Here is a 70959-nt window from a genome sequence, read left to right as displayed (position 1 = left end):
TATCACCTCTCCCCATCTGTCTCTCACACCACCTTCTTCATCCTCTCCATCATGTTGTCTCTCCATTCATCATATCCCTTTCTATCCTTATTACTCAGCTCAACTTGACCTCTTTCTCCCTCTCGCTCCATGTCGCTCCGTCTTTGTTTCTATCACCTGCTCAGTCACTTCAACTCTCCTCACTCCCACCATCCATTTATCTCCATTTATCCCCATATCCCGCGACTCATTTCCATTGCTGCTCTGCGGTTGAATGCTGATCTCCCTCTCTCTCTCATACTTTTTCTACGTGTTCCAGCCTGAGATCCCGTCTATATTATGAGCAGCATTTGTAGGATGATTCTATTACATGTCTCCTAACTGCTGGATAATTCAATAAGCACCACTGAGATGACACACAGTTATAATCTACTTAATGAAGCCACTGTGCTGATGAATCGTGTGCTTTCTCCTCCGTCATTTCTTCTCTACTCGCTCCCTACCCTCCTACTCTTTTCCACTCTCATTCCCTCCTTTTGCTCTCTGCAGGGTGTTGATGGAGAGCCATTCGAATGACAGCCGGGACAGTGGTCATCACTGGCGGAATTCTAGCTACAGTAATATTACTCCTTATCATCGCAGTACTGTGCTACTGTAGGCTGCAGGTGAGGCCACAGCCACTGTTGCATTCACTGTATTTCCTGTGAAAGTCCGCAGGGCTGCATGTATGGGATGTCCTTGAGTATGATATTTTGTTGATAGTCATAAGCATAGCTGCTTTAATCTGCAAAATAGTGTTTTGTGACCTATAAGACCTTTCTTTCAATTTTTCAAATTAACATTTTTGTGTGTAGCTGCATTCTTTGTCTGCATACGCCAAGGCTGCAGAAAAGTTTTTTAGACATTTTCACAATAGAGCTGTATTCAGTATTACATCAAAACACAGTTAGACAGTCGTGCCGATTGGGGAATGGTGGAAATGATTTTTGGAGGACTTGTAAAGCCCGTCAGAGAATCTCCTGACTCCTGATCACTAATTAATGACCTTTTAAGCTGTTCATGTCGCTGTAACCTATTTGACATAAAATGTCAGATTTAGCAGGATCATTCAGGATGTGCACAATCATCTAAATTTGGATACAAACCAAAACGTTTAGCACTTTATGGCCACATGGTGATGCATTCAGAACCTAAAACAAATATTGTATTCTTAGGCCCATGGTAAAAAAACACTCACCAAATTTCACTGGAGTCTGTTAAGTTGTTTTTATTTCAAACAAACACACTAAAGTAGAATTAACAAAGCTATGCTATAGCGGCTCTTTGAGGCACTTAGTTAAGCACAGGTGGCAACCTCCGGGTCTGAAAAGTGAAGCCAATGCAAAAGTGCCTTAAATTTGCATTCTTTCTAATATCCAGCAGGGGGCGACTCCTCTGGTTGCAAAAAGAAGTCTGATTGTATAGACGTCTATGAGAAAATGAAAAGGGTATGCTATAGGGCGTGGCTACCTTGTGAGTCACAGGTTGCTACCACGGCGTTGTCCGGTCTGATTGCTCTCCGTGTTTTCGTCTCACAACTTTAACCCTTTCACAGCGTGTTTTCAGTTCATGAAAGTTAATTGTTACATTTTGGTTGCCTAAAAAATGTCTTATTCGGCATTCAGTTATACTTAGCTCCACCCTCTTGTGTCACTTCTGGTTGCAAACCAAGATGGTGACGACCAAAATACCAAACTCGAACTTCAAAACCGTAGTCCACAAACCAATGGGTGACGTCACGGCGACTATGTCCACTTCTCAGGCCTAGAGTCTATGGTTTAGCAGTTTAGCATGCTAACATTTGCTCATTAGCACTAAATAACTAAGCACAGCACAGGCTAATGGGAATGTTATTAACTTTGTAGGTTTTTGGTCATAAACCAAAGTATTGGGCAAATACAAATTTTGACTTGATGACAGGGTTAGAAGAAAAGTCAGGAGGTCATCAAAGTTAATACATTTCATCCTGAGGGGAACACGACTATCTGGACCAAATGTCATGGTGATCCATCCAATAGTTGCTGAGATATTTCAGTCTGGACCAAAGTGGTGGGCCGACCATCCGAATGGCCAACATTGCCAGCCCTACAGTCTCTGCGTGGCTAAAATGTATATTTATGGTAATGAAGTAAAAACTCACTGTATGTCTGTCAGCAGTTCTTGACCCTGCTCTTGGGACTCAGAGCTGGCTATCAAATTAGGGACATATCATAACTGGAACTTCAGGTGGATCATCTATTCTACAGCTGGTAGAATAGAAAATGTCCACGTTTGCTACAACACCGTAAAAGCCATAGTCTGCACTCATAAAAATATGCTCCAATACCTTTGAACTTTATCTGACATTAGTTGCCTTACAGACTTCGGTTTCATTATTATTTCATGATTAAAAAGTCGTCATGCTGTCCATCTTTCTCTGGGCTTGTGCTCTAATGTTCAGATCACTGGTCTTGGCCAGGTGCTCTGTACTCTCTATGAATAAAATAAAAATGGAATTAGGTGGAAAAGAACTGCTTTTGTGTTTTCACGCTTGACAAACTCCAGTTAGGTTGAAATATCACCCTAATAACACCGGCGGGAAGCATTACCGCAGTCTGTGGATTGATATTAAAGTATGTGGGTTTGTTTCTGTTTTACATTATGCCGTATACTTTCGGTTCCGCTGAACTAATCCCCTGTGTGCAGTTCACCATTTAGACTTTCAATGGAGCATTAAAAATCTGTTTGGCAAACACAGTATGCAACAAACTCAGTTACAATTGAACCTATACTCTACACTACATTTTAGTCCATTTCTTTAAGGAATAGTTCAACATTTTGGGGAACACGCATTTGCCTCCTTAGATGAGTAGATTGATACCACTCTCATATCTGTCCATTAAATATAAGGCTACAGACAGCTGCCAGTTTGCTTAGCTCACTAATTAACACGTTACTATGTCATTTCAAGTATAAAAACGTCAATTTGCCGTTTTATGGATGGCTATTACCATTTTATAATAAGCTAACCAGCTGCTGTAGGCTTATAGGCTATTTACCTTACATACAGTGGTATCAATCATCTAATTCTTCATTACAGTAAAAACCCCAAACCTGCTCCTTTTTGTGCAGCTGTACAAGCTGTAACAGTCTAGATGCCCTGAAAGTGAACCCTAGAAATCACACTGCATTACATCCACTCAGACCAAAGTGGTTTGAATTAACACAAACATAATCTTGTTGTCATGTAGCTCCATTCGAACATCTGGGAATCATAAAGTAACTGTTATTTCTTTAGCTTTAATATACACACGATTTGGGTCTCAACAGTTTAGTCTAGAGACATGAAAAATATGTAATTTTCCTTGAGGGAGCGTAATAATAATTTCATTAAAAGAATTCCAAATTGCAAAAGCTCCTTACAGTATTTTTTTATAAACTTTTCTCCGAATACCCAAAGCGGTGTCCAAGTTTATTTAGCCCATCTTAATCGATGGGACATAATGACGTTATTGCCGTTATCTCAAAAACTGTCTCTTAAAGGTATAGTGAACATGATTTTATTTTTTCATTAAATGCTTTGCATATGGATATGATGTTTCTGCACTTCATTCTTCAGAATTCAGTAGTCAATCAAACAGTCTGCCCACAGTTTATATGTGAAAGGGAGGAGGGGAGGTTGGAAACAAAAAACAATGAGCTGACTGGCTGAATGCTGCAGAATGATGGTGAGCAGTACTGGGAATCTTTTCACATTGCATGGAGTCATATGCGTTTAATGTCAAGAATATTACTTAATGGAGTTTAATAGGAACAGAACAAATGAAAATGATGTTATGACAGTCAAGATCTGGCTGATAATTGTATGTAAATTAATATGTATATAATGGCCAAAAATCTGGCTATGGCAAAGCCATTGTCCTACACATAGGACAGGCTGTTCTCATACACCGTTCGTTGCTACACCTATGAAAAGTAATGCATTGTAATTTGTATATATCCCACAAAATCAATTTATATGTAATCCACTCAATCAAATTGAATAATCGAAAAACACCGGCCTTTCGCCCAGGAGACCGGAGTCCATGTCACATGTGAAAGCAGAAGTCGACGTTGATTTGTCACGTAACTTCCATACTTAATTTACGTAACTTCCGATGTTATTTTAACCCAAACCACGATCTTTTCCTAAACCTAACTAAGTAGTTTTGTTGCCTAAATTTAACAAAGTTATCTCCTGTGAAGGCTGAAGTTTATTTTGAAAAGACTGTATGCATGTATCAAGTGGACTTTCGTAGGAAAATGCATGAAAAATTAAGAATAACTTTTCATAAAATATACAAATCATTGTATGAGGATATGTTGCATAGGGATTCAAAAGCTCTGAACAGCAGCCAGAGACATTTACCACCTTAAACAGACAGGTGCCTGAGGCTCAGCAGAGCATTAATCACAGAGTTGGTGGTTTGTATCCGGCTCCTCCTAGCCATGTGTCGTAGTGTCCTTGAGCAAGACATTGAACTCCAAATTACTCCCAGTGTTTATGCTTGGGCCTTGTATAGCTTGCTGCCATCCATGTGTGAGTGAATGGGTGAAGGAGAGGCAGATTGTAAAGCACCTTGGATAAAAGCACTATATAAATACAGTCTTACATATAAGATCAGCTGTAAAGGTGACATTGGGGTGGAAATGATGTGATCCTTTCCACTTAGAGCTGATTACAGTTATTGAGATTCTTACATTATACAGCAAAAACCAAAAGTGATGACAAATTATGGATTCATATTAGCTGGCGGGATGCCAGGAATGAATTTGAAAGCTACATTTTGCGGGCCATAAATAGCGACCACAAATTCTCTGTTTACAAGTCTGTTTGAACTGTAATTGTTGAGGATTTAGCACCATGGAAAAAAAAAGAACCGGAGACTAAACCTTTTTGATGTCACACTGTAGCACACGCGCAGCTTTGAGGCGACACGTGAACATCTGGGGTCATGTGGGTTGGAGAGCACCTCATGGGGAAACAGGCTATAAGTGGGGTTAGATTACTATTATTATGATGAGAGACATCCTCTCTCTAAAGAGTGTTGAGTGAATGCATGCTTTCTGTCCATCGTATGCAAACCACAGTCAATTGTAGTAGTCTTCTGTTGTTGATAAATGTGTAGATACATAAATTTTGTCTATTTATTTTATATAAAGTGTTATTTGCCATTTTCTTCTACTCAATATGCACAAACCCTCTGGCTTTCTGGTTGCAAGCATTGTCAAATAATACCATAATTATTATAATATAGAGGCTGACCTCAACTTTATTGGCTGGATAGTGCATGTAAACTAATTTGCCGAAGCATTTATTTTGCTGTGTTTGGCCATGCAGACATTTCAGTATAATAAATGTCCCTCCCTTTCTCTTATCTTTCTCTTTATTGTTCATTAACTCTCTGTTATGCCTCTTTTTATCTCCCATCTTCTCTCATCATTACATCATTCGGAACCTTTTTACCCTAATATTCTCCCTCCCTTCCTCTATTCCTCTTCTCTCATTTGTTTCCTCCATATCCCGTCCTCCTTCCACCAGTATTATTGCTGCAAGAAGGAAGAGTCCGAGTCGGAGGAGGAGGAGCCAGACTTCGCTGTTACGTCCCGCCTCCCGCCGGTCCACTCTAATCACAACATTGTGGCGGCGACGGCCGCCGCCTCCTCCATCCCCAATGGCCCCGCCCTTTTCTCCACCCCTCCGCTGGCCAGGAAACTGACGCGTTCGCAGACCTTCTGTCCATCCTGTACGCACTATGAGATGCCTTTCTACCTCCAGCCGCCCCCTCAACCGCAGGTCCACCTTCAACCAGATGGGTTGAGGAACGGAGGCGACCGGATCAGCTACCGCAGCGTCCAGCAGCAGGACCTGGACCTGCCGGTGCCTGTGAACATTTCAAACTACCGTAAACCAAACCTCGCCCGGTCGGTCACCATGAGGGACATGTTCCAACGCAGCTGTAGCATCAGCACTGATGTTTAGCCGGGCGAGGTTGCAGTTGGGATGGCCTATGACTTGGGCTTGAGCCAGACTGTGTTTTTGTCATCTTGACCCTTTTAGTCCAGTCTAGTGTGGTCTGATCTAGTCTGGTCTCGTTCTATACTGGTCACCTCTTGCAGAATGGAGGACTCAGATGGCTCTCAGGACAGGATTTTCAAAGGTACTATGCTCAGGTCCAGGACCTTACACATGGGCCAATATAGAGTTTAAAGTATTTAAAAAAAAAATGTTAAATTATCAATAACATTGGTTTGTTTTGAATAGCTCTTTTTTAACACTAAGAATGGAATTTGTTTTACGATTTGATAAAGTTTGCGTAGCCCTACTTCCCCTGGACTCTTCTACCCATGGCCTGAAAGACACACAGATTCCCGCCATGTCAAAATGACATAATCGGCAGGGATTTTCTCTCTGCCATAGCTGCTACAGTCGAAATATGATTAGGAGAAGTCCAGTGTTTCCCTCTCCTATGACGGGATGATCGGTCTGCTCCTCCATCCACAGATTATAGAGATTATAAAATATCACTCACCACCAGTGGACGAAGGGGGGATGTCATGTTTTAGCTGCCGCCCACCGACATTTCAGATAGACTTAACTTAGGCCATAATATTTTACGACATAAAGGGCTCACAGAAGACGGAAATCCCTGCTTGTTTTTTTTCTCCACATCCTTTCATAGAGGTCTCTCTGGTTTCTCTGAGTGTCTGCTGACCACACAAAGTGTATATATATATACAGTATACTACATACACTTGAGCAGAGACAGACCTCTGTGTTCTTGCAGGCGGGGTGGACTACATGTAGGTGCCAAAGGGGGACGGGTTCTTGCATTCGTGTGCATTCGTGTGACTGTGCTTGCATGCATGTGTGTGTGTGCGTGTGTGTATAACTCAGTTGTTATACCAGGATTCTTATTCCATAAAGTCTGTCACCCCCCCTATGTATACCGAACCCAAGTGGTGGGTTGCAATAACATTTTAAACATTTATTGTAAAGGGTGAAGGGATTGTATTAGTTTGCCACTTTACCTTTTAAATTAATGCAAAGAGTGACCAGATTTTGTAAATGTTTATTTTACTGATTAACGCTGTAACACAGACTCGTTGTAGGTGGCAGTCAGAGGAGTTTTTACGGCAACTTTACAGCGTGATATTCATTTAAGGTCTTCACTGGAGTTTCTTTTCATGGACTCTTCACTGCATTCCTTGTGTCGTCATTTGTTGATACGTGGATTCATGGGCTAGTTCACCTTTAAAGGCACATCTATAAATATTTAACAGGCCATAGCATACACTCTCTCTCGACTCGTTGGACTGAGGAATATTTGCTCTTCCTCTGAGGTACTCAGAGAGGTCCTTCTTGGGATTGTTTTTATTTCCACCGCTTGGCTGAGCGGCCTGGCAGGAGGAGCAGTGGCTGAGTTTTATGGACACGGGACACACGTTTAATGAATGAAATTATTTACTGCTTGATTTCAAGAAGAAATGCTTGTGGTTGTGAGAGGCTTGAAGCTGATTGGATTGTCCCTCTTGGAACGCCCCCCTTCTAAAAAATGGATGGTAAATGCTGTTGTACCTCTCTTTCTGTCTCTCTGCTGATTTTTATCAGCAATCATGCTCATTTATATTCCCAAAGGGTGAGACAGTGAGTGATTTCGTTTTAAGTTTTTCCTCTTGTGTGCTTTCCTGCAAATACACAACAACACACATGCACACACACACACATACATCAACACACTCAATGCTACGCTTTTACTTTTTAAACCGATGTGACAGTTGCACAGGAAATTTTGTGCCATAAAGAATTATGAGAGAAGTTTATTATAATTATTATCATTATTATTATTATTATTACAAGTGTATATTCAAATGCAGTGTTGCTTTTTCCCTACAGTATTTGAATTACTTGCTTTATTTTATGATCCAGCTGGTTTTTCAGACTCAGTACAGTACAGCAGAAATGTCTCTGTCCTTGTTTCTAATATATAACTAACAGACACATTGTTGCTAATAAAATGGTGTGAAAATCCTCCTAATCTGTTTCGTTGTTGCTGTTAATTTCACCAAAACTAAACGTTGAGTAAAAATGTTCCTGTGGCTTGAAATTCATAGTTAAATGTTTGTGAATGACAGGCCATGGGAAGTCATCAGTTCAATTCAAGTAATTTACACATTTAAAACCATGTTTGCATTGTGTACTTTTATATGAAGTGACTCTTGAAATAAAGGTTCATCAATGGACATTTACTGTAATAAGAATGTGCAGTGGCGGACTCAGGCTCTCTGAGGGGCAGGGGCGAGAAGAAAAAAAAAAGGCACCAGCTACATGCGGTGGGGCACCTATAGGACAGCCTGTATGGCACTGCATCATGTTCCACACATCCCTTTTTCTTTACTGGAAGAGCACTAGAGGGCACTTTATCATGTTTTCTCCATTTAAGGGCACCCATAGAGGCCACTTTATCATGTTTTCTCCATTTAAGGACACTCTAGAGGGCACTTCATCCCATTTTCTCTACTGGAAGAGCATTAGAGGGCACTTTATCATGTTTTCTCCACTGGAAGGGCACCCTAGAGGGTACTTTATCATGTTTTCTCAATTTAAGGGCACCCTAGAGGGCACATTATCATACATTCTCCACTGGAAGGACGCCCTAGAGGGCACTTTATCATACATTCTCCACTGGAAGGACGCCCTAGAGGGCACTTTATCATGTTTTCTCCATTTAAGGGCACTCTAGGGGGCACATTATCATGTTTTCTACCCTGGAAGGCCACCCAAGAGGGCACTTTATCACATTTTCTCCATTTAATGGCACCCTAAAGGTCACTTCACCATGTTTTCTTCACTGGAAGAGCACCTTAGAGGGCACTTCATCCTGTTTTCTCTGTTTAAGGGCACTTTAGAGGGCACTTCATCATGTTTTCTCCATTTAAAGGCACCCTACAGGGCACTTTAACATGTTTTCTTAATTTAAGGGCACCTAAGAGGGCACATTATTCATCATATTACATATATATTATCATATTGGAAGTGCCTCTTAGAGGGCTCTTTATCATGTTTTATCTAGAGGCATCCAAGAGGGCACTTTTGCTGCGTTTTTTTGAACATGGGGGCACCAAGGGGTCCCCTTCCCAATGTGTATTGCCTGGGCAGGGCTCCACAGGACTATATTTCTGCTTGCTGCCAAATGTTTAACATTGGATTCAACCAAAAGCATGGCACATCATCCTGGATTATCTTATTTAGTGAACAGCTAAACGCAGGGTAAATATCAGCTATAGCTGAAATGTATGCTTTGGTCGGAGCACCACACCACAAACAGCAGAGCCATGCAGAGAGTCCTGCAAGGAAATACAAGATTTATTTTTTGTATAGACCGCAGGAATGAAAGTGGGATTTAGACCTTTAGGTTTACTGATCATTTAGATATCTCTTTTGACCCATCCTAAATTGAAAAGCAATCTAATTCAGTTTTGCTTGGTGCATATGTGGGCCATATGTTGTTGATGGAGCTAATAAGACAACATCTGTTCATCATCTCAACTCATATAGAGGAACATTTCTGTCATTTCCCAGGGGCAGCCAAGTGTTGGATACTCCGAAAGCTCACAGGTGCAAATGTGTCTCAGAGAGAAATCATTTTTGTTTTATGTTAAAAGCCGAACATCAGACATACTACAACAGATCAAACAGTGCAGCCTGCCAAGTCTCTAACCACAGCAACAGCGATAAAGACTGTTTGCACACAGATCCAGTCAGCCCTGCGGCGACGAGGTGACAGCAACCATGTTTGAATGGGAAGAAACAAGAATGGCATGCTTATTGTAAGTGTGATGATAAACCAACCTGACAGTCAGAGGCGAGGAAGTGATAGCCACAATGAAAAGTCATCCGCACAGGAAGGCTAAAAAGACGAAAATGGGACGCCTTATTCTGACAATAAACCGTGTGAGTCAGAGAGACGAGCAGACTAATCACGCAATACAAAAACAACTGAAAACTATTTCAGAGAGGAAATAGAGGTAGTTATTAGAAGGATGAGTCAGAGCTAATGAATGAGAAATAGCACAGAACACACAGACAGATGGAGGCGTATAGAGGAGCTGATATCAAACCGAGGCCTCCCTGGCAGAGACATGAATAGCCATTTTGTGATGGCATTAATACAACAGCACCGATTCAGACATGAAAAACCTTTCAGATTATGACGGATTCTTTTTGATGTGGCTACATTCAAATTCTCATTTATTCCTACATGAATTGCACTGTAACACGGAATTACTGTCACACCAGCGCGCAAGGAAACATTGGCTGGAAATGTATTTATTTATGCAGTCGCCACAATTTACATGTAATGATACTACTTGTCTTACCGTTCTCAGTTTGACGTCTTATGGCTCTGTCAAATTGCAAAGGCATCTGTAACATTCAGCAGCAAACACCTGCTGTGGGAATCAATACTGTTTTTTGATTGAGATGTTGTTGTGAAACAGAGGTTGGAGGTTTGTGGCGCCGGTATCCGTTCATCACGGCCGACATTGTCCAGCTCAGCAAGAGTCTGCCTCATAAGTGAAACAGATCTATCGGCTGCTTTCTATCAAAAGAGCCCTTCGCCGACGCTCTGGATGCTGAATAGCTAAATATAAACACCAATCTTTAAGTTTTACTCCAGCCAAAAACCTCCATAATGTGATTTGTATTGGTGGTTGCACAACAGGAGTATACATTTGTGTGTGTATAGGTTTTTGGAAAGTGTGTGTTTTGTATCCATTCCTGTCTTTGTTTGCATTGTCCTACTGTATTTGTGTGAATAAGCGCTTGTGCAGGCTTTGTGAATTATTTAGAGGCATAATCGCCTCCAGTGTAAGCAGAGCTCATGGCTCGGCCTGTAGAGGTGTATCGATGTTTTATGACATGCTTTGAATCATCTGCCCCTCATCCTGCAGCAGTGAGCTCACTCTCTCTCATCCTGTCTGTCCACTGCTGCATCTCTTGTCTCTCTCTCTCTCTTTCTTTCTTCTTCTTCTTCTTCCTCTGCTATCCCCCCCTACATCATGTATTTTATGGTCCCTGGTCATAATTCCCCAGCAGTGGAATTTAGATGCAGTATACAGAGGAGCGGCTGGGCTTCCATGAATTATGAACATGATAGATACGAGGCTTTCCAGCTAACATGACAAGCAAAAGCTTGTCCTGTTCCCTTCCTCTCATTCCCATTCCTTCCCAGTTCTTCTCCTGTTCAGATTTTCTTTCTACTTACTTTTCTAACCTCCTCTCCTCTCATGCACTCTTTTCAAATCCTGCTTCTCTATACAAGCCTTATATGAAACTTTCTTCAGATTGTCAACAGTGAAAGATAAATATTTCATTTCTTGAAGTTTTGAGCCATCTGTTGTGGAAAAGAACTACTTGTCTCTCCACGTTGGACAGAAAAATTTGGTCGTTTACCCGCATTTTTAATTTTTGTGTGGATTTTATGCAAAAAACATTCACTAAAAGGACTTGAAATTGGTTTAGGCCTGTCACAAATCCAAGAAAATACAAATGTGTTGAGCATGAGCAAGTTCCGTCTTCATCTTGGAAATAAAGAAACCAAAAGCTAAACTTAAGTCAAGGTCAACTTACTACCATTTTCCAGAGAAACCAGTTAGAGCTGCAACAATTAATCAATTAGTTGTCAACTATTTAATTAATCGACAACTATTGATTAATCGGTTTGAGTAATTTTGTAGGGAAAAAAAGTCTAAATTCTCTGATTCCAGCTTCTTAAATGTGAATATTTTCTGGTTTCTTTACTCCTCTGTGACACTAAACTGAATACCTTTGACTTGTGGACAAAACAAGACATTTGAGGACGTCATCTTGGGCTTTGGGAAAAACACTGATCGACATTTTTCACCATTTTCTGACTTTTTATAGACCAAACAACTAATCGATTAATCAAAGAAATAATCAACAGATTAAACAACAATGAAAATAGTTGCAGCCCTAAAACCAATCACATCTAACAGGATTCCTCAATGGCTGGAGTTTGCTAAAAAAAACAACAACTAGAAATTGGACCTAAAGTTAAGATAAAAAAAAGAAAAGAAAAGAAAAGTGAAATGTGAATTACTTTAAACACACATTAGGCCTTTTTCCACAAAAGACATTTTAACATGTCACAGTACGAAAAGCACATAAATAATAGAATTAATGATCGCTGAATCCCTTTTAGCTGCTTCGGTTTCAGGATCCTCAGCGTACTGCCTTACTGTCACACTGTCATGACTTAATGGGGCCCTTGAAAAGAACAGAGCCATCATTAGTGTTAATAGTACCACCTGTGCTTTTCCTACCATGACAAACTGTCATCGAATAATACACCCATCCACCTGCACACTTTACTTCTAATCATGTTCATTTAAAGCATACAGCAGTGTTCTTGAGCATAAAAAAAGACTCCTGCTTTAGTCCTTTATCTTGGCATTCCTGAGACCCCTCGTCGCCAATATGGACATTACCCAGACTGCCAAAAATAAACACAGGCAGTCCAAGCTTTGAGAGCTTGGTAGCACATTAGGAAGGAGCACTTTCCTCAGACTATAGACCAAAGTACAACTAACATCACAAGCAGACACTTGCTCACAATAACAGCTTACATTTGCTGCAACAAAAATGTCCTTACAGCACTTACAGATGAAACTTTTTTAACTAACAAAACTTAGAAATGCATAGCAGCCATTGAGAAAATGTGTAACACACACACACACACACACACATGGATGCTTATTGCTGTGTCAGAGTTGTGGAGAAATAGCCATCCTCCACAAATCTCTCCCTCTCTGTCTCTCTCACACACATGACTGCGTGCAGGAGCCATTAACCGCCCAGTGTGTGTAGTCTTGTGATTTCTAAAAGGAGAAAAGGCCATGCCTCCTGTCTGAATTTTTCATTCCAGACCCTCGCTGTCTCTGTATAACAACTAATAAATAAGCAATGAATCCTGAGGACACAACGCAGAATGGACTCAATCTTATGTCCTCTACACTCCCCAACACCAACCCGCCTGGATACACATTTTGTCTGCCTTTCTGTCTCACTCTCCTCTTGTCTCTGTGAACCCTCTCTCTCTCTCTCTCTCTCTCTGTGTTTTAAGAGCTAAATATTCTGCTGTGTTCCTCTTCCTTTGGTTCTTGCCCAGTGAACTGTGCTGGCCCCAATATGTGGTGGAAATTTGTGTATGTGTGTGTGTGTGTGTGTCTGTGTGTCTGTGTTTGTGGATTGAACGTGACCTTTTGCTTTTTTAATCCACCACCTCTTTAGATTTAGAGCGCCGGTGGCTTTGAATCAGTCTGAGAGGCTGGCGAGCAGTTTAGAGTAGCCTCAGTTTAGATTAGCACATGAATATATGCCACATCGCTCTCAGATTATGCAATATTTTTTCTCAGTCAACAAGTGAGTGGGTTGTTTCAGACAGAGAGAGAAAGAGAGAGAGGGATGGAGAATCTGTATGTTGTGAGAGGGAATCAACAGAGAAATGTGATGGAGGCAGAAATAAAAGAGTCAATTAAGATTGTGCTTTGTCGCCACCTGGTGGTCCAATAAAGATAGTGACTTTGTTGACACATGCCAGCCAAACATTGGCTCTGACTCTGGTTGTTAATTAACTAAATGTAGGCCTAATATTTGGGCTGACAACCCCTCTCAAGTTTAGCTTTAAGATGGATATTTTTTTTACCTTACATCCAATAATGAAACTCTATTGAAAGGGTCACAAATTATTTCATGTTGTTACTTATCTTGGTCTCAAATAGGCTATTATTCCCCACCCCTTGATGATTTACTGGTAGGCCTATCACTAGCCTACATGACAAAACTGTAACCATTTAATAGGACTGTGACCCAATTGTTTACAGTGCATTTGTAGTCTATTTGCCTAGCATTTATGTTGACAATCACGTCAGTTATTTTTCATACTGACGAATAATTAAATAAAATACAGAGGAATCTGTGAATGTTAATGAAAACGCTGTGTATGCTACTTACTCGTCTTTTACGTAGAGGACCCAAGGCAAAGGGATTTTACTTCAAATGCTTTGCAGACATGACGCTAATAGTCTGTTTAAAATTTAGCCTACGTGCTGAGTATCATAGGCTATATAAAACAAAAATACAAGTCTAAGTTGTTTATAGTGATAGTGTTTAATACTTTTGTACTAGAGTAACCAAACGTATCAAAATGTGAGAGTGAAAATGGGATATGGATTGGATAGCCTATAGGAACAAATGGAGATAAGATCAGATAAGATAAGATAAGATAAGATAAGATAAGATAAGATGAACCTTTATTAATCCCCGGAGGGAAATTCAGGGATCAAAGCAGCAACATCAGCAAACACCAGCAAACAGAGAGAAACACAGGAGAGGTAGAGGTATACAACAATTATACAAACAATAACAGAGATATAAAAGATACAGAGTGAATGGGTGAACATAGTGTGTACAGTCCGTCAATAAATACATGTAGTATATGCAATAAATAAATGTAATATGTACATATGTGCAGTCTATAAAGTGGTATATAGGATGTATAGTGTAAAGTAAGTGTAAAGTGTAAGTGTAAATGTGTGGGAAATACAGAAAGGGGGTAATAGATTTAATAATAAACACCAGATTGTTTAATAGAATAGAGTTTGTTTTATTTTTATTTACACTGTTGTCTATAGATCCTGTTCTACATACTCCAGTACGGTAGGTGGCGGTATGCACCTACAAGTTGGTATTACAATCAGCCAATCAGCGCAAAGAACAAGAACCAAGTCCCGCCTCCTTGTTTCAAGAACCAATCAGGTTTCAGTATACGTCTGCTAACTGTTAGCCGCGAATTGCGAACTGCCTACTTCTGTCATTTCTTTGGTTCATATGTTGCTCCTATTGGGTTAAATCAACCATAACACACTTATTTTCACAACATTAAGGCAGTATGAACATAGAACAGTCTGCTGAAACCCACTGTAGTGCTAATAAGTGTCCAGTTTCGACACCGGAGGGGAACGACTTGAAGAAAGGAGCTCTGAAAAGGTAACCAAGGTAACAGTTAGCACTAACGCTAGCTAACTGATATAACGTCTGTCAGCATCGGACATCATATTATTGTCAGGCATTGCTGATTAGCTTGTTGTAATCACTTTGAAAAAGCATATTCTTGTTCCTTTATCCCCCTGTGTCGCTGTGATATTGCTCCCAAGACCCTTCTGTGACCATATGTGCTAGCGTTATATGTCACTGGTTGCTGTAACTAGTGATGGGAATTCCGGCTCTTTTTAGTGAGCCAGATCATTTGGCTCAGCTCACCAAGAAGAGCCGGCTCTTTCGGCTCCCAAACGGCTCTTCATTTTACCACTTCTGCCTTTTTATAATTCAGCCAAATTTAGCGCTGTTTTGACCTATGATTAGTATGCGTGCACATGTATCACTTAAATTATTCAATAGAATTATACTAAATCTTATAATTTCCAGAATATCATAATTTGACATGCTGCTTCATTTCCGACCATCCCTCATCTTGTCTGCTATTCGCGTACCGCACTCCTCTCTCTCTTTCTCTCCTCCTCTCCCTCCTGCTCTGTACCTGTAGACCGTCACACGCCGCGCACCCGCCCCTCCCTGCTTGATGGTATGATCCTTGTCTGTCATCACCTGACTGGTCGCACGGACGCCATTAACACAACGTCAAGTCACAATTAGTGCATTGAGTGCCCGTGGCGCGGAGAAGATCGTCCTATCATTCTGCCTTGAATTAATAAAGAAACAAAAAACATTGTTCACTTAGAAGAGCCGGCTCTTTTAGCCGGTTCGTTCGCGACAGACACATCACTACTGTTTACCCCCTTTCTTATTTACAGAAAGGCCTGCTATGATAAAAAACTGAAGTCTTTATTAGCTAATCTCAGACATGTCGCTCTGTTTATTTGACTGGATTTTAATGTGGGGAAAATGCATAAATTAATGAATTTTTCAATTCAAGCCCTTTATTGTCATTGTGTAGTACAACGAAATTAGATGTTGGCAATCCCATAGGTGCTAATGAAAGATAATGCAATAAAAAAAGAGAGTGCAATATAAATATAAAATATATAAAAGATAATAAAATATAAAAATACAATATGTATATTGATGCGATGACAGTTGTGCCAGATTACAGTTTTGCCAGATTATTGCACAAAGTGTCCGTCAAATAATTATATAATTATTGCACAGCATCATATAATTATTGCACAGAGTGATCAGCATGTTATTGCACATATCCGTAACAGTAGATCTACAGTATTTACATTGCAAAAGTGACCAACGTGTTATTGCACATTTACATTGCACGTGTTCAACTCAGAGAGAGGAGACGTCAGAGTTCAGGAGGTTTATGGCAGTTGGGGAAAAGTCTGTAAGTGTTAAGTTCATTTTCTGTAAGCTGGCCAATGATCACGGACTAGAGGTCAAAGTTCACCTACCTTTTCACTCCCATTATGCTCCTCTGTGTGGGTATCCCACATAATCTGTTCAAGTTGTTAAAAAATGCCTTTTGATTTATTTGTAAAATATACTGTCTTTTTGCAGAACTTGTCAAATATAAAATTAGTTAATTTTCACTTTGACAGTTTATGACTAAAAGTGATTCCTTTGTCCGTCAATAAAAAAATGTAGTGTACAAACATATCCTGTCTTTAAGAGTATAGTTTCCCTCCCATCTCTCCCCACAGAACACCATTCTCAAAGTTTAGGAGAGTCAACTCCAACTTCAAATCACCTGTAAGTAAACCCCATCTCTGTCTTTAACACACACACACACACACACACACATAAGTGCCAAATGTGCATCCCAGTATCATGGTTGTCTGTTTTGCACCTGCCAGCTTCAAGTAACCGAGAGTGCTAAAGTTAGCCCAGCAGAGGAGGTGGCAGAGCTGGAGAGGAAAAGAGACCAGCTGGACTCAGAGATAGCACAGCTGGAGGCTGAGTGAGTACAGCTGTATGTGTTTGTCTACATGTATTTCTGTCTTTGAGGTCCAACTTCAATGGTATGGGTTGAGGAGGTCAAGCATGTCGCCATGTTGATGATGTCGTTGATGATTCAGTTTAGTGTTAGGGGGCAGGGAATAAATAATATTACAGTGAAATACCCATTATAATGCACGTGTGCTCTTCTTGCCTGCACACAGTTTATCAATGTATTCTGATTTGCTTTGACCAGTTGTGTGTGTGTGTGTGTGTGTGTGTGTGTGTGTGTGTGTGTGTGTGTGTGTGTGTGTTTCTCCAGGGGTTGCAGAGTAGAGGAGCTGGAGCGTCATATTGATATGCTGCATGAGTACAATGACATCAAAGACATTGGACAGTCCCTCCTGGGTCGTATTGGTAAGAGAAATACTCATAGACATTTGAATTCACTAGTTTTTAGTAGCATTTAAAAGTGCATAATAGTCTAATTTAAAAGGCCGAGATAACATTTTAAGTTCTAATGTTTATAATTGAATATAGTGGATCAGATACATTACACTTCAAGACAAATGTATATACATGTCAGTGTTAAGGCCTCTCTTTTCTACCATATACAGAATTTGAATTCTAGTGCACAGTCACATGGAGACTGGAGGAATGTTTCTTCTAAGTGACCTGAGCTGTGGAAAATGTATGGTATGACAGCAACATGAACCATCCACGGTATACATTTAATACCCGGCATGTCTGCTGATCGTAGCAGCCATTTATAGGACGCGTCCTCTCTTCCCTTGGTTAGCAGTAGCCTTTTTTGTATCCATGACAGATGAAGTCCAGTTGCAGTTATGAGTTGTGTGAGTCATTTTCAACTATTTCTTTGCAGACTCTCTAAACCCCCAAAAAAATAGTGTTGCGAGATGACAGCTAACCCAAACTGTCAGTTGAATGAGTTGTCTGTCTGACTACTGACTCATGTTTTACACCTCTTGGCTCATTTATTATAAGGCAGTGTGAACCCTGAACAGACAAGATGAGGCATACAACAATATGTCTTGTTTCTGGTGTGATTTGGACCAAAGAAAACAAACTGCTCAAAGGTTAAAAACTACTTAAATTACTAAGATGAATAGACACCCTTAAACTAAGACAACATTGGATTTACCACATGGTCAAATACAGTTATTGTTGTCACAGTCTAATACCTCGTGGTATTTTGATGGGAACGCACCAATGAAATATTATAGCGCAGAATGATATCTATGGAGAAAATGAACGGGAGTGTACTCCTAAAACCTGATATGCAGCCATGCCCATCTTCATGTGTGCTAAAATATACATTTATTACATTACATTACACACAAGTTATTTAAACATACATCATCAAATGGTACATTTGTATAAGCTATTATCTGATTAGGTATTGCAACTATAGCTTGTAGGAACGGTGTAAACTAAAAATTATGGGCTTTGCTCGGTGTCATTGCAACGTATAGAGTGCTGCAGGAATTAGTCCTAAAACCCAGAAATGAGTTAACTCAAAAATCATAGAAGTGATGTTCATTTGTGAAGATTATCTTACTGAACAAAATTTGTAAGTAACCCTAAAAGTGTGTTTGCCGCAGAGTTTATGTTATATAATAATCCAAAACCCAATGGTAAAATCCCATTGGCTTTTCGATGAGGGAACCCAAGGCGATGCTAACTTCTGGGTTAGTTTATGAAAATATGTCATCCCTGCACAACTCTTGAAATTGGTTGAAATTCAAGTTGTTGTACAGCCAGCCAGCCACCAGAGGGCGACAGTGCAGCAGTGTCTCTGTTTCCCTCTGGTGCTTGAATCAAAATCCAAGGCCAGTCTTAACTTTAGACAGAGGAGGAACCTTCTGACAACCTTCAAGTATTTAATCCCACAATGCTGATTATGTTTATATTTAGATTCCACTGGCTTGTTTATAAAATATTCATTCCGTTAGATTAACACTTAACAGAAAATGTGATTGGTTGAAGTGCCTCTCTTATTCTGGTTATACTTGGGTTCTCACAGCCACTGAAAGTCCTTTAATTTTCTGTGTCCAGTCATATGTTGGCTAATATTGATCAGCATTGTCGTCATGCATGATATGATGACAGAAATATTAATTTAGTTGAAATTGCAATACTTTTGGTGCAATACATTTAATAATCACCTAACTCAAATCCCTGATCGGATAGTAACTAGCACAACATCGTCAGGCTGTAGACCATCATTTTCCTTTCCCAAAGAGATCAGAAAGTTGCGTTGACACTTCACCTTCTCCCTACAACGTTTGTCATAATTCCTGTGACACTGCATACTGATACTGTGTAAATCTCTCCGTCTGGGCACACACTAGTATAAGGAAATAGCAGGCTACAGTGAGTGTTGTAATTCTGTGTGTCTTTAAAAATATATTTGCGTGCATGTGTTGCAAGTTACTGCATGAGGTTGAGTAATTGTGGAGTTCACACATTTTTACACCGTCAAGGAAGGTTTTGGTGAATCACAGCCAAGTCACATTATGATCTGCGCGTGTGTCATAACAAACATGACTTTTTACCTACTTTTACATGCTTGTGTGCCAGGGGTCAAATCAAATCTGAACATCCTTAACAACATTAAGTCTTTGTGGAATCGCAGGGACAACATAGATAGTTTTACATTCCTCAAATGCTCTAACATCACTTAATTTCCCACCTCTGTGGTTGTCTGTGTAGAATAGCTGTGTATAGATGTATCTCTCATTTTAAATGTAGACTGTGAGTTAAAAGCTTGCTATCTCTTTAAATCCTCTGTCAGTACAGTACAGTGGAGAGTCAGGATGATAATGACCTCTCAGTGAATGGAGGTGGCGTTTCCCCTATGACACAATGGCAGTCTTTCAAACCACGTAGACACACACACACACACACACACACACAATTGCAATCTCTGTCTGTCATGCAGGCACATGCATACACTCACACATACACAAACGGTCAAATACAAACTCATGCTATCATCCTCTTCTTCCCCCTTCCTGCTCTCTCTCTCTCTCTCTCTCTCTCTCTCTCTCTCTCTCTCACTTTCTATCAAACACACCCAGACACTCACTCACACACACTCACACTCACTTTCACAAAGAGTGTACACTTAAACACTGAGTTGCTGTTGTATGCTGTTATTCTGAGAGGGAGGAGATGGGTGGGCTGAGGAGAGAGTGAGGAGACAAGAGGAGATGCCCTGCAGTAGCCTCTAAAGACAACTGTCCCTTTGTGTCTTACCCTGTCCTTCTGTCTGTCTGTCTATCTATCTGTCGGCCATTAAGGTCATTGTCACATCTCCCAAGAAATGTCTTTTTTTGTCTACATAATCTTGAAAATATGCACATTTTCACACAATTATATCTATTTATATAATCCAGGAGATTCCCTAATAATACATTTGCCATTGTCATTCATGTAGTAAGATCTCTTATTGATGAAAAAACAAAATAGACTAATCAACAGTGGGTGACAGAGAGGTTGATTTTGTGGATAAGGTGATAACGAGACAAGTGTGTTTGTATTTACATTTTCAGTTTATGGTGAAAATAAACATATTTTGAATACACAGAGTGAAAGTATTGATTTTTAAATTCTTAGTTTTTGTTGAAAGTTGTTCCAGACTGTTTATAATCAACCGTGTTGCCTATATACAGTACGTAGATATGACAAAATCTATTAATTTGGCGCCGTAGTCTGAAATGAACCTATTATTCAGGTGCTGTACTTTCTAAGATGACATTTCATGAAATGTCAGTGAAGGATAACAGTACAATTTTTAAAGGAAACACTCATTCAAAACCTTGAACTGTAACCCAGCGGAGCCTCGAGTGTGCCCCGCAGGCACAAAGATGATTGACAAAGCATCAAACAATGAATCTCTCTGTAGCTCCAGGCCTTCAAACCCCCTTATTCCAACTGCACTGCATGTACACACCCTCACCAGATGAATACCATTTGAATAAGGTAAATGATAAACCGTTGCATCACTTTAGGGCTGCTGAGCTATTGCTTATTATTGTCAAGGCTGGTAAGAAGACCGGGTAAAGATATAGAGACAGTTATTTATCAAGAGAAAATACCAAACAGTTGCTGCTTCTTCTCCAATGTGACGTTTTGCTTATGTTTCAATATTTTGTTTGCTGGTCATTAGTGCTAGTTATGATAAATTGTGATTGTCGGTGTCATTTTTTTACATTTATAAAATAGAAATTATGTATTAGTTGATCTAAAAAAAAAAAATGTCATGCATTAACTGACATGAGATCCTACCAGTACAGCACATTAGCACGCTGTAGCAACCAATGCTACAGATTTGTCAGCCCTGTATATAGGGAAAAAAACAGTACAGTCTCTGTATCAGTCTCAGCCCGGCACAGCTCAGCATTGCTTGGTTCTGCATGGTGTAAAAAAGGCAGACATCTAGCTAGTAGGGCTAATTTGTCAGATATTTTAGATGATATGCAGTAAATTAATGCTTTAGCAGGGTTAATGTGTGAGAAAAACGTCTTTTTTAAAAAGCTAATTTCCAGTTTTAGAAATTGAAATGGAGATGGGTTAAATAGCATTTTAAAGCTACTGTATGCCCTGTGTTTAAAGCGAGTCCTTTGTTTGGTACTGGGATCTCGGTCTGTTCAGTGTTATTGAGGGTTGTTTGAAAAGTGGACTAAAGGGAATTGACCCTGTAATCTGCCGAAGGGGCCTAACCCCTCCTTTGCTATGTCTTGCAGCTGCTGTGAGGGGGACCACCACACGAGAGCTCTACAGCCACTTTGGTCTGGAACTGGATGATTGAAAAAAAAAAACTCTGAAATTACAGTGGTGAGAATTGTTCCTCATGACCGAGGGGAGAGGGGCTTAAAGACCAAATATAGGAGGATAGATTTGGACTAAAGATGTGACTGGAGGAGCTGTGTTGACCTCAACCGGCTCCTTCAGACGGAGGTTTGTTCATCTTTCTTGGTGAATTTGTTTTCAACCCAGTTACCGAGAGAGATTTCGACAACATAGTAAGAGGTGAATGACACTGGCCCTGACGACAGACATGGTATTTAAGAGGCCACCCACTCAAACCATTAATTTAATGCTTTGTTTTGACTTTTGAGCTTATTAAATGGAGTTTGGATGACGGTATGCATGAATGTCAATTTCAAGTTTGTTATTTTCAAAAAAGAGGGAACACTAGAGTGTTGACTTAAAGTGTAAAATAGAATGCACTAGCTCTTGGTATGATATGCTTTATATGCTGACAATAATATGTAATAAATGAGACACTCAGACCACCACAGACAGTACATTCCCATTTCAATCAATATGTCAAACTTTATTTGTATAGCACCGTTCAAAGAGGTTAGTGTGGCTCAAAGTGCTTCACAGGTGACTGACAAGCCGAAAGTAAGACAGAACAAGTGTGAACCATGAAAAAAACAGAAAAACATTCATCAATTTAACAATGAGATCATTTGCACAAGACAATTAAATTATGAAAATGTAATAAAATAGAATTAAAAGCTATATTAACAAGTAGTGATAGTAGTTTGAAGTAAAAACTAGATTAATAGTATAAAATAATAACATTTACAAATTAAATACAATATAATAAGTGATTAATAAAATAACAATACCATACAATAAAATTATACTAATTAAATACAATAAAATAAGTGATTAATAAAATACTAAAATATAATAAAATTATTCAAATTAAATACAATAAAATAGGTGATTCATAAAATAACAATACAACATAATAAAATTATACAAATAAATACAATAAAATAGATGATTTTAAAATATAATACAATTATACAAATGAAATACATTAAAATAGATGATTATTAAAAAAAACAATAAAATATAAAATTGTACAAATTTAATAAAATAAAATAGGTGATTATTAAAAAAACAATAATAAAACAATAAAATATAATCTAATTTTACAACTTAAATACAACTTAACTTAAATACAATTTGCTTTGTCACCTCATTGTCCACTATGGAAACTCAAGAGTTAAATGCATCATATTTATAGCATTCACGGAACGAAATAGTTGAGCTATGAACTATGTCAGAAGGTATCACGATACACTGACCGTTTTTGATATTCATTCCTCCAACCATTTCAGTGAAAAATCTAACATTTAGTTTATTTTGATAGACTGTACGTTTATAACAGGCCTGTCTGCTGAATTCAACCCAAAATAGGACACATTTGTTTGCTTTTAATCACCACCCACTTTTTAAAAAGTGCTAGTGGGGTGAAAAAAGGATATTAGGTAACCTGTCATGCTCAATTTACAGTTTCCTCTCTGTCTACACTGTACCATCTAAAAGTTTAACTAAAAAGAAAGTGTTGGGTACTTGCTTCCTTTATTGGAAAAAAATTCCACAATGCTGCCTTGCATGCCCCCAAATGTTCACTACATGTACTGAAGGGAAAACGCAGACTAGCAGCATAATATACCGGGCGTGCCCTTATCTGTCTGAGAACCACTGATAATGTGTCTCTCTGACTGATAGCGGGAGAGGAGCTTCACAGCCCGGATGATGCTCTATTTGACTGCTTGTGTGTCGATGGGCCTCACGTAAAATTGTGAAAGTGAAGGGTGAAAAAGTGTACGTATGCACTTTCATCTCTCGTTTGCAGGTCAAAGCACATCCTATCTTCTTATCCTGATCTTTGCCTATCATTCATTTACCATCCATGTATCAGCGATTCCAGATGATAAACGCTGATCAATGTAAAGCTTTTATCTGATTAGTCTTTGGCACTGTTGCAGATGCAATTAACTATTTGAAATTGGGTGACATGGTGCAACATATTTTGCAAGAGTTTAGAAGTACACGTGTCCCCTTTTTAATTTGGGCTCTCTAAACCACAGGGGAAGTAACCTTTGCAGCAGTGACCTCCAGCATTTTGTCATAGTAGGCCATGTCTTTTGCAATCTTCCTTGATAATGCAATGTGTTTCATGACTTGTCACACTGCTGTAATGAACACTGTGTGAAATGTCAGAACGAAGTTAATCTTTTACGTCATTGTGGGCTACAAAACTCTTGTGGCTTAAAGTAGCAGTAATCAAAATCACCTTTTATTGGCCATATGTTTGCACATATACAAGGAATTGGAAAGACAAAAACATATTTTTTATTATTATTGCCCCAAATTTTGTATGTGGTTGGAGCACATTTTACAGCCACTGACACATATAAGGGCACACTTTTAATCGTCTTTCAGTGCTTTTAAGTATAAGTAAGCAATATTTTCACTAGGGCTGTCAAGGTTAATAATAACACGTTAGCGCAAATTAGTTTTAATGCCGCTAATTTCTTTAACGCATTAGTGCAACTTGTGATTTTTAGGTTGTAGTGGGCTCAATCGAAACTAGAAAAACCTAAGGAATCCATTGGTATGAACCATGTACCTTGTCGCGAAATAGACTAAATAATGCTCAAAACGTACACAAAATTTTGGCGCGGAAAAGCTGGCATGGCATGACCTGAAATGGGTTCTATGGGTACCCACAAGTCTCCCCTTTACAGACATGCCCACTTTATGATAATCACATGCAGTTTGGGGCAAGTCATAGTCAAGTCTGCACACTGACACACTGACAGCTGTTGTTGCCTGTTGGGCTTGAGTTTGCCATGATATGATTTGAGCATATTTTTATGCTAAATGCAGTACCTGTGAGGGTTTCTGGACAATATTTGTCATTGTTTTGAGCTGTTAATTGATTGCTAATAATAAATATATACATACATTTGTATAAAATCAAGCATATTTGCCCACTCTCATGTTGATAAGAGTATTAAATCTTACTTTTAAGGTTCATTTTGAACAGAAACCTGCAGTAGGCAGAATGTTTTTGGCAACATTGGGCAAAAATACCATAATAACCTTTCAGCATATTGTAATTCAAGTGTTCTGAGAGAAAACTAAACTTCTACACCTCCTCATGGCTGTTTTCAGGCTTTAAAAAAAAATCTAACCCTTGACGGGAGACTTTGGCCAATCACAGGTCATTACAGAGAGAGAGAGAGTGTTCCTGTTGGCTGTTCTCCGGCTGGTGGGCGGTGCTTGGTATTTTTCTTCAACTGATCTCGAAAATGGCTGCCGGGTCAGAAACTTTCTCATTTAACAGCTAAACAGTACACTACAAGATGTTTCTGAAAACATTTGATGCGAGAAATAGGCGTTACAGTAACAGAATATTGATTCATCTTTGATCAGTGCTGCCTATAGTTTCACCGTTTGATCAGTTTCTACCCACTATATGGACAATCATGCGATTAATCGCAATTAAATATTTTTAATCGATTGACAGCCCTAATGTTCACATGTATTGGTTTGCCAAACTTGTAAGTACAAAGACACACATAATGCTAGAGCTTTTCAATTCAAGCAATCAGCTGATGTTGGTTGCAGTGAAAACCTGCAGGGTTTTATTATTGTAGATCTTGGGAACCCTGTCCTTCCTCATTCCTCGCTCCCCCTTTGGTTCCTTTTTTAGTGTGACAGATGCGTATTTAAAGCCCATCTCGTGGCTGGAGCAGCAGAGTGTTGAATGGACGTAGTGATGCAGGCGGAGAGGCAGGGCTCAGTTTTACACCACTTGGATCCGCATCAGGGTCTTGTCACTACCGGGTGGAAATCGTTACGTGCTGGCCTCGCTTTCTGTGCAGGAGGAGCAGGCTGCTACTAGGGCCGCGCCGCATTTCCTCCTCACCAGTGCTGCAAACTGTTTTTATAGGCATTACAGTAACGGATAATTGATTCATATTTGATCAGAGCTTGCAAAGCGATTGACAGCTGCTCAGAGACAACAAGGCTCCAGCTCTGCTCTGATTGGTTGTTTTCCTCCAAGGTCTGTGAAATCTTGCACATGCAGTTAGGGGCATCTGAGGACACAGAGGCACATGCACTTTTGTTAGGATATAGGTACGCGTTTTATAAAAATAACTTTTTTAATCATATTTGCTCCATTTTCTACCCACTACCATGCAATTAATCGCAATTAAATATTTTTAATCGATTGACAGACCTAATGCATTGACATGCATTTGGTTGCCAAACTTGTAAGTACAAAGACAACTGCACACATAATGCTAGAGCTTTTCAATTCAAGCAATCAGCTGATGTTGGTTGCAGTGAAAACCTGCAGGGTTTTCTTGTAGATCTGTCCTTCCTCATTCCTCGCTCCCCCCTTTGGTTCCTTTTAGTGTGACAGATGCATATTAAAAGCAAAAAAATCTAGTCAGTGATGGGTAAAGAAAGTGTGCTCCGGCTGGTGGGCGGTGCTTGGTATTTCTTCAACTGATCTCAACACAGCTGCCGGGTTTCACCGTTTGATCAGAGTTTGCAAGCAATTGACTGAAGCTGCTCAGAGACAGCAAGGCTCCAGCTCGGCTCTGATTGGTTGTTTTCCTCCTGTCTGTGAAATATTGCAGATGTCTTCAAGAGCACCTGAGGACACAGAGAGGCTCATGCACTACTGTCAGGATATAGTGACTGTCTTATAAAAAATAACATATTTGCTCCATTTTCTACCCACTATCATGCGATTAATCGCAATTAAATATTGTAATCAATTGACAGCCCTAATTTCCACATGTATTGGTTTGCCAAACTTGTAAGTACAAAGACACACATAATGCTAGAGCTTTTCAACTCAAGCAATCAGCTGATGTTGGTTGCATTGAAAACCTGCAGGGTTTTACTGTAGATCTTGGGAACCCTGTCCTTCCTCATTCCTCAATACAGATGCGTATTTAAAGCCCATCTTGTGGCTGGGCATGCGGAGTGATGAATGGACGTAGTGAGGCGGAGGTAGGGCTCAGTTTTACGCCACTCGGATCCGCATCATGCTCTTGTCACTACCGGGTGGAAACCGTTACGTGCTGGCCTCGCTTTCTTTCTGTGCAGGCTGCAAGTAGGGCCGCGCCGCATTTCCTCCTCACCAGTGCCGCAAACCCCGCCCCTACACCGGATGGGATGTAAGTCCTCACCGCCTTCTTCTGATTGGCCCACTTACCCGTCCATCTGCGCTTATTCCTGATGCACTGATGGTGGGACGCTGACGGCAGTGGGCGGGCTGCAGCTAAGAAAATTATAAGGTCATTTGAATTACTGCGTTTGCTAGCTGCAGCTTTATCTGCTACAATGAGCCCATACATGATATCGATAGCGATGGTTGTGACAATGAGCGGATCATCATGATCATCATAGCGGGGTCAAAGTCGACGACGAGGCGCGCAGTGGAGTGAATTAGGAGAGGAGAAGGAGCAGCTCATTGTGGTATTACAAGCCAGGCAGGAGGGGATCCCGGTGTGCGTGTGTCTCTGTGTCTCTGTCAAGCGAAGTGAGCGGTGGTTGTGAGGAGGAGAAGGAGACCAGTAAGCCGATCAAGGCGGAATCGCACGCAAAGGGGTTTCACGTCTGGGGATTTTTGCGCACCTATACATGACGGTGTGAACGAGGTTGCAAGGTATGTAAAGCTAAACCAAAAAAAAAAAAAAAAAGAAAAAAGCTGAGCCACAGCCCGATCTGACTGTGCGCCCCCGCGATGTCCAACTATTACATCTGCTATAGCAGAGAAAAGGGACTTTTGTCAACCTTGCGTGATCGAGCGACTGACAGGACCCGAGAATGGCTTTGATATCAGCCATCTCTCGGTGCATGAAAGGTGTGAACGTGTACTGCATGTTCAGCATGCCTCCTCTATCCTAAAAGAGGCTGCTGTCACACACCGTCCATCCGCTTCCTTTGCTTTTTAAGCCGATGCGCGCAAATACGCTGCGCATCCTGGCGCGCCTGTTGTTACCACGATAACCTTACGTCAGGTTATATAGCACGGTGAAATATATGGTACAAACAAATGCGGTAACTGTATTTGAAGGCCCGTGGCTGAAAAGAAAAGCGCACATGGCATGATCAGCAGCGAGCGAGGCGTAGTCTTAAACCAGCCCTGGTGGGTTGAGCTTCGCTATCATCTCCTCCATCCACTACCGCAATATGATGCTAGTGCGCTTTTTTAAATTTCCGGGTGCAGCGAATGATGAAGCTTTTTTTTTTTTTTTTTGGCCCTCCTGATTGCATTTCTTTCCCTTGACGTGTGACACATCCCCATCATGTCGGACATTCAGAGCGTCGGTGTATGTTTTAAATAGTATTGGATTGCTATTATATATAGCCATCATCACCATTAAAGACAGAGCAAGAAAGATGCAGTCAGCATCTTGGCTCTATAGAAAAAGAGCTTTACTGCCAGATATCTTCCCAAAAAAAAGCCCAGTTTTTGTGAAATAACAACCCCTGCAGTGTTTTTCCTCCATAGCCTAATGAATAGATAATAAGCAAGTCATGTAAACCTATCTTTAGGATCATCTTCCTAGCTATATCAGGTGGCACCGAACACCAATGTCAACACATGCTGTGTCCTCTGCTGCACTCAGCTGTCACTATACACAATTTGCTTTGAGTTAGGATTTCCCTCAAGGTCTCTGCAGCCTTGGGTTTTTATTCAGCTGCGAGAGAAAAAGAAAACTCAAGGATTTTCTCGGTTTAATAATTCTGCACATGTGAGAAAAAGATATATTTTATATGTATTTTTGCAGATTTCATACAAGATGACAACATACAGATGGGTATAACCTTGTCCTCATACATTGAAAGTGTACCAGAGCTGAGTCAGTCCATTATAATGGGCACAGGATAAACAAAAATCTTAGTAGATTACATTCCCAAGTGGTTGGCTTGAATACCACAGTGAAGATATTCAACATCTGTTTTTCTTTGCTTACTTTAACCACATGTAACCTTTCTCCTACTGAACTGATGTTTGGTCTGAAAAGTTTGCGATTAGCAGCCGCCGTCCGCAGCCATTATCTGTATGTATTTATATGTGCTTGCATTCTTTCAGGATGATGCGTCTAGCCTGTTGCACAGCCCTGCTGTTCGTGTTGAAGCTGCTGGTGGGCTTGCCTTGGTACCAGGTTCTCCCGGCCATCCTGATCTTCTACCTGGGGAGCGGAGGATGGAGCTTCCTGCAGATTTTCGCCAAAACAATTTGCAGAGACTTACAGTAAGCATGGGGTTGATGTTGTATATGTGTTGGCATGGTTCCAGTGTTAATGAAACCTCACTTCTTCTTTTTCACAATAGGTCACTCTGACTTTAATTTGAGTATTTTAACATCCATATCTGGTGAACAGTATCAGAACTGTAGCCCTATCATTGCCTCAGTGCACTGTTAAAAAATAATTGGGAGAGTCATAGCTCCTTTTTTGTATAAAATTAGTTATTATTCCAACAGTGTTCATTCAATATGGATGGGAGAGCAGCAAAGCCTCCCTATCAGATCCAATGCACTGGATACTCAGCCAAATCAATAGCAAATGTGTCACTGTCCAACTGTACAGTACAACTGTACAAAACACTATATTTTTTTTCGTTTTGTTTTTCTTAAAAGCTTGAAGCAGCTCAAGTTTCACACAATAATACATACCTTTTCAAATTTGAGTCTTGTTACGCTTTAGAAGGATGTCGTGCAGTTACAGTGGGGGCAGGCAGGATATTTTTGGCATCATTGTGCAAAAATTCCATAATAATCTTTCAGCATACTGAATTCAAGTGTTCTGAAAGATAACTAGACTTCTGCACCTCCCCATGGCTCTGTTTTTCGGCTTTAAAAAATCTAGCTTGTGACGGTAGAACTTGGCCCCATCACGGGTCATTTCAGGCAAGAGTGTTCCTATTGGCTGTTCATTCAGCGGAGGCAGCAACCGTTTTCTAAAAATAACTTTTTTGTAATCATATTTGATCCAATCTCGTCTACTGCTGCGTTAAATGCATCAGTTTGATTAGTGGACATGTGATACGGCTTGTTACTGACAACAAGCTTTTCCATAGGGGGAACTTTTGCAACTAGGGCTGTCCTCAACCAAAGAAATCCTCAGTTGACTAACACTCATACGATTTTGTCGACTAATCGATAAGTTGATTTAATCGACAGATCTGTAAAACAGAATTTCTCCACAAAGAGTCACACAAAAGCATCACTTTAAATCTTGTGTTTACCAGAGATGTGCTCATACGTTTCTTGGAAATAAGTCATTCAGCATGAAAAAAACGACTAGTCGACTAAAGAAATCTTAGTCCACTAAGACCGAAACGACCGGTTCATCGACTAATCGACTTAGAGAGGGCAGCCCTATTTGCAAGTAAAGTGTTCTCACATCTTAAGCCTTGCAAAAATGCAACCTGACACCTTTTTGAAAGCAGCTTTGAAGGAGGAACACCTGAGGCTCTTCCTCCTCAGGCCTGGTTTCACAGCCAGTGTTAGTCACCAGCTGCATACGCCTGTCCTGTTGTGCACGTTTCAAACCTTGACACGCCAGGTAGCCTTAAATATTTTCGACCAAGTACAATAGAGAGGACGTCTTACCTAGAGACAATATTTACAGTTGGGGGGCGATCACCATGGTAATTAGTTTGTGATTAACTTCCTTCTTTTCCTCAATAGCTCCAGTGATGGTAAAACAGGAAATTGTAAAAGCTTTTACAAGCACTCTCTGTGACGTATAATCCACAGTCACCAAACCAGTAGTGATTAGCGATTCTCTGTGACCCATAGTGTGCAAACAATGGCTTCTGCTCTCTTATCGGTTAGAGATAGAAATCACAGTTTCCAATGCTATGATTTAAAGACATTTTGATGAATTATAATATAATAAGAGCATTGCCATAACTAATTTTTCTTCTTCTTTAGACTACTTATGCTTCAGCTACCTAGTTGCGTGCATTTGCTCATATGCAAATACCCGTCACTCTAAGTGCAGTTCTGATAACGTCGTAGTTGTTTGTCTATATGTTGATAATGGCTGAAGGTTAAAAATTCACTACATCTGACCCTGTCGAAGCATGACCTTTCCACGCTGACTCATAAATTCCTGTTTTGTAATGTACTGCGACAAGGCTTGGAAGCAGTGTGGTGCACACCTTAATGCCTTTTGTAAACTAAACCAACCTCCAGTATTCACATTGCTGTCCCTGAAAGCGGCAGTGATTGTCACTAGGTGGTTTAGTCAGCGTTCAGCATCTGCGTTTGCTAGAATCGATTGTAAATAGGTTTTTTACATTATGCAGCAGTGTCGTTTGTTGCCAATATGAAACTCCTTTCATGACCGTGAATAGAGAAACCGGTAACATTTAATAATATCAAATTTATTACGGATCTCTCTAAAAGTCACTTTGCTAACAATAGAACAAAAAGTATCTCAAGAGAAGGAAATTAATGACATAGTGTGGAGTTCATGCAGCTCCTCTGTTGCAACAGAATGAGCTCCAAACCGCTTTATTGCGGCCAAGTGTCCTAATGAAACAACTGTGCAACAATAGATTATGGTTATCTGGACCAACAGGAAGCCAATATCCTGTGTAATGATAGCAAAATATCATCACCAACCTGCACAGTAAGTGACTGGGCTCAGTGCATTTTTATGATGATTCTTTAATTGTACCGTGCTCAGGAGAATGCCCACTATCTGTGCCTTTGCACCATAAATGTAAATTGTCGAGTGAGATCTTTCCATTCAGGCAGACTTTGCCCCGGGGACTCACCCAGCCATCTCTGTAATAACGTTTTATGCTTATTGTCGTTACGTTTTGCACAGTATAAGTGATATATAGCTCAACTATTATGTAGATGAGCTTCAAAGTTCTTGTCGTTGAATCAGTGCCTGAAATGGGCCGGTACTCACCGGTTCTGAGTACTGGCACTTCTGATTTTTGTCCACATGAGTGTCCTTACTTCTTATTTCGTAGGTACACACCGTCTGAAAAGACCTTAACTGCATTTTCAATCACTAAGCGTAAATAAACACTTCAGGTCGCAGTTACAAAAAAGTATGACAACAAAGCATTGAAGGCCGGAGCCAATACAACAATGTAAATAAGTTAAATGCTATTCTCATGCTTTCTCTTTTCTCCCTCTTTGTTCTGTCATGCTATGTGCCATTATTGCAAGAAGTTTTCAGTTATACTCAATTTATGTTGATTCGACACACTGTAGCCTATTTCAAGGTCACATTTGACTGCATCATTGGAGCTAAATAAATGCAGTGTTGCCCATACATTATGGATTTTTTTTTCGGTATTCCCTCTCATTATTCCAGTTTAATCGGTAGGACAACAGATAACTGTCAGTTGGTTTTATTGTAGCTTATATGACATGTTATATTTGTGTACAGTTTTGTTTTGTATAAACTGTTTTGTATGTACTGAAATGCATAGAAAAATACATTTTAAGTGGGATATATTACCAAGATATGCACATAAATATAAATATATCCAAGACACCTGCGATGGTCATGTCATGAAACTGCTGAATTAGGGTATTGGCTCCTTTTGTGGTCCAATTCAGGCACTGCGTTGAATATTAAATTACTAGCACTTTTGCAAATTTTGGCTCCTTAGCTGCAAATTATGCACACTTCATATTACAGCTGACCATCATCCAAAGAATATCCCAAGTGTTTAGTTTGATTTCTCGCCATTCATGCATTCACTGTGCAGAGGAAGTGACTGGTTTCCAACTTTCCATACATGACAGAGTAAAAATCAACACCAGAGACTCACAGAGATAAGTGGTGTAGTTGTAACAATGAATATTCAGCTAGCTTTATAATTTTCTTTTGATAAAAGTCATGTTATTGTTGCATGTTAAACCTTTGCAAATATTGACTGTTTTGACAACTTTGCTGCCAAACAGAAAAAAACATTTAACTCAAGAACAATTAGGATGTCAATTTAAAACTTTTGTTCCTTGGAAATTGGCAAGCAATTTGTAGTTAATGAGCTAAAACATGCAAAACGAACACACTTTTATCTGAGGTGGATTGGCTTTTACATCAAACGGCAAATTGTCTTTTGGCGTTATACCAGGAAGAGTTATTTAAACTGTCTGTTTTCTCCTTTTTCAAATAATGGTTTCTCTTGCTCCTTCAGTGCGGCGGGTGTGCTATTGCGGGTGAAGCTGAACGTCAGACGCCACCTCAAAGAGAAGAACACCATTCCCAAGATCTTTGCTGAAACGGTGCGCCGCCACGGGGACAAAACAGCGCTGATCTTCGAGGGAACTGGGGAGAGGTGGACCTTCCGACAGCTGGATGAGTACTCCAACAAAGTGGCCAACCTGCTGCTGGAACGGGGTTTCAAGGTTGGTCCTACAAAACAAAATATTCCTGAAAGAATTAGGGAAAAAGACTTCTGTGGCAAAGTTGACATGACCCGTTTATAGAGACTCACGTTGAATAATAAAAAAAAAATCCAGTCAACCCGTTGATGACAGTCAGTTTGACGAGCCGCTCCTTTTTGTTGTTTCTCGCTTCAGGATGGCGACGTGGTGGCGCTTTTCATGGAGAACAGGTCTCAGTACGTGGGCCTCTGGCTTGGCATGGCCAAGATCGGAGTAGAGGCCGCTCTAATCAACTTCAATTTGAGACTAGAGGCCTTGGTCCACTGTGTCACCATCTCCAATGCCAAGGCTGTGGTGTTTGGCTCGGAGCTGAATGAAGGTAAGAGCAGGGAGAATGGAGGATGTAGAGGTGTAGAGTTAGAGAAGCATCTGAAGGATATGTGGGCAGATTTTGTTTGTTATAGTTGTATCATTGTCGGGTTAATAGCCAAAAATCAAAATATTCTGAAGCACTGATTTCTGCTGATGAGTGCTGTTATGTTTCCGCTGTGATGAGAGAGGCGAGTGGTGCAGGGAGAAAGCAACAGAGGTCATAAAAGATAGATGGGTTTCAGAGGAGGTGTCTCTTCAATATCAGTCAATGGAGCTTTAAATGGCTGATGGGATGGAAAGAAGGGAAGAGGTAATGAAGGGGGAAGTGGACAAAAGTCTCCATCATCAATCTGCAATATTCAAGGACTGATCTAGTCAGAGATAAAAAAAGAATAAATGATCAACTAAATGGATACGAAGTGTGTACGGGAAAAAACTGAAACAACAACATAGCTAATGTCGAATCCAGCCCTGTTGAGACACACACATTAGCAATATTGTTAATAAAATCTCTTTTTTTAATGGATGATAATTACAGCACATAAAATAATTAAGTATGATAATAATACATTTTATTTGTATAGCACCTTTCAAAACCTAATTAAAGAGCCTCACAACAGCAAAATAAAAACAGAATCCAAAATGACAATAAAATAAAAGCATTAAAATAACATTAAAAGTAAGAATAAACTAAAATAGAGTATACAATAAAATATTAAAATAATAAAACATTAGAAAATGATTATTAGAAATACACGGCAAGAAAATTAAATGAATATAAGTGCATTTTTAAAGAGGACAAAGATGTGGCCTGCCTGATCTCCTCTGGCAAATCATATCAGTTTTCTAGCTATTCTGCGACCCGACCCCAGAGATGAGAAGATGAAAATGGATGGATGGATGGATAGATAGTGCCAGATGTGAGAGAGGAATTGATTATGACTGAAATAAAAGGACAAAATAGCTTCAGGATTTGTTTAAGGAACAGGACGCAGGCTTCATGTTGGTTATGGTCTTGGCAAAATGATCATTCCAGACAGGGTGAAATAAATTTAGAGAGCAGGACAAATGATTAGGAGGTTCGGGTGTTACAGGAGATTAATTTGATTTCTTATTGTAATGTTTTTGTTGGAAAAGAAAGATAGAAACTCCTCACATGGCTCAATCCCACTAGAAGGGGCATCTGTAGTGCGGCTAATACTATCAAAGAGCACCCTGGTGTTATGCTGGTTTCTCTCAATGATCTCAGCGAAATAGTTTGCTCGAGCATTTTTAATTGCTGAATTGAGTATTTTCATTAAGATTTTTAGACTGTTAATTGCGTGGCCTTCCATTTCCGTTCTGCTTTACGACAGATTCTCTTCTATGAACGAAATTCCTCATTTATCCAGGGTACGCAGGGAAAAGTATTTTTGTGCTTTCTTGTTTTAAAAGGTGCAGCTCTGTCTAGAATGGCTGAACAGGTACTGTTAAAACCATTTCCAATATCATTGGTGTCCATTGAAGAGCAAAATGTGAAAATCAGAGCAAGCAATTCTTGGTAGAACATGGTGGAAAGTCGGTTTCAGATAATGGGCAGGGTAGTGTTAAACAAAATACTATTAGGATCAGTAACTGCACTATCCCCTTTCCTGCTGCACACTGCAATTTTCCCCACTGCGTGACTAATAAAAGAATATCTTATCTTATCTTAACCCCGATATCAATGCAGGGTGTGTTGTATAAAATAATTCCAGTATGTAAAACAAGGTCTAAGGTGTGGACTTTGATGTGGATATGACCAATAGGAGCAAGACGCAGAATAAAAGATTCTACCAAATTTAAAAACTCATTGGCTAAAAGATTTTCAGGGCAGCGCACATGCACATTAAAATCACCAAGAATATTGGCTGAGTCCAAAATCACATACTATGCACTACAAACACAAAATGTGTATTATCGTTCAACATACTTTTATGTGAATAAACAGTAGTGTGTGTCTTTTCGGACGCACTGAACTCTAATTTATGTCGTCACTTCCTGAGAGCCTTCTTGCCGGTTGGAGACGTGCAACCATGGTAACCCGTACCAACCTCATGTGTCCAAAATGACAGTTCATGAAAATCAAATACTTACTCTTACTTACACTTACTTATTCTTGTACTTAAACTGAAGCGTTATTGATGTTACAGAACTCTCCGTCAACATCTGTTATGAGTGTTGTCGTGACTACCGCATTGCATTGTGGGATATTTATGCCGCCGTAGTGTCCAGCGTTTGCATACTGTAATATTTCACTGGAAATAATATGCAAGTTGTGTACTATTGCTTTCATACTAAGGTTTAAATGTAAAAAAAATCTTGCATACTGTTTTATTGTACTAAATAGCATGTTACTATGGAATTTCGGGCGCAACCATTGTCAAATTTAGGGATAACAATTGATAATATTTCGGAGAATTCTGTGATTAAACCAGTTGTGGTCTATAAATCAGAATGCAGAGGGTCCGTAGATTGCCTGAAAAAATAAAACAGGGCTTCAAAGGTAGAGAAAGACCCAAAGGTAATGTCACAACATTTAAGGCTATTCTTTTAAAAAAACTACTTTGCCAGTTAATCTGAGCTGGTCCAGGTAGGAGTAGCCAGGGAGACAAGTTTCAACTAGGGGAACTGTTTTATCCTGATTCAGCCAGGGTTCGTTGATCAAAAATAAATCAAGATCATTACTGACAATAAAATGGTAACATAAAAATGATTTGTCAGAAAGGAATCTGACATTATGAAGACCAAACTTAGTAGTGAAGACAGTGGGCTGGACAGCATCCAGAACGGGTTTACACTTGTTGAAATGAGGTTGCTATTGACATTTGAGTGTTTTTTTTATCCCTAAAATGTAATTTAGCCCTGGGCGGTCTGGATTACTATGTGGGATAGAGAAACATGTCAGTCAGATGAATTAAGTAAAGATTTCCTCAGATTTGACACAAGTTGCTCCGCCCCATGTCTGGAGAGATGAATGCCATCCCATCAAAGTAAATGTTCTTCCTTCCAACATTAATCAAAGTGGTCAATAAACTCATAACCGGCAGCAGTACAGAAAGTCTGTAGCCAGGAATGTAGACTGAAAACTTAACGTTCAGAATCTATATTTCTATGTTTTCCTCTTACTTAGTTCTTGTCTTGCTCTTATATCTGTTATATTGACTAATATATTGTAAAACTAATAGATTTAAGATTTTAAATCAACTATTACATGATCACATGCATGTGTTTGTGAGTATTTTTGAATGTCCAAACAGAACTAATTACCTGTTCTAATGTCTAATCTACTAACCTGCAGTGTACTATTAAACATGCCTTTATATCGCTAAGACTTGAGGGACAGTAATGATATAAAAGTACAGCAGCTCAGTTGACTGGTCAAACATAAATTAGGGATCTATTTCAATCTCCTCATGACCCTCTTCTGGGTCCCTGCCCAATCTGAAAAAGCCCTGATCTCAACAGCTATAAAGAGTGATTGAGTTTTGAGCTGTTCATCCTGGGATTGATGGAAAGGTTTGTGTTGGATCCTGGACTTGTCATGTGGTTTATGGCTTTAAGTAATTGGAAATGCAGGCCAAAGTCAAGCCAGTAGCGTTAGTATTGAGCCAGCATGACACAAGGCTTTTAAATTAAGATACACTGTCTTTTTTTTTTCGGGGAAAAGTATGAGAGCTGTTTCAATTTGTTGTCTCCTTTCTTCTGTCTAACTGACTTTAATGCGTTTCTCTTACTCTCATAGCGGTGTCTGAGGTCCACAGTTTGATGGGGAAGACAGTGCAGATGTTTTGCTCCGGAGACTGGGACCCCAAAGTAGTGCCGCAGGGCACCGAGTGCCTAGAGCCCCTGCTGGATAGTGCCCCGTCTCACCTGCCAAGCCAGCCGCAACGCTGCTTCACAGGTCAGAACACCATGAACCGATACGGATCAGAGTGTCCCCACCAATGGTAATAGATTCAAGAAGTTAACAAAAGAGCCATTTTACATATGCTTTTGGGAGTCATTTAAAGGGATAGTTCTGGTGTTTTGAAGTGGGGCTGTAAGATCCATAATCAGTGTATTACCTGCAGTAGATGACGGTCAGCACGCACCCAGTTTGGAGAAGCAAAAAGGAGTTACCGCACAGAACCAAAGTAATGTACTGCTGTGGACGGGGGCGGCAGCAAAATTTATTTTAGCCACCTAAAAGAAAGGCCCTCCTAAAAAAACGATATCTGTTTAAGTGTACGCTATTTATATTTTTGCCAGTTTAACTTGTCATGAGACAGCTACATAGTCTATGTGTCCGACAGGGAATTGAAGCCGTTATCTATGCAACCAGACTAGATTGGAAAAAATAGTAATTTTACCTCGCAGAACACGGGGGTCGCTGGTCTATCGCTGCCTCGATCGGTTAGTCTGTTTGTGTTATTGTGTGACTTTGGTTCGTTCGGATTCACCAAAGTCACACAATAACACAAACAAATGAACCAATAGAGGCAGCGGTAGACCAGCAACCTCCGTGTTCCGCGAGGTAAAACTACAGCTTTTTTCAACGGAGTCTGGTGGCTCTTTGGCGAGAGCATAGATGGATACAACGGCTTCAGTTCCCCGTCAGAAAGGGCTGTCTGATGGTAAGGTAAAGTGGTGAAAATATTCTAAATATAGCTTACACTTAAACTGATATTTTTAGGCGAGCCTTTCTTTTAGGTGACTAAAAATACGTTTTTTCTGCCGGCCCCGTCCACAGCAGTACATTACTTCGGTTCCGGGCGGTAACTCTTGTCTGTTTCTCCAAATTGAGTGTGTGCCGACCGTCATCTACTGAAGGTAATACACCTGACTATGTATAAGTACCTCATACGACCCCACTTCAAAACACCCAAACTATCCCTTTAAGTGATATTTTCCACGGTTTAATAATAATTCAGTAACCAACCGGTAGTAAAACTTTTCTGTCAAAATGTCAGCACTTACTCTAACCAAAGCAACAAAGTAATTTCAAACATTCATTTATTTGCATTTACTGATAGTATGGCAGCACAGATCAGTAGACAAAGTGATGAGTCATACTTTTGTGGCAAAGGAAGCAATGACTCACAGTCAAATAAATCACATTGTTCAATCATACTGAAAAACACTGAACTGAAATGTCAAGTTTCTTTTTTTTCATGCAGTAGATATATTTTAAAAAATACAGTTTCAGTGTTCATTATTTTAGATATTATTGTTTAATGCTATTTAATATATTTATGACTGCAAATACAATACAGAGGCTGGACAGAAACATTAATTCATTATATTTTTATGAAGTAAAAACAACCAGAATTCGCCCCTCTTTTTTAATAGTTATTGGGAATTACTGATGATTAATCACCAGAGATCACATGGGTTGCTTGTTTCTAAGGCAACACATATACAGTATATGGGTTAAAGGGAGAACGAAATGAATCTGTAATATTGACATACAACATCAAGTCACGTAACTTGTATTTGTGTCACACATTTGAGGGCTTTACAATCTGTACCTCGGTTCACATAAAGACAAAATAGCTAGATAGAATATCTAAAGCATTTCACATGTTTCATTCTTTCCACAGAGCTAATCGGTGAGCTCTTTAGTCAAAACAATGAATGGAGTCCTTTTTGCTCTTGAACATCATATCTAATCGCTGATAGCCACACAGGCGGCTGCAGCAATAAAACCTGTGACCTTTGTCCGTGTTCGCATTTGGCAAAACTTGGCACCCGCTCGACTGATTATGCCAAACAACACGGTGAAAGGGTTTGAAGTTTGTATATGAATTTAGGCAGCGCATAGCCAGCAGTACACCGGAGCTCAAAAGCATATTTCTTCTGTTAAGCAGTGGTTTGAATTTATTATAGATAAAATCAGTTGTGAGCAGGAAAGCATAATCCAAACACAATTGTTGTTCATTGTGAAGCAGTGGGACCTCTCAACTGGATCTAGAGCAAATCTGTATATATATGGGTGCAAGAGTTTGGGTGTAAACAGGATCTTGCTGCGTAACCACTAGGCAAGGCAAGGCAAGGCAGCTTTATTTGTATAGCACATTTCAACAACAGGGCAATTCAAAGACCACTAGACCACATTGCTTACACATCACACATATCCTTGAGAAAAAAAAGGGACTTAAAGGGGCTCTATGTAAGAATCAGTAATTGCTTGTTAACAGTGACAACTGTGGCCGTTAAGGATGGTCAGCGACTTGTTGTTCACGCTTGTGCTCGCACTACGTAGATGCGAGCGAGCATCAGTTAAAACAGCGAGGCGACACAAGACTGAACATGATTGACAGCTAAAACCACAACATCCTTCTATATTTCACATGCCTGGCAGTCATTTCAGCTTACCGAACGAAGGTCACTCCATGAATCAAAGGCCCGGCCGTTAGTTTTTCTTGGACATCGACACATTCCTGTTTTGCAAGACGGGCTTCACTAGATATGACTTGTTTTTTTTGTGCTTCTGTGGAGTTTGTGTTGGAGTCTGAGTTGCGGTGGGGGCTGGTCGTTTGTTGCCGTTAGCAGACTCCATTTCTAACCGTAGGTTAGCTATGGTTGCACACTCTAAGCCCTGTAGCGGAGCTGAAGAGAGTAAAGGCACTCACGTTAGGGATGTGACGGTGAGGACATTTTCCCACCGGTTAATAAACTTGTGACAACACCGGTGTTAATGGATTACACCAGACATTTTACAAGAAAAGATGATGGTCAATATGTATAGCGAGCTTACTTTGATCTTTACCGTCGGGTGGCTGGCTGTGTGTCTGGCCTCTCCGGTAGAGCTTTTCGCTGCGAGACTGCAGGTTTCCACCTGACGCCGCTGCACCGCGCACACCGGCTGTGACCGCTCCGTCCTCCTCGCGGCGATTACCTCATTAACGTTATGGGTCCCTTATAGCAATGGGTTTAAATCTGAAATATTGCCAAATAGGCGCGTTTGCTTTTCGCTTCGACACCATATCCTCCGCCATTTCTCTGACTGTCAACTCTCTTTCATCCCATGTGAAACCTGACACCTGCTACTCTGAGCTGAGACTCTGTACGGAGCAGACACGTTCACTTCAGTTTGTATGAATGAACTAAATGGGTTTTTATTTCTGTAAAAAAAGCAAAGTGACGGTGGGGGCGGTGGGCACGTAATGTAATCGGTGTGTACCAGACCACCGTGTAACACTGGTAACACTGACTACCACGACAAGCCTAACTCACGTGCGCACATGACGTCACATCCGTTGTAATTTCCTGAAAAAACGGCACGCATTCTTCACATTAAAAGCCGTCTACAGGCTGATAGAGGAAACCCAGAAAGTTGCGGAAGGTCTAATTTTTTAGGTTAGGTTACAACGTGTTCACACATTGGCAATAAAAAACTATTAAAAAACGTTTATACATGTAAAAACGTACATACAGTCCCTTTAATAGTATAATTTTACAATCTTTAATATGGGATTCTGCTTTATTCTGCCTCTATACTTCAATACTGTAACTTAGTCAAAATGAGCTTGCAATCAAAACTGTGAATAGGCCTGTAATGAAGTATCAAAGCCAAGCATTTACACTCCTGCGCAGCTAATCAGAAGTGAGCTTTCAGCAAAAATGTTTCTGTCAAAAAGAGGCACACATTTAAACATGACGGAGCAGTCACAGCACATTTAGTTGTTGACATGCATGTTATCTCACTCACTCTCACCCTGCTGTCTGTTTCAGATCGCCTGTTCTACATCTACACGTCAGGAACCACTGGGATGCCTAAAGCTGCTATTGTTGTGCACAGCAGGTAGGAAGGAGCCGTGCAGCTAACTAACAGACACAAAGGAATTCTGCAGCTGCTCTCTTTGTTGATCCACGTCGCTTTCAAGTGTAGCTTTAAATACTGTTAGAAGAGAAATGGAAGAGAACTTCATAAAACTTGGTGGGTTTTGTTTTGGCTTATTTTACTTTCTTCTCTTGGTTTTCAGGTACTATCGCATGGCAGCCTTGGTATATTACGGTTTTAAGATGACTCCAGATGATGTGTTGTATGATTGCCTTCCGCTCTACCACTCTGCAGGTAAAACTAGAACTATAGTAATAATTAAAGTTACAATCTGCAACTTTTCCTCATGTCATGAAATCCATCTGTTCTTGTTTCCTTCAGTCTGCTAAGTTCCTTATAATGTTCATCTTGAGCCAGGTTTCCAGCAAGGATCTCCCTCTCTCTCTCTCTTTCTCTCTGTTTTTCTTTTTTTAAATGAGTCAGGAAGTCGACAGCAAAGCCCAACTTTACTTTTAATGTTATCAAACAAAGAGAAATCCTCTTCCCTCATCCTAAAAGGGTCCTAAATAGATCCTAGAGTACTTCTTTTTTATTATGAATGAGGCAGTACAGTTGAAGCAGCGGCGCTGTGTCTGTGTTTGACCAATCAGCAACTGGCATCTCTGCAAACTCCACCCCGTTCCGGTACTTTCAGAACGTACTACCCCGACCATGGCCTTTTGGGGGGAGTAAAAAGACCCTGTAAAATGTCCCCAGAACTTAATTTAGACCCTGGTCCCTGCGATCGAAACGCAATGAGCTCCTCAAAAGGTTCCTGGTTCTGGGGGAAATTTCCTGCAGTGGAAATGGGGCTTTAGTGAACTTAGCTTGAAACATCATCCAGACTTAGATAGTGGATAAAGCCAATTGGCGTCAAAAAAGAGTTGCTAAAGTTCACCTGCATTTTTGAATGAGTGTCTTTTCTGGCACACATTTAGTCTCAGTGTTCTTGACTTCTTCTGCTGACAGAAAATGGTGCACAAGTTGCATGTTAAATTCTATGTCTTTGTATGTTTCCAGGTTGCATCCTTTCATTCATTTATTTTTACCACAGGTAACATTGTGGGAGTGGGCCAGTGTTTAATCCACGGCATGACTGTAGTCATCAGAAAGAAGTTCTCCGCCTCACGTTTCTGGGACGACTGTGCCAAATACAACTGCACTGTAAGCAATAATGTACATTAGGTGGGCAGAGTAGCACACCACGATCTCACAGTGTTGCTCAAAAGATGTCTTTTTCTTTAAAAAAATAATCTCAAGATTTAATGATATTTCCCAGTTAATCTCTTCTAAATCCCTTTTTCATTATTGTAAGCACCAGTAATTAGTCTATTCTTATCTCTGTTCTGTATCTTCACTAAACTATTTTTTGTTTTCTGCCCCTTTCTCCTCCAGATTGTACAGTACATTGGTGAGATCTGCCGATACCTGCTGAACCAGCCAGTTCGGGACATGGAGAAACAACATCGGGTGCGCATGGCGCTGGGCAACGGCCTGCGCCAGTCCATATGGGTGGAGTTCATGAATCGCTTCAATATCCCACAGATCGCAGAGTTCTACGGAGCCACAGAGTGCAACTGCAGCCTGGGCAACTTCGATAACAAGGTGGGAATGTACAAATACCTGAAATACCTTCTTCTGAACTCCTTAAGACTACCACCACCCACTCAAGCCCTTTCACCTGAGAGAATTTCACATTATGTTCCGAGGCGTTTTCTTTTCTGTACTGCTCTAGAAATCCTCGTCATGTTAAGCCCTGGCTGGTTACAACCGGTCTGCTCTGTTAATATTTATTATGTCTGTGCTGTAGGTTGGAGCATGTGGCTTCAACAGTCAGATTCTGCCCTACATCTACCCAATCAGACTGGTGAGGGTTGATGAGGAGACCATGGAGCTCATTAGGGGACCTGATGGCGTCTGTATTCCCTGTAAACCTGGTAGGTTTACTCTATATACACATATTAAATGTTCACTTTTGGTAAGTTTTAAGGTACGTACAGAGTGGAGGTGTTGAGGAGCGCACGCAGCTGCTCATATACTCCCACCCACATCATATATTTGATTATCAGTGAATTAAAACTGGACACGTAGTCTGTACTTGTGGCAGGAGTGATTCTTGTACACATTTGACTTTGAACACTGGCGATAATAAAACTAGCCTGCTAGCTAAGACTGGCACATGTACAGAGATGTTGATTAATTTGATTGTCCTTATAAATAAAGAATATTTAAGTAAAGGAAATAGCCCTATATGTTAAAATAAGACTTAAAATAAGGTTTTTCTTCACCTGAATTCAGTGCACACATTTTTGTTTTGCCCAACTGCTCTACATGATATACCGTACCCTATACTGTATACATTGTGTACTATACCTGCTGGCGGGTGTTCATTTCATGTATTTCTGTAAGATCACGTTGTTTAGGAAGCGCTTGATTTGATATGCTGTGGAGTTTTCTATGAGCGGAGCACACATTTTAAACATCAGTATCGCAGTCGATCATGTTTATTTAATTGTGGGAAGCCAAAATCATCATTGCGATTAATATTCGGCTAATTGTGCAGCCCTAAATTTGAGAAATTAAAAACACAAGTAGTCCCATGGAAATCCCCGTAGCTGTTGTTGCAAACTGCATAGCATGGTTGACCCACTTCTTGTCATCCTGCTGGCTGACTAGTCTGCCATATTAATCATAATTAATCTTCACCTGAATTCAGTGCATTTTTTGTTTTGCCCGTCTGCTAGCAGCCGCAACATTCATGAAAGTTTTTCACAGGCTGCCTCTGTAGGATGCATGCGCAGCGGCACGACAGCTCACCAAAAGTGAAGCCAAAACATGTCGATCAACCCCTGGTGGCTGGCTATTAGTTTAGGTAGCGCCTGATTTGATATTCAGCTGAGTTTTGCGAGCGGAGCACGCATTTTAAACGTCAATATCGCAGTCGATCACATTCATTTAAGTGTGGGAAGGCAAAATCGTGATCCCGATTAATATTCGATATTAATTGTGCGGCCCTAATCACGAGACACAATGGGCATACTGCAGTTGTTTTCTGTAAATTTGTACATCAAAAGTTACTGGCTTTGCAAGTGGGTTGAACACTCAGCTCATAGGTTAACAGACTCACAACAACGCTTCAACAAACTCCCTCTAAATGATTGCACAGCATTGTGTTTATCATGTAAGTGTTGTAGACATACAGACATGCGCAGACACTATTTCTGAAACCCCTGATGGAGCTCAAACAATCCACTTTGTGTGTGGAAAATAGTAATTGCTATAACAATTGCCAGTTATATATTCAGAAACTCTTCTGCTCTCTCTCTCTCTCTCTCTCTAGGTGAACCTGGGCAGCTTGTTGGCAGGATCATTCAGAACGACCCTCTTCGGAGGTTCGACGGCTATGTCAACCAATCAGCAACCAGCAAGAAGATTGCTCAAAGTGTCTTCAAGAAGGGAGACACCGCCTATCTCTCTGGTTAGAGTCACTCACATACACATATATTGAGTTATTCACTGTATTCCATGCTGACCGGCTAAATTAATATGATCCGTCGCCCTCTCCTCCTCTCACCAGGTGACGTGTTGATCATGGATGATTGCGGTAGCATGTTCTTCAAGGACCGCACAGGAGACACTTTCCGCTGGAAAGGAGAGAACGTCTCGACGACCGAGGTGGAGGGAACTCTCAGCAGGCTGCTAGACATGAAAGACGTAGTCGTCTATGGAGTAGAAGTACCAGGTAAAAAAATCTGTCAATTTACATGCTTGAATATTTGTCCTTTTATTTGAGATTCTCCTCAATATGCGTCCAAAGAAAGCTGTTGTTTTGGTTTGGGGCCGTGCAAGAGTGGGCACAAACAACACGTCTGCTGCCTGTGCGTGTCTTTAAAATAGGTCACTGCAGTGCGTATAGTATATAGAGAGACAGATGGAATACTGAACAGATATTTCACAAGAATCATACTGTGCTATAGTTATCACAGCTGCAGTATCTGGGCTTACTCGTGATTTATTGTGACATGAAATGAATTAGACCATTTTGAAATGTCATTACATATAAAGCTGAGCTGTAGTTGAGGCTCTGCAGAGACAAAATCACAGACGCCACTTTCCAGCCACTGTGATTAGATTACATGTTAGATATTATCAGATAACTTTTATTAATCCCCAAAACCAGTCAGACAGATCACAACAAACAACATACTGTATGAAAGACACACTGCCACAAAAGAAATAATACTAACACACAAACTAACAGATATTCCAATTAGTGTTGTTACTAAATTTAAAAAAAAACAAAATACTAATACAGTCAATAGAGGCCTTCAGAAGTGTCTCTTCCAGTACTAGCAGTGTCTAAGGGGAAGTGAGATACTGTGTAAAGTCACAAGGAGGATTCTGCACAGCATTCATGGCCTCGTTGCACAAACACAAGCATCTGTCTGACCTCAAACTTCAGTAGTCCACAGAATTTATCCTCTGACATGCCCGTTTTCTGTGCGCACAGGAGCAGAGGGAAAGGCTGGAATGGCTGCCATCGCCGATCCGTCTCACACCACTGACCTGGAGAAGTTTGTGAAGGACATGGAGAAAGCACTCCCTCCGTACGCCAGACCTGTATTCCTCCGCTTCCTTAAGGAGGTCAACAAGACAGGTAAGATGCTCTGTTCCCTGCCGTTTGTGTAAAAGAATCAATCAAAAGCTGAGATTTTTCAGAAGCTGTGCAATTTGGAATAAAATACAACTGGTTTTGAAGGGTCTCTGAAGACCTCAAACCTTCTGGGTCTGAAAAGCCAGCAGGGGGCGACTCCTCTGGTTGCAAAAAGAAGTCTGATTGTATAGAAATCTATGAGAAAATGAGCCTACTTCATACTTGATTTAGTCCCTCAGTAAACATTGTAAACATGAGTTTATGGTCTCAATCACTAGTTTCAAGTCTTCTTCAATACAGCATGATGTTCATTTAGTACATTATGGTCCCATTGAGAGTCAAATAGATCATAAAGCAGGTTATGCTTTAGGGCGCGGTTAACTTGTGATTGACAGGTCTCTACCACGGCGTTGTCCAGTCTGGGAGTTGTCCGTATTTTCGTCTTACAAATTTAACCCTTTCACAGTGTGTTTTCAGTTCATGAGAGTTTGGTCACCTAAAAATGTCTTATTCAGTGTTTCGGTTGGAATTAGCTCCACCCTCTCATGTCACTTCCGGTTCCAAAAAAATGGCCAAAATGCCAAACGCAAGGCTTCAAAACGGCATTCCACAAACCAATGGGTGACGTCACGGTGACTGCGTCCACTTCTTATGTACAGTCTATGGTTCCATTGAAGATTCAAAGTACAATGTCCATCCATTCTTCCATTTTCTGGTCCTTCTCCAAAGGAAGGCACCCATGAGGCATCCTGATCAGCTTTATCAGGCCATCTGTCCAAAAAAAAACAAATATTTGTATTACAGATATAATACAAACGATAGTAATAGTAATATTTTTCAGAGAAAAAAGCAGCAAGTCCTCTCATTTAAGAAGCTGAAACCAGAAAATGTTTTCTGCTTGGAAAATTACTCAAATGATTAATTAATCAAAACGGTTGCAATTAATTTTAATTCTTCAGGCGCTTCACAAGCCAACATTTAGTCCGTTTTAAACAAACTCTGGTGTGGTTCGTACGGGCGATTGTGAACGCAATAATCATGCTATGGTGTGGAACAAAACAACTGGTCCGAGACCGCTTGCGAGAGGTGGTCTCGGACCGTTTCCAAGCGAATCAAAACACAGGCTGCCTGTGCGGATATTTGTTGAGATGGACACAGGTAAACGACAGGTTAGACACAGGACTTCTGCCTGCAGAAGTCCGGTGTTTGCTTGACATCTGGGCTGAAGAGAACACACAGAATATGTGAAGTAAAGTCCACAAAAACAGTGACGTTTATAAAGTCATTCATGATAAACTGGAGGAGAAGGGATTCGTGCTCACAGTAGATCAGTGCCGAGTCAAAGTGAAAAAACTTCAACAGCAATATATCAAAGTCCGCGATTCCCTGCATAGAAGTGGCAGCTCTCGAGATGAAAAAGATAATTTTGCTTTTGATTTGTGCTCTGTGAAACCGAACCAGATTAAAAAATAAACCAAAAGTATAAATTTCACTCTGATTCTGACTAGACAAACGAACTATGGTTTGTGAACAACAGCTTAATTGGCAAAATGAAATATCTAAATAATCTCTCTCTCTCTTTCTCAGGAACGTTTAAGTTTCAGAAGACGGACTTGCGCCGGGACAACTTCGACCCCACTGCGGTGCCAGATAGACTGTACTTCCTGGATTCCAGAAGAGGGTGTTATGTGCAGCTGGACGAGGAGCTTTACCACTCCATACTGTCAGGGAAAAACAAATTGTGATGAGCAGGCTGACCACTACATCTACACATGTACATGCAGACACACACACACATACAGATACAGAAAAGAAGACAATATTGTGTGACCAGGATAGCAGAATGCAGAGCCTTCTCCCCTTAATGAAATACATATAAAGTAATAGCCATACACACTCCTCGCACCCATACTCGAATGCCAACACATTTACACACACATTGTATCCCAAAACCACTTTGCTCTTTAAAAATCCCTAAAAGCAGACTCATGCACTCCACACACACACACACACAAACACACAGCACCACTCCATCCATCCCCAGCAACTCCTCTCGCTACCTCAGCAAACACAGAGAGAGGCACAAACCTAGTAACTATTTGGTAACTTGAAACCAACCCTTCATAGCCACAAGAATCCTGTCCATCCTGGTCTGTCAAACCACACGTGTTGCTGAGGGAACACAACTGTGAGAGATGCGGACGTACAGGTTACCTGGCATCCGGAATGCAAAAACTTTAAACAACAGATATCCACAGACTTTAAAAGGATGCTGAGAAGGAACATGGATTCAGTACAAAAAAAAGTGTGTGTGGGACAACAGAGGGACCTATGAGGACCTAAACTGTCTCTCGGCTTCGTCAGCGAGACTGTTTTACGTGAAAGACTCTACCGTCGACTTCACCTGCGCAATTAGCCATCGATGACAAACCTGTGTGACATCTACAGCTTTCCTCTATCTGAGGTTAACTTTATAAAACAGTTTCCGGCACCTCTCTGGTCTCCTTGTCTTCATTTCCACCCTCGCTCTGCAGAGCTTGAGATGAAAATGAGGAAAGGACACCCTTTTTTTAAAAAACAAAACAAAGGGAACAACATAAGGATGTTGGAAAGCCTTTAACATGTAACCCACGGTTACAGATGTTCAATTAGACCAGTGGTTGAAGCTGAAAGATCCACTAAAGTGCAATAGGGCTCCAGCGTTTGCAGTGCAATAATCGGCCACACCACACGAGAGCTGATGTAAAACGAAAGCTTTGTATTTAAATATGTCTGCACCACACCAAATATATTTAAGTTGTAGTGTTTGTTTACATATTTAAGATAATATGAAAGTTTTAGTAATTTATGTTGTTGTAAAATCTTTCTCTTTTATGTTATAGTGCAAATGTTTCGGGTTGTTTTTGCTTCACGTGGATCCAAATCCTCGAAATAAGAAGCCACAGTATGCGTTTTATATCAGCTGCTGGAACACAAAGTGAAGTGATCTGACTGATTCAACCCTGGGCTAAATACACACAGGGCTGTTTCCATGACATGCGGTATGTTTGTGTGGCTGTATTGTGCAGGTTTGGTCCTAAAAGGTAGACCGTGTATATTCTTCTAAAACATATGAAGAGGACTTGACTGAAGACAGAAGAAGCACCAAATCGCCTGGTCAGCGAGGACTTTTTTCAATAATATTCCTGGTGCTCAAGACGGATGTTCTGCCAGATTCAAGAGAGCCGAAAGATCCAAAGATATAAAGGCGGGGAGTGGGGGACATTGTCACGGAGGGCGGGGGGGGGGGTTGTGTCGAAATGGGAAACGGTAGAAGAGGAAAATGTGCTTTTGTCATCGATGTTTTGTCTGTTGTTTGCGGTAGCCGTCATCAGAGGTTGTAGCAGCATGAATGAGCATCATCAACCACGCAAGCAGAGCACTGTGCCTTACTGTGAGTTCACCTCCCAGATTCACAGGCCCTGGCCCTCACATAGTATCTCATATGCTTCCTTACGTTGGACTTGTTTCACTCAGCTTCTGTCTACCATAATATCATTTATCTGTCATAAAGTTCCCTGTCATAGCAGCCTCGCAAAGCTGGCCTAAATCATCTGAGCTTGTGCTTTTATTCTGAAAATCTTCTGCTAATAATACATGGCAGTCCAGCGACCCTGCCAGGTGCAGGAAGAGGTTGTGTTGATATCCAAATTTTTGCGAGGCTGCCATCAGTCTTCAGTCCAAACTGTAATGTCTCCAAGACTTCTTCTTCTTTACTTGCTTGTTTCTTGGGTTGTCTTATAGATATTATTCGCCCAAGTTTTCATTTGCATACTTTACGCCTTTAACATCTGTCTGCCAACCACCCCCCCAATCCTTTCCATTCATCCATCTCTAACCCTCTTCCCTCTTTCTTCTCCCTCTCTCTTCGAGCTGGCACCTCCGTTTGATCCTCTCTTTCTCTGTCGGGTACCAAGCCTCCATGTTCAGACAATGGTAGAAACGGTAGTTGGAATACATTTCCTAATTTGGTTGATGGAGGGATTTTTTTCTTAGATTCCTCAAGAGGTCTGGTGACATAAAGCTCCAACTACACACTCAAAACTGCTCTCAAATATTCTTTTGCCGATGTGTGTCGTGCATAGTCTGCCATTGCCCTGTGACTTTTTGTCCTACTTTTGCAACCGACCACATCCCGAGTCGTCTACAGTACAGCCAGGCTGGCTGGTTGTGTCACTGGCTGTATTGTAGAGGACTTATTATTATTCTTCATGAGTTATATTGCGGCTACTTTCTTCTCCGTGCAGACTGATTCTCTACACGTTTAAACGGCTTTGCTTAGTTTGTATTTTGCACTGACTGACTGACACACCGTGATGGCTGCAGTCTGCTGCAGTGATCAGCACTCACCTATCATTTCCCTATTTGTTAAGGGGGGGAAAAGACCAACAAAGCCGTTTGACAGAAATTGAGATTCATCCCTGCTTCCTCTGTGGTTCAAAGAGTCTCTCACTTGTATTTATTCTTTAATGATGAGTGTGAAACGTTCTCATGAATGTCTGAAAAAAGCAAGCGAGCGACCAATGACGATGATGTTGTAAAGTAACGTGTGATTTTACGTATCTAAAGGGAACACACTTTGGCTGTTATGATGCTTGTGGCTGAGGGTTTTCAACCCTGACCAAACAGTCCCCAAAGCAGAGCACTCAGAATAAGATGTTTCCATTTCCCACTTCTTTTTTTTTTTTTTTTTTTTTAAATGAGTTTAAATTATTATTTTTTTGAAGCAACTGTTAATTATACTTTGATTGTTTCACTGCTATATGTGTTTGCTTTTTGTTTTCTTTGCGTGAAATCATAGCTTTTGTGATTTGGAGAAAAAACAAAACAAAAAAAAAAACAGGAATCATGCATGAGTGTAAGACAATCGAATGGCACTTGTGTTTTTCTACCTTTCTTATAAAAGGCACTAGGAAACCAGCCAGGGAGCAGCAACCTTTTCTGGAGTATAATGTAGTAATAGATGTTGACCAGGAGCCAATTTGCCATTTCACAGCTAATGAATATTGTAATGAAAAGTAAACAGAATACCAGATAAGTCAGCTGAAGTCCTGAGGGCTCTGTGGGTTTTGAGGTGCCTGTTTGGACCAGAGGGGGGCGCTGTGTCCTTTCTCAGACAAGTTTCCATGCAGTGATTTTATCATGCAGTCTTTGGGACGACTAATGAAAAGGACCAAATGACTACAACTTAAAACTACTGTAGATAGAAATATATTGGTGAAAATGAAACCATATATGATATATTTGAAAAACAAGATTCAAATGTTTGAATTGGCCTGTTATTGGTATTATTATTTAATGGTGCTATTGATAACACTGATAACATTCAGCCACTAGACGTTGCATTCTCCCTCCCCCCGTTCCATTGCATTCACTTCACAACAAGTCGTTGCCAGACACTTAACGTCAATCTCAGGCATTTATCCGTTTTTTCCACACTGGAGGTACCACGTGATACCAACGTCGTTTTACTATTGGCTCACAGGCCTTGTTAGAAGTGGTAACCAAGCGTCAGATATCTTCCACAGTGATAAACAAAACATTCATTTTGGTCCCGCCATCATATTATTATTTTTTTCAGGAAAAGCCATACTTGTTTTTAAATATTCGTCGACATAAAATGTTATCAATGAGACCTTTAAATTTCATTTAGAGACAAATTACCATTCTCCAGGTCCTCTGCATATTTTACAGCATTATTAGACAGATTAAACACATTTAATGCCAGCCCCCTAATACACTAAAACTAAAAATGTAGTTAGTCTGCGATGTGAATATAAGTTTATGCAAAAGTGAACAATGTTGTGAGAAAGCCTCAGAGGCATCGAACTGTCACCAGTCTTCCCAGCTCATACTATCAAGATACTGTAAAACATGAAAGAACAAGTCACCTCTAAGGTCACAGTTGAGTTTATAATGTTGAGATCATGACATTACACACCAGGCAGGCCATATACCGTGATCCAGAAAACCCTGGCTGAATGAATAACCTTTCTGTGTCTCTGGTCTCGCTGTCCCTCATGCCTCTGATCAACATTTCCTCACACAGCTTTTTGCACTTTTTGTTTGTCTGTTCTCCCCTGTCGCGGTCCTCAGGAGCATTGCTAGAGAAAGAAACGAGTTTGTACATGTCTGCCCGGGTGTGTGAAAGATTTTTTTATTATTTTATTTTGTTGTCCAATTGCACAGACGGCAGCTCTGGGCTTGTGCGGAGTGTGTAGGGGAGGTCTGTGAGGTGTACTGTGTGTGTGTGAGACACATACACACACACACACACTGATGTCCTCTTGTCCACTGAAGGCTATAGCTGTGTATATCATGCATTTCAAGAAAATGAGATAAAAGCAGTGTTGCAAATGGAAAAAAAATCATTATTAATAAAAAACTATTTAAATTGTTCACTTTAGGCTCTTATTGTTGTAACGCTTTGTTGGGATCGCGCAGATTTCATAATTTGATGTTTTTTAGTTAATCCAGACAGATTTTGACTGTTAAAAACCTAAAACATGCTGGCAGCAGTTCAACACTAGTTTCAACACTAACAGCACGGCCATTCGCCCTGAAAACGCTGTGTTCAATGTACCAAACATTGGGTTAAGCAGTTCACTTTAGGTCACACTAGGACAGTTTCCTGTAAAATAACTTCCCGGTAAAATGTACGCAAATTTTTTGGGATTAAAAACAATTCAATTAGGTTCATACAGTCGTATAACTGTCATTACAAAAAGTATTAATGACCCCTTTACAGTCTAACAACCAAACTATTCCTTCAAGTTTACATGCACTAATTTCACATACATGTATTTAATTTTCTACTGTATCAAATCAGGAAAAAAAGAGACTTTTACATCCAATATTTCATATGCCGGTGCATCAGAGAGGAGCTCAATATCTTGAAAAAAGATTCCTGAGATCTGCTGTTTGGGTGTATGACATTCATTGAATCAATTTTTGCAATGTCAAGCTACTAAATCTGACCTCAGAAATGCAAATTAGATCTTAAAGTTTCTACATTACTAATCTGTTTTTATAGTTTAGCTTTACCATGCACTGTGAACGTGTTAGTCCATGCCTTTTTGTGCAATTTATCATTACTCATTTGTGCTTTTTGGGACAACGCAGCCAAGACTGGCAGTGAACCTATCAAGACAGAAATACAGGAATGGAGGAGTGTGATGAAAAGGAGTTTCATAATGAGCCTCTTTTGCAGAGCGGTATGACTAGTTTCTCTTGTCGTGACATGAGTGATTTTTAATGAGTAACATTTCATACTGTAGTTGTGCAAACTTGTCCTGTTTTATATGCAAATATCAAACTTCAATTCAAGCCAAGAGTTTAGACATCATTCTTCTCGGCAGCGGTGGAAAAGTACTGTATTTAACAGCTATAGTTACAGTACAGACTAAGATTCTATATGCAAAAATGTAACACTGACAGGAGCCACTCTGCATAATGAATCATTTCACTTTTTGTTGTGCGAATACTTCTCTGTTCTTTTACTAAACTTCTGAGTGCAGAACCTTAACTCGTAATTGAGTGTTTTTATAGTGTGGTAGTGCTACTTTTTCTTAAGTAAATGATTTGAACATCTGCCACCAAGTGTTGGGGCTTAGATGCAAGATGAAGTTTCCTCTTTGTTCAATCAATGTGGGATGAAGTCTTGTGAAACCAGTGTGTCTGCAGCTTGTGAGGCCAGCACATGAGCCTCAGCTGATTATACCGTAAGAAACCACAAGCATGATTTATTACTGCACCTACAGTACAGGGAAGTGAGTTCTAAGTCGTTTTTTTTTTTTGGAGCCACACATCCTTAACACTTGGCCACTGTTCCCTGATCCCCGGCGATGATTGGCTGACAACCCGGTGGGTGGATCAGGAGAAAAGCAAACATTGCCACAGGCTTTGCCACTCTGTACCTGTCTGTCTGTCTGACTGCCTACAGTTCCCTTTAGGCTCGGGTCAGATACCCTCTCTCAAAGTTTCATCCCATCCGCCTCGCCGCTTCCTTCCTTTCCCCAACGCAGCCATGAGGACCACTGTGGCTGTCGCCGTTGTCATGGTGATGTCGTGCGTGATGATGGTGGACGCGGACGTGAAGCCGCAGAGAGATTTCAACCTGCAGCTGGTGAGATAGACACACACACACATATCCGGCTTTTTATAATGTTTGTTTTGAAGTATTAATGTGGTTGAATCAGTTTAATTTGTTAAGTTCAAAAGGTTCTGCTCCCGTCATTTGTTGTTTATCAAGTGACTCCACTGGGAACGCTGTGTTCTGTGTGTGTGTGTGTGTGTGTGACGATGAGAGGGATTGTGTATGATCAAACTTTGAGTCAGTGACCCAAAACAAACAAATAATGGGTTTAAGTCTGGCCGCCTCAGCACAAATTGTTCTGATTAATACATTTGTGAATCCTTATTTTCCTCACACACGAGAGGTCAAGAAAGGTCAGCTTGTCATTTCCCATGGTAAACACATCATGAGAAATGTCTTCTTCATTTGTTTCCTTTGGCTGAATTGAAACTGGATTTATCCCAGAAGCATTTTAAATAGATTGTTCCATATTGTGGGTTAATGTAAACTATACCAGCCAGAAACTATCGCTATATGGTTTCTTCTTTTGTCTATTCTTTATCTACAAAGCCTAGAAGAGAAAATGCAGCAGCAGATTTTTAAAAAACTAGTTTATCACTTACATAAAGCAGAATGCAACCTCTGTCATGTTAGTTAACATTCACACTCCCTCCATCCAGTCAGTGTTTTAAAGGATCTATGTACAGATGTGAGGGAATTCTGTGGTTAGCAGCAGCGTGTGCAATGTGGTACAAATATAGCTCACTTTTTTTCCCCACTGGAAATGCATGTATGCATAAAAAAAACAACCTTGAAATGTAAATAATTTCTTTTCCCCCATGCCTATATGCTTGGTGACAAATGATGGCTTACTGACTAGAAAAAACAAGTTGCACTGCATATTAAAGGACAAGTCTGTTCATATTACTAACAACAAATTTCATACAAAAGACCAAAACCATCATTGAATTGATCCCACTAACAAGTATTGCCTGTACTCCTCTGTGTCATAGACCTCTATTTCGTTCTGAAAATTAAAAACATATAGATGAGCTTCATAGTTGCACTGTGTGACATGTTCCGTCATTATGATAAACATGGGGACTGTAGTTTATTTTGAGTCAGTCCCAAATATACACCTTACTGCTTCCTTAAATACTCACTAGCGCAGCTGAAAATAGTCCCCAAGCGCTATTTACTTTAAGTAAGTTTACTGAAATGTCTTTCGTAGGAACCATTGGGCCTCAAACAAGGAAGGGAAGTCAGGAAGTACTGAGAGATTGATTTATACATTTACATACATATATAAAAAATTAGGGCTGTCAATCGGTTCAAATATTTAATCACGATTTAATCGCAAATTAATCATACATTTTTTATCTGTTCAAAATGTACCTTAAAGGGAGATTTGTCAAGTATGTAATACTCTTATCAACATGGGAGTGGGCAAATATGCTTGCTTTATGCAAATGTATGTATAAATGTAGTATTGGAAATCAATTAACAACACAAAACAATGACAAATATTATCCAGAAACCCTCACAGGGTCTCAAATCATAACATGGCAAACTCAAGCCCAACAGCTGTCAGTGTGCTGACTTGACTATGACTTTCCCAAAACTGCATGTCATAAAGTGGGCATATCTGTAAAGGGGAGACTTGAGGGTACCCATAGAACCCATTTTCATTCACATATCTTGAGGTCAGAGGTCAAGCGACCACTTTTGAAAATGGTCATTCTTTTAAGTTTGATTGTTTCCGTTTGGAGCGTTAATCTAACCTCCTTCGTGACGAGCTAGTATGACATGGTTGGTACCAATGGCTCCCTTAGGTTTTCTAGTTTCATATGATTCATATCACTCTAGCTTTAAAACTGAGCCCGTTACAACCTAAAAATCGCAAGTTATGTGTTCAAGAAATTAGCGGCGTTAAAACGAATTTGCGTTAATTATCACGTCAACTTTGACAGCCCTAATAAAAATGTATGCACAGGTGTAGTTAAAGTGAAATTAACAGTCAGAAACTCAAGATCATTTGTATTTACCTTTAATTTTTGTGTGCCTGTGTGTGTGTTTAGTTTGCAGGGAGATGGTACCGGGTGGGCCTGGCCTATGACTCTCCACATTTCACCCCCTTCAGAGACAAACTGAAGGCCTCCCAGGGCATCGTCACAGCACTGGCAAACGGCAATGTTAACCTCACGATGTGGGACGTCACGTGAGTCTGTTTGCGCGGGACATGTTTGTTCAATGGGTGGCGACAAAAGTGTATGTGATAGTCAAAGAAGAGAAGGAAACAGGGGGATGTATGGAGTGAAGTTTAGCAGAGATAAAGACACTGTTTCCTCTGTGTGTGTGTTTCAGACCTTATGGTTGTGTGAGAAAGGTGTACAACTATGAGAAGACCACTGTGGCTGGACAGTTCACCTACTTCAGCGCACGTAAGTCTAATAATCTGATTCATCACCTTCACAAGAGAGAATAGAAGGGATTTCAAGGAAGCTCTGTGACTTTACTCAATTACAATGTAAATATTTGACTGGCACTCACTGAGCGCCCGCAGCAGCAGAACAAAACCGAATTCTGGATCTGCAACAGTATGAGCAAAAAAACACAACAGCAAGCACACGGATAAAAGCCACAGAGCCCAGACAAGACATGTGACAAATACTTCAGTCAATATGCATTTTAGTTTGGCGGTGTGTCTCTGCAAATAGCGGCGAGGATGCAGAGCTCAGCGTTGTGTATGCAGACTGAATGAGCGGCAAATGTTTATATGGACCGCCTATTGCGAGAGATGATTGGACGGTGTATGGAACATGTGACAATAAAATGACCAGAATTACCATGTGTGTCCTTAAAATGTGTGTTTCATATAGAGTGCAAGAACGGAAATAAAAGCAAAGCAGAAATACGATATTTAAATATAAATATGTATGTTTTGAGAGTGTTTTTGTTTAGTTTATGTGATACATTTGTATGCATTTCCATGTTTTTTTGGTGCACTTTTCAGATTCAGATTTTCCTTTTAATAACGATTTTGTTATATATAACATTTATTATAATTGTTGAATATTTTTTTATTTGTGTTGTATTATCTAACATTATATTGACGTAATTATAAGTCCTGTATTTGTGCTGTAAATTTGTAATAATATTTAAAATACATGCACATCTTGTTTTATTTCCATACTACATTCATTCATATTTTTTTTATTGTTGTCACTCTGCAGGGCATAAATTGTATAATGTAATGTAAATATGTATTATTTTGACATATTTTCATTCATATATAGTATATTTTAATATGGCTGCCTTTGGTATACTACATCCAGTTTTATCTATCTCATATAGATCCTCTTTGTTTCAAATCTCTTGTAATTTGTGCCAAAAGTCAAGTCATCCAAATTGTAGTTTCTTTTACTCTACAGATTTTTACTAATTATTCTACAGAGAGCATCATAATGTAACCCACATGAATTTCCAGTCATTCTCATAATTCTCTGGTTAAGTTCATATTTAATACTGAACGACAGGAAGTTTTGTCCCCTCACTTCTTCTGCGTTGTGTTTTCTGTCAGGACATAACATGGTGAAGGACATCACAGTGGTGGACACAAACTACACTGATTACGCTGTGGTTCTCAAACACAAGGTTTTTAACAGAGAGTACACACAGGTGGCGCTTTACGGTGAGAGACACATGCATATTTTTTACATTACATGAACACACGTGAGCTGCAGAGTCATCACTCTCTGTATGTGTCTCTGTTCGCAGGTCGCTCTCAAACGGTCAGACATGATGTCGTTAATAAGTTTAAGGCTTTTGCCTTGTCCCAGGGTTTCCCCAGAGACTCTATTCTGACTCCACCAGCAGCAGGTAAAGCAGAGGGAATACACACACATAGACACATCTACACGTATACAATGCAGTTAAATGACACTGAAGTTTCCCTTTATGTTTTCTGACCAACAGAAAATTGCCCTGCATCAAGAACTGGACGTTAGGTGAGTTTTTTTTTTCCCCCTTTTATTTTGGAAATGTGAAAACCAGGGGAGTTACTTGTACATTCGGATGTGTGAGTGACTTCTGTGCAACAAATCTTCAGTGTAAATTAGTTTCTGTTACTCTCTGTAGGTTCCCTGATGTACCTGATGGTGGCATGCTTATTCTGATGCTCTGTGGTCGCCAGTTCACCTTTTCCCAGCATTTACTCTGAAGTACTTCAAAGAACTCTCTCTCAGCAAACATCATCATTCTGGCTACAAAGATGACAAATAGCAAATATTGCTGATGAAATGTATACATCATTCTCTTTTATGTAGTGTTTTACATTATTTGCATAGTTCTGCTGCGCTGACATAGTTAAATAAACAATATTAACCTCCTAAAAATCATTTCTTTTTTCTTTTTTTTCTAATTACCAAACTTTTTATTTACTGATCAGGCAATTTAGTTGACTTAAATTTGATGTTTTAAATGTTAACCAGCTGAGTATAATCAAAATAAATAAATAAAATTGTTTACTGTTTCACAGTGTTGACATAGTTAAATAAACAATATTTACCTCCAGGCTATTTAAATCATTTCTTTTTTCTTTTATTTTCTAATCACCAAACTTTTGATTTACTGAGCAGGCAGTTTAGATAAATTGAATTCAAAGTTTTAAATGTCAACCACCTGAATATAATCTAAATAAATAATACAAAATAAAATTGTGCTGTTTCAAAGTTTTGATATAGTTAAATAAACTATATTAACCTCCAGGCTATTTAAATAATTTATTTTTTTTCTCATCACCAAACACCTTCTTTACTCATCAGGCAGTTTAATTGAATTAAATTCTGAGTTTTAAATGTTAACCACCTAAATATAATCTAAATAATTACAAATAATAACATAAATAATACTACTAACAATAACTAATAATAATAAATAAATAAATACAATTGTGCAGTTTCATAGTGTTTACATAGTTAAATAAACTATTTACCTCCAGGCGGAGTGCAAGTGCATGTTTGAGTGTGTTAATCTACAGTTTGTACTTCCATGTGAAGTGGTATAGCGCGCATATGAACACCAGGGGGCAGATGCAACACATCGCTGCACAACATCTGCTGTGAACCAGATTATCATAGCTCTCTGATGTGCCACCTAGTGCTAGTTAATATTAAAGCTGGCTATGTAACCTGATATCATACAGCCTCTAACGCACACATGATAATCATCCTGTGAGAAATCATGTTAAAGCCACTATGTGTAGAATCAGGAAAATATTGGCGTTGGTGCCCCCCTGTGGTAGTTTCTAAAAAGACTCTGTGGCTGACATCAATCCGGCCTTTTCCCTACTGATTATCAGCTCTTAACATGTATTGATTGGTTGTTTGTTTTAGCTTCAGATTCTGAAGTCCAGTGATTCATCACTGATTATACGGGTTGCACACAATCACGCAAACACACACAAAGACGAGATAGAAGAGACAATCCGAACTTTGCTCTTTTAGTTTTGTGTTTCTTGTAGCGTTGTGGGAGGTAGTTTACAAAATCCAAACCGAGTAGGTCAGTTTGACCCAGAGGGGCTGACATGATGCGTAGCGCGGTGAGTCTGACGTTTCTGCTGGTCCTGGGCTTGGCCTGGTTCCTGCAAGTGGTCCCTGAACCTCTTATCCTCACAGAAGAGAACTTTGATCTGAGCCGGGTGAGTAGGCTGAAATACAGATTTTATTATTTCATTCAAAGATAAAAAAAATCTTCATCTTATTTTTCCCTTCTCCCCACTGCATATTTTTGTCATGTGCAATGCTTTGCTGTATATTTCTTTCCTTGCAGTTCATGGGGAGGTGGTATGAGGTGGCAGTGGTTTCTACTTGTCCTCATTACATGCAGCACAAGAGGGGATATCCCGTAATTGTTGCACTGGAGCTGAAGCATGTTGCCTCTGAGGGCAACTTCACAAGGATGGCCGCTAGTTTCAGGTCAGACTTGTATGTATTCTAGTAGTTTAAAGTACTAGGAAAGTTCATTCAGTGTAACCTGTGCTGTGTTTGCATGTGTGTGCCTGCATGTAGGAATGGTTCATGTAAGCAGATGACCACCAATTATAGTCTGACCAGCACTCCAGGACGATTCTTCCACCATGTTGCAAGTATGTTTCTCCAGCTTCCTTCCTCTCCCCATCCCTTTTTTTAAATCAGATTTTTTCAGTTCATGCCTTTCACACCACATTAACAACTAAATCTGTCATGCAATGCATTGCGGACACTTTCCTTTCTGCAGGGTTCGGAGCAGACGTTGATTCCTTCGTGGTTCGTTCCAGGTATGATGAGTACGCGGTGATGCTTCAGCTGAGCACCGAGAAACCATCAGGAAATAAAACCACCAAGCTCAAGCTTTATAGTGAGTGAGAAATGCATCTATCAGTATGTTACTTTGTTGTCCTTTTTGTATGAATGTGTTTTGCTGCACCCGATTTGACTGTTATCAGGCCATTAAATAGGTGTTATCAGTCGCTATAAGCTCCATAGATGTGGGTCAGTAGGGGCCTACTATGCCTAATACATTGTAAAAGTGAAAGTGAAGCATAAAAGCAACACGTTCTAACACGTTGTAAAACTGAATGAAACGTTACCCTTTGAACACAAACAAAACGAGGTTTAGGCAACAAAACTACAACTTCTTTATGTTTAGGTAACAAAACTATAACTTCTTGAGGTTTAGGTAACAAAACTACAACTTCTTTAGGTTTAGGCAACAAAACTACAACTTCTATGTTAAGGCGAAAAAAAACCACTAGGTAAGTTTAGGGAAAAACATTGTGTTTTCGGTTAAAATAACTACGAACACAAAGACAACTACATGTTATTGGTTTCACACGGGATGCAAACTCTGGTCTCTTGGGTGAAAATCCTGTGTCCCATCCATTGTCCCTGATCTCCATCCCATATGGAGTTTCACACATACTACAACACCTGACTTCCACTTCTGCTCCTGTTACTACACGTGTTCTTTTATACCTTCTTTCGGTGATCTACAATGTGAATAGATGATTAAATCTACTAGTCGGTGTAGTAGGCCCCTATTGGCCCACATCTATGGGGCTTATAGCGATTGATATCGCCTATTTAATAGCCTGACAACAGTCTAATCTGCTGTTTTCATTCAATATATGAATCAGTCTGTGTAATGGTCATGCTGTCCTCTTCAGGTCGAACTTTGAGTGTGGGGGCTGCTGTGCTGGATGACTTCAAAACGCTGGTCAGACAACATGGAGTGAATGATGACGCTATCATCATGAATCAGAATAAAGGTGACGCACACTACTGATGGGGACCTGGTCCTCCCTAAAAACATGAGACAGAGACAAATGTTGTCTACATGGAAGACAGAAACCCCCCCTCTCCACCTTATTGTCTTTCCAGGTGAATGTGTTCCAGGTGAGCAGGTGACACAGCCCGTCACTGCTCAGCCTCAGGTACGTGCTTCACACCACGCTGAAATTAAATTTGCATACTAAAACCACAGATCTGTATTTGTATTTGTACCTTGTATGTGTGTCATTCAGATTTTTGTTCCCTAGAGTTGGAAAAGAAATACGGTGCCACCGGTGGTTCCTGCACAAGAGGAGGACACTGGTAATGTTTGACCAGGTGAGGACAACAAGAGACTCATTGCTTAAAGTTTACATTACTTAAACACTGATCAATGTTTAATTATACACTCACTCAGGCTCTCACAGGTCACAGCCCATGGGACTGTAGTATATTCAATGTCATTGACATTTTATGCTATTTCTTTCTGTATTATTTTCCTTTATTGGACAGTAACAATAGACAGATGACAGGAAAACAGGGGAGAGAAATGTTGAAAATTGAAAAAGACATTTGGCATTTTCACCTCAGGCCTTTTTATTTCACATCCTCACACACACTCTAAAGTATGCAGCTGTGTGCATACAGATATAAACATATGACACATATTGTATTTATGTTAAATTTTAGCATATTAATAAATGTTTGTTTGCTGTTACAGGGTGACAGACCATGTGGAATACCTGAAGAGGAGGATCATCACACAAGCCAGATTATAATGTGTGAAAAATATTTTCCTCAATGGATAAAACAACACTGTTTTGTTAATACTGACTTCCTATGGATACAGCACTTACTGTATGAATGCCATATGTTACTATAGTAATGTGTTTTCATGTGCATGAAATGCTTGATTTGTCAAAATTAATTTGTAATGTAGGCGCTTTGCAAATAAAGTGATTCAGTGTTTATCTGCAATGCATCTCAGAGTACTGAAATCCGTACTGTATATCTTATACTGCAATGTTTTAAAATACCGTTGAGACATGTTTGTCTAAACCACAAATTTTTAAAAAGAAAATAAACTAAAAAAAGAAAATGCAAAATGAGTCCTTAGTGCTTTATTGCTTATCAGGGACCAGTAAGAATTTTAATTTCATCTCCCTCCTTGTGATAAAATATGTAGTTGGGAGCAATATTTATTATTTAAATCAGTTGGTTAAAGTTAACATTCTAACTCCGAATAATATATTGTCTTTATCTATTTTTTACAGGTTCTCTCAAGAGCATTAATATAACATCAAACAAGTATTAACTATGTAAAGATGAGCAGTGAATGAAGTCGCTCTCCCTCTGTGTGTTGTAATCCGAGATTCTCTGTGCTTTGTTGACATCGCCGGGCCGGCCACACGTGCCTTTTAGTGCATGTGAGTGTGCCCAACTAGCTAGATCACGGCCGCCACTCTGCACTGCTCTCATACGGCGGTTACAGCTGATAACGCAGTCCCGACCAATGGCGTCGTCGCGGAAGCGTAGGACCCACCCTCTGGCTCCCCCTGAGGTTAACACTGTTAGATCTGTCAGCACTTTTGCCTTTGTTTTCACTCTTTGTGCTGTTAGCACCGTTAGCTGCAAGCCGCTGGCTGAGCTGACGCCATGTTGAGAGCCTTGCAGAGGCAATAGAAATGCTCCCAATCTTGCGTTTAGCACCTTTAAAGTTAACATTCTAACTCCAAATGATAAATCGTCTTTGATTATCTATGTCTTAATTGTTCATGGAGGGCACGCTGCTGTGGGTCCTTCTAATGCAAAATGGGCAATTGCTCTTGAGGCTGGAGGAGAAAATGCAATGCCACTAGGGGTTAAAACTATATACCTGTAAAATGTGAATACATAACTTCTCAGTCCATCCAACAGTGTTGTAAAATCCGAGGCGCTCAGTAGTTGACAGAATTGCTGTTCTTTCATTCAAAATATTCTTATAGCTTATTTGTAATTTGTAAATTGTACATTTTTATTATTTTATTCTAACGTTTTTATCTATTCTTTTGTTTTTATCTATTCTTTTGTTATTATACAGTTTGTCTCGCACCAATAATGCCAAAGAAAATTCCTAGTGTATACCTCTAACACCTGGCAATAAACACCATTCTGATTCTGATTCTGATTCTGAAAAAGGTGATGAAAGAACAGGTGTAGGACATCTCGCTTCAGGAATAGCACATATCCCGAGGCTGACACTTGAACTCCGACACTAGCATCAGCCAACAAGCACTTTAAAAGTAGATAGATAGCAGAACAAAGCTGATAAGCTTTATCATTTTATCATAGTATGTACTATGTTTGAATGTATAAATGTGATAACTGTTTCTGCTTTTGATGCACTGAGCCTATCAACTGTGTTGACATGGCAATAAAGTATTGATCGATTGGTTGAAAATGTTACTCTTTAGTTTCTCAGATCATGCAACATATATTGATTTGTTGATGTTGCCAAAACTCTGAAGTCCAAAGTGTTCAGCTACCTAGGCAAGTCAGAGCACAAAGAGAGAGACAGAGAAGCAGAACTTTGCTCTTTTACTTGTTTGTTTTTTACTTGGCTCTGGGATTGAGTGCATACACAGTACACAAAACACAGGTCAATGCCCTGTCCCCTTTTGTTGAGTTGAGAGGGGGTGTAAGAAACAGTGAAGAGGTGGCTCTTTCCTGGGTTTCAGTGCTTCAGTCATCAGTGCTCTCAGAGACGAGTAGACAGGCAGGCTGATAGGATGCAGAAAGCAATGGTTCTCGTTTCCCTGCTGGTCTTAGGGTGGTCCTCGACCATTCAAGGGGTCCCTGTACTCCCAGACCCCCTCTACCCCACGCAGGAGAACTTCGATTTGTCCCGGGTGAGTCCTACAGACCAGTTCTTTTTTCCACCCTTTCCTGTCTGTTACTTGATTAATACTTAATATTTTAGGGATGAACGTTTTCCTCCAGCAGGCAGTGGGAACTCTCATATTAATGACCTAAAAATTTTCAATAGAAGATAAAACCTCCTGTTATATTTATACATGAAATGTTAAAAACGTTAAAGCAGGAAAGCAGTTACAAACTGGAAATGTCAAGTATAAGTACATTAAGAACACATAAGTAAGTATTGCATCGTCTGCGTAAAGGGAGATTTTGTGCCCTGAAGCTTTTTATTGTGAGATCTATTTTAATAAGCTCCCTCGCCCAGGCTTGATATCTCTAGTAAACTACAGATGACTGAGTGGGTGTCCTTTATTAGTACCTCTCTCAAGTGTTGAGTGTAATGAGAAGTTAAGACACGCAGCACATTCTTTTTCTACATTTTGTGGAATCTTTATTTTATTTTTATAGCACTTTGTGTTTTTTTTGTTTTTTTAAAGTGAGATAAAATATTTTTTTATGGTTTTGGTCTGAACCAACAGTAGCCTTCCTATTTTAGTTATAGGTTTTATGTGTATTACTTTAGTCAAATATAATGTTACGATACCTCTTTCTTACAGTTTTTGGGAACATGGCATGATGTTGCCGTGGCGAGTACATGTCCCTATATGCAGCGTAATAGGGGAGATGCTGCCATCGGTAAACTGGTTCTGCAGAGCAGCACCACTGAAGGAAAAGTCAAGATGACTCGAAGTGTACTCAGGTTTGTAAGAAGTGCATGCATCACACATTTACACACAAACACACTAATGCACAAGAAAATGTATCAAAATACATGTTTTTGAGAGTTGGAAACAATAAGAAAATACTTTTATATCGATTAAAATATAGCATAGGCCTACCCGTATACAACTTTTATGGAAAATTCAACCAATTATCCTTTTTAATACGCCTTAAACTTGGCTGCCTCTAAACATTTTCATCCTTAAAAACATTTTAGGAATTTGGTTAATCCAAGATGAGATATGAGATATCAAGGTGAAAACATGTATATGTAATTAACAAAGGCATATATTATATATTATTTAAATCATAATGGACACACGTTAGCTAATCCTGACAGTGTTTTGGTCCAGCAATATTTCAGTGCAATATCCAAAGTGTAAATTCCAGTTGCGGAAAGTAATTAAGTACAGTTACTCAAGTAGTTAAGTACAATTTTGAGGTACTTGTACTTTACCTAATTATTTCAGTGGGTAATATTTTACTTTACTACTTTTATTTGTCAGTTTTAGTTATGTGTTACATTTTAGATTCATATTATTAATACCAAATACAATCAACTACTACAATCCGATGAACTCGTATAGATTAAGTAATTGGACAGTATGTAAAATGGTTAAAATCATACATTAATAATTATGATTCAATAAATACTGTATATATTATTCTGAAATGGGTCATTCTGCATCTACTGAGTATTTTTACTGTTGGTACTATGAGTATATTTTCATAGTAACTAGTGCTGTCAATTGATTAAAATGTTTAATTGTGATTAATCACATGATTGTCCATAGTTAATTGCAATTAATCACACATTGTTATCTGTTCAAAATGTACCTTAAAGTGAGAATTCGTCAAGTATTTAATACTCTTATCAACATGGGAGTGGGCAACTATACTTGCTTTATGCAAATGTATGTATATATTTATTATTGGAAATCAGTTAACAACACAAAAAACTAAAAATCGCAAGTTACGGTAATGCGTTAAATGGCGTTAAAACGAATTTGCGTTGACGCGTTATTATCACGCTAACTTTGCTAATACTTATGTACTTTTACTTGAGTACAATTTTGAATGCAGACCTTATACTTGTAGCAGATCATTTCTACACTGTGGTATTGCTACTTTTACTGAACTAAAAGGTCTGAGTACTTCTTCTAAACTGGTAAACATTTAAAGGTGACAGTTCAGTCTGTTTCTTATAGATATTTGATATATTCTGCACAGAAGACACTCCAGTCAGATTTAGATATAAACTGTTGTGGTAGAGTTTATATCAAAATTTCTTGTTTTTTGTGTATGTGCAGAAAAGGAACATGTAAGGAGATCTCTGGGGACTATGATTTGACCACCACACCAGGACGATTCTCCTACCATGTTGCACGTACGTCTCCCTCTGTATAGTCCTGCAGTGATACAGCTCTCTATTCAGTTGTCCATGAAGTTTTTACAGATGTTATTATCTCTCCCTGTCCTTTCCACAGAGTGGGGGGCAGACGTGGATGCCTACGTGGTTCACACAAACTACGATGAGTATGCGATAGTGATAATGAGCAAACAGAAAACAGCAGGGGATAAGAGCACCTCAGTTAAGCTTTACAGTAAGTGGACACTAGATGCTCTGGAACACTATATATTTATTCATTTCAGCTTTAAATTTGTTGATAAAACCAAAAAGTGAACCAAACCATGTATATTTGTTTTTGTTTTTTTCAGTAGCCTGGATACATTTTAACATCTCAAGTATTAGATACTATTTATTTGATTCAAGAATTAGGATTTCCCCTCTCGTTTATGTATAATAGATCATCTTATTGGACATGAATAAATTATATTCAAACCCTTAACACCATGTTAAAGTTTTAGTTTTCATCTGCTTCATCTGAATTACTCTGTCCTCTTCAGGTCGAACTATGGCTGTGAGAGACACTGTGTTGGACGACTTCAAAACACTTGTCAGAGAACAGGGAATGGCTGATAACACTATCATCATTAAGCAGAACAAAGGTACAAAACAGATTATCACATATACTTGCACAGACCTGTAAATATGAAACATTCAGACGATATTTGAGGGATGTTATTACCATCTCTCTTCATAAAATGTATTGTCCTACAAGACAAAATATTTTTTGCAGCATACAAACATATAACATGAGCACAATCAAAATACAACAGACATTAAAAGAGTACATTGTTTGGCTGTAAAGTGCATGGGTTTCTAAATTATATGTTTTCATTTATAATCTTTGCAGGTGACTGTATTCCTGGAGAGGTGGTGGTGGAAGCGACTGTTCAGCCTGAGCCTCAGGTACTCTAAATATATTTAATTAAAGCTGCAGTACGTAGAATTGGAGCAAATATGATTTAAAACTGTTATTTTTATAAAACGGTCACTATATCCTGACAGTAGTGCATGAGTCAGGTAATCTGAAAAAAATGGTCAAACTAGGCAGCGCTGATCAAATATGAATCAATTATCTGTGACTGTAATGCCTATAAAATGTTTTCAGAATCATCTTGTAGTGTACTGTTTAGCTGTAAAATGAGAACATTTGTGACCAGGCAACCATGTTGAGATCAGTTGAGGAAATACCAAGCACCGCCCACCAGCAGGAGCAAATTCTCTCATTTTACAGCTAAACAGTACACTACAGGACTTTTTCTGAAAACATTAGAGGCGAGAAATAGACATTAACAGAATATTAATTCATATATGATCAGCGCTCCCTAGTTTGATTGTTTGATCAGAGTTCGCGGGGGATTGACAGCTGCCTCCGTTGAATGAACAGCCAATAGGAACGCTCTCTTTCTGAAATGACCTGTGATTGGCCGAAGTCTCCCGTCACAGGCTAGACTTTTTAAAGTCTGAAAACAGAGCCATGAGGAGGTGCAGAAATCTAGTTTTCTGTCAGAACACTTGAATTACAATATGCTGAAAGGTTATTATGGATTTTTTGCCCAATGATGCCAAAAACATTCTGCCTACTGCAGCTTTAATCTAACCTGAATAGTCTTATCATGTATATTTGGATTATATTTTCATTTGAACATAGTTCAACAAGTTCAATACAAATTAAATATATAATATATATATAATATAATATATATAATACTAAATATATTTTATTTCTTGTTTTATTATTCTGCTTTAACTCAAAGAAATAGCTCATTAATTAGCAGTAGTTGGAGTTGGAGTATCAAGCAAAACTACATATGTATTAGCACCAGAATGCACACATTCTGCATGTAGTAAATACAATTACTCATTGTAAAAATTGGCACAGTGCGTTAATGTGGACAATGATGTTGCTTTACAAGACATCTGTTATTTTACTATTATAATGAAATGCTGCAACTACAATGTAGTTTTGAGTTGTGTTGCTGTCTCAAAGAATTTTGAAACGCATTTAAGCAGAATATTTGGGGTTATTTGTATCTAAAACTGTCTGTGGCTGATACAGAGGAAGAAGAGAGACGTGGTGCCTTCTTTGGCTCCTGTAGACGCTGAGGGTTCTGGTGATGATACACCGCTTTTCAATGGAACCGGTAAGTGATCAGCTTACTCAGTTGAATAACTTTGATACGCTTCGATAGCATAGCACATTCATGGAAATGGATGTGTGTTGAATGGAAGAATCTCATTCTGATGTTGCAACTAATGTTTTTTTTTATCCTTCCTTGTGCTATATCTCTCTCCATGTAGAGTCCTGTCATACAGCACCTGAAACAGGACCATGTTTTGGGATTCACCAGCGTTACTACTACAACTCCTCTTCAATGAGCTGTGAACTCTTCAATTACGGAGGGTGTGTGGGCAACCAGAACAACTTTGAAACTGAGAGAGAGTGTCTGCAGAGATGTCGCACTGAGGGTGAGGACTGAAATACGAAATATCTGCATATGGGATGATTATAAAATACATCAATATTTCTTCCCATAGCCAGTTTATTCTGTGTCAGAGCAATATTTCCTTTCGTGCGGTTTGCATTTTATCCAGGGCTGTCAATCGATTAAAATACTTAATCACACCTTTTTTTTATCTGTTCAAAATGTACCTTAAAGGGAGATTTGTCAAATATTTAATACTCTTATCAACATGGAAGTGGACAAATATGCTGCTTTATGCAAATGTATGTTTATATTTATTATTGGAAACGACACAAAACAATGACAAATATTGTCATTGTCAATTAATGGCATTAAAACGAATTTGCGTTAACACGTTGTTATCGCGTTAACTTTCACAGCCGTAATTGTATCCTTTTTCCCTCAGGTGTTAGCTGTGAAAAATAAAAAGGACAACCCTGGAAATATATGAAAATATCAACACTCCTCTGTTCTGTCTCCCCAGCTGTGTGCCGTCTGCCCATGGCGGCCCTACCCTGCACAGGCCAGCCACCCGTCTGGGCCTTTGACTCCAGCGCCGGTCTGTGCGTGCCCTACAAGGTGGGATTCTGCCAGGGCAACGCCAACAAGTTCTACACCAAATCAGAGTGTGATGAGTACTGCGGGGTGATGGATGACGGTGAGATGATAAAAGATATGATTAAACACAATAAAAAACACACCAAATCTACACTTACATGATAAAAAAAAAACATTTAATGTATTTTGCTCTTTTACAGACGAAGAGCTCCTGAAGGCAAAAAGCAAGTGAGATGCAACGTGAACCAGCATCACATAAGGCCCAGTGAAAAAACATGATTTTGTCTCAGCACCCACAGAATATGTGAAGTTATATCACAACAGATCACCAATAAAACAAGTCATAACTCTGTCTGGTGTTTTGTAGTTTGTTACTGTTATTAGTCCTTCAGTTTCTGCTGATGCAGTTGCTTCCAGGCTTCCATAAATACACACACAAATGAACAATAATCTGGACATGCTCCTTTTTCAGCTCCTCAAAGTCCTTTTCGCCAGAAATATCTTTAGGTTTAGGCAACAAACCTACTTGGTTAGGTTAAGGAAAAGATAATGGTTTGGGTTGAAATAAACTTTCTGGCAGAAAGCTCTGAAGGCAAACGTCTTCCATGCATGTCTGGATGGTTACCCTAGATTTGCGAAAAGACTCACTCCCCAACGACCTATCCTAACAAACGCTGTGTTCCAAATTGCATACTTTTTCTTTTTAATTTTAGTACGTATTGCCCTAACAAATCATGTACTGTTGCATGCATTATCCATACAATTGGGACATACTACTTCATCATAACATTGCGCCTTGAACTGTGACCCTTTTCTTCATATATCCGCTGTGCAGAGGATTGTAGGTCAGAATAGCCAGAAAAGCATGCTGACTTGCATAATGCAAAATGCGACCAGATGAGGGAGGACGACATACTGGTATTTTTGGCAAACTGCATTTGACATACTATGTATTGGGACATACTAAATATTTTTCTGGCATACTAAATAGTATGGTAGTATGGGTATTGAAGTGCACAGCTACACTACAGTCTCCTAACCTAAAGCAACCTCAACCGAGTTGCGAGAGTTTTGCAAGTCAAGGGTAAAAGTTTGTTTGGTTATATATATATATATATATATATATATATCTTAATATATAAATCTATAAAGTAACAAGTATCTTTTATTTGTCGCCAGTGCAGGAGAATCTGTTTCCTGATTTTGCTGCTCATCTGATTTATCATACAGAGTTGCAACGTAAACCAGCATTACATTAGCTACAGTAAGAAGCACATTACAGAAATATTATTCAAGATTCAAGATTCCTTTATTTGTCATTTTTATGCTCCACA

At 39.7% G+C, this 70959-nt stretch overlaps 6 protein-coding genes across 7 annotated transcripts in view; all 6 read left to right on the top strand.

Moving 5' to 3' along the window:
- Positions 1–8073, top strand: part of fam163ba (family with sequence similarity 163 member B, genome duplicate a) — a 31399-nt gene extending 23326 nt beyond the window's left edge. Inside the window, exons 2-3 of the mRNA XM_037753335.1 lie at positions 529–644; positions 5579–8073. Coding sequence (XP_037609263.1) covers positions 552–644; positions 5579–6019 — 534 coding nt within the window. The 5' untranslated portion in view covers positions 529–551 and the 3' untranslated portion in view covers positions 6020–8073. The remainder of the gene's footprint in view (positions 1–528; positions 645–5578) is intronic.
- A 6810-nt stretch (positions 8074–14883) lies between these two features.
- Positions 14884–22343, top strand: swi5 (SWI5 homologous recombination repair protein). The gene is made up of 5 exons (XM_037752753.1): positions 14884–15106; positions 16783–16831; positions 16936–17039; positions 17340–17434; positions 21787–22343. Exons 1-5 carry the CDS (start codon positions 15009–15011, stop codon positions 21849–21851), a joined length of 411 nt encoding a protein of 136 aa, XP_037608681.1. The 5' UTR covers positions 14884–15008; the 3' UTR covers positions 21852–22343.
- A 4771-nt stretch (positions 22344–27114) lies between these two features.
- On the top strand, positions 27115–48670 carry slc27a4 (solute carrier family 27 member 4). Of its 2 annotated transcripts, none has more exons than XM_037752752.1 (14): positions 27115–27171; positions 28977–29138; positions 33062–33272; positions 33447–33630; positions 37387–37545; positions 41358–41427; positions 41609–41700; positions 42500–42609; positions 42841–43050; positions 43256–43382; positions 44786–44923; positions 45023–45187; positions 45956–46102; positions 47687–48670. In XM_037752752.1, the coding sequence occupies exons 2-14, from the start codon at positions 28978–28980 to the stop codon at positions 47842–47844; spliced, it is 1932 nt and encodes a 643-aa protein (XP_037608680.1). In that variant the 5' UTR covers positions 27115–27171; position 28977; the 3' UTR covers positions 47845–48670. The 2 variants fall into 2 exon arrangements, with proteins under 2 accessions (XP_037608680.1, XP_037608679.1); XM_037752751.1 differs by lacking the exon at positions 27115–27171 and adding an exon at positions 27178–27542.
- A 5372-nt stretch (positions 48671–54042) lies between these two features.
- On the top strand, positions 54043–58606 carry ptgdsa (prostaglandin D2 synthase a). Its single transcript, XM_037753578.1, has 7 exons — positions 54043–54263; positions 56291–56430; positions 56577–56653; positions 57793–57903; positions 57990–58091; positions 58188–58219; positions 58350–58606. Exons 1-6 carry the CDS (start codon positions 54165–54167, stop codon positions 58217–58219), a joined length of 561 nt encoding a protein of 186 aa, XP_037609506.1. The 5' UTR covers positions 54043–54164; the 3' UTR covers positions 58350–58606.
- A 1017-nt stretch (positions 58607–59623) lies between these two features.
- LOC119478682 (protein AMBP-like) lies at positions 59624–62625 on the top strand. The gene is made up of 8 exons (XM_037753577.1): positions 59624–59910; positions 60042–60187; positions 60281–60357; positions 60489–60608; positions 61417–61518; positions 61631–61683; positions 61789–61858; positions 62241–62625. Exons 1-7 carry the CDS (start codon positions 59797–59799, stop codon positions 61852–61854), a joined length of 678 nt encoding a protein of 225 aa, XP_037609505.1. The 5' UTR covers positions 59624–59796; the 3' UTR covers positions 61855–61858; positions 62241–62625.
- A 1607-nt stretch (positions 62626–64232) lies between these two features.
- On the top strand, positions 64233–69977 carry LOC119478681 (protein AMBP-like). The gene is made up of 10 exons (XM_037753576.1): positions 64233–64407; positions 65032–65174; positions 66505–66581; positions 66682–66798; positions 67103–67204; positions 67453–67508; positions 68662–68746; positions 68904–69071; positions 69552–69725; positions 69826–69977. The coding sequence occupies exons 1-10, from the start codon at positions 64288–64290 to the stop codon at positions 69855–69857; spliced, it is 1074 nt and encodes a 357-aa protein (XP_037609504.1). The 5' UTR covers positions 64233–64287; the 3' UTR covers positions 69858–69977.
- Positions 69978–70959: the final 982 nt, after the last annotated feature.

Source organism: Sebastes umbrosus, chromosome 19, assembly GCF_015220745.1.
Source record: "Sebastes umbrosus isolate fSebUmb1 chromosome 19, fSebUmb1.pri, whole genome shotgun sequence".
Taxonomy (NCBI): Eukaryota; Metazoa; Chordata; class Actinopteri; order Perciformes; family Sebastidae; genus Sebastes; species Sebastes umbrosus.
Note: the sequence above shows the minus strand (reverse complement) of the source record. Positions and strands in the feature narration are given on the sequence as shown.

Coding starts and splice junctions, on each gene's coding strand:
- swi5 (XM_037752753.1), top strand. CDS start 15,009: ATGAACATAGAACAGTCTGCTGAAACCCACTGTAGTGCTAATAAGTGT. Junction 16,832..16,935: donor ACTCCAACTTCAAATCACCT/GTAAGTAAACCC, acceptor TGCACCTGCCAG/CTTCAAGTAACCGAGAGTGC. Junction 17,040..17,339: donor ATAGCACAGCTGGAGGCTGA/GTGAGTACAGCT, acceptor GTGTTTCTCCAG/GGGTTGCAGAGTAGAGGAGC.
- slc27a4 (XM_037752752.1), top strand. CDS start 28,978: ATGATGCGTCTAGCCTGTTGCACAGCCCTGCTGTTCGTGTTGAAGCTG. Junction 37,546..41,357: donor GCCGCAACGCTGCTTCACAG/GTCAGAACACCA, acceptor TGTCTGTTTCAG/ATCGCCTGTTCTACATCTAC. Junction 41,701..42,499: donor TCCGCTCTACCACTCTGCAG/GTAAAACTAGAA, acceptor TTTTTACCACAG/GTAACATTGTGGGAGTGGGC.
- ptgdsa (XM_037753578.1), top strand. CDS start 54,165: ATGAGGACCACTGTGGCTGTCGCCGTTGTCATGGTGATGTCGTGCGTG. Junction 54,264..56,290: donor GAGATTTCAACCTGCAGCTG/GTGAGATAGACA, acceptor GTGTGTGTTTAG/TTTGCAGGGAGATGGTACCG. Junction 57,904..57,989: donor CACACAGGTGGCGCTTTACG/GTGAGAGACACA, acceptor CTCTGTTCGCAG/GTCGCTCTCAAACGGTCAGA.
- LOC119478682 (XM_037753577.1), top strand. CDS start 59,797: ATGATGCGTAGCGCGGTGAGTCTGACGTTTCTGCTGGTCCTGGGCTTG. Junction 60,358..60,488: donor ATTCTTCCACCATGTTGCAA/GTATGTTTCTCC, acceptor TCCTTTCTGCAG/GGTTCGGAGCAGACGTTGAT. Junction 61,519..61,630: donor CATCATGAATCAGAATAAAG/GTGACGCACACT, acceptor TTGTCTTTCCAG/GTGAATGTGTTCCAGGTGAG.
- LOC119478681 (XM_037753576.1), top strand. CDS start 64,288: ATGCAGAAAGCAATGGTTCTCGTTTCCCTGCTGGTCTTAGGGTGGTCC. Junction 67,509..68,661: donor CTGTTCAGCCTGAGCCTCAG/GTACTCTAAATA, acceptor TGGCTGATACAG/AGGAAGAAGAGAGACGTGGT. Junction 69,072..69,551: donor GCAGAGATGTCGCACTGAGG/GTGAGGACTGAA, acceptor CTGTCTCCCCAG/CTGTGTGCCGTCTGCCCATG.